This window comes from Talpa occidentalis, unplaced genomic scaffold, assembly GCF_014898055.3.
Source record: "Talpa occidentalis isolate TD23 unplaced genomic scaffold, MPIMG_talOcc4v2.1 talOcc4.13, whole genome shotgun sequence".
Lineage (NCBI taxonomy): Eukaryota > Metazoa > Chordata > Mammalia > Eulipotyphla > Talpidae > Talpa > Talpa occidentalis.
Genome location: NW_023601322.1, coordinates 99,886,268 through 99,958,356, shown reverse-complemented (window position 1 = coordinate 99,958,356; position 72,089 = coordinate 99,886,268). Strand labels below are relative to the sequence as shown.

General features: G+C 45.6%; 1 protein-coding gene and 1 pseudogene across 1 annotated transcript; one reads left to right on the top strand and one right to left on the bottom strand.

Annotated features, from left to right (window-relative positions):
• The first annotated feature begins 13,792 nt into the window (after nt 1-13,792).
• TACR3 (tachykinin receptor 3) lies at nt 13,793-35,779 on the top strand. The gene is made up of 4 exons (XM_037509610.2): nt 13,793-13,978; nt 15,381-15,531; nt 26,637-26,833; nt 34,361-35,779. Exons 1-4 carry the CDS (start codon nt 13,794-13,796, stop codon nt 34,671-34,673), a joined length of 846 nt encoding a protein of 281 aa, XP_037365507.1. The 5' UTR covers nt 13,793; the 3' UTR covers nt 34,674-35,779.
• Nucleotides 35,780-63,192: 27,413 nt separating this feature from the next.
• Nucleotides 63,193-64,053, bottom strand: LOC119243669 (40S ribosomal protein S2-like; annotated as a pseudogene).
• Between the last annotated feature and the right edge of the window lie 8,036 nt (nt 64,054-72,089).

Sequence of the window (72,089 nt, the reverse complement as noted above, 5' to 3'; positions counted from 1 at the left end):
TTTAAGGACAATTGACAAAATGCTTCTGTGGCTTCTGTTTTCTCAGGATTATTGAGGCCTTTTATGAATCCATATAACTTCAGTATTTTTTGTTCAATTTCTTTGAAGAATACTGTTAGTATATAGATGGGGATCGTGCTAAATTTATATATTGCTTTAAGTTAAATCCTTATTATACAGATTTATGATAGTTCTTATAAATATATTGATTTTTTTTCCCCATCTATGACTTTGGAATGTTTCCAGTTCCTGTGTCATAACTTAAAGTCTTTAATGACCTCTGTAGTTCTCATTGTCTAGGTCTTTCACTTCCTTCGTTCAGTTAATTCTGAGACACTTGATTCTTTTTTAATGGATTGTTTTTAATTCTTCGTTGTTTGCATATAAAAATGCAGCAGATTTTTCTATGTTGATTTTGTAAACTTTTTTTAAGATTTATTTATTTATGCATCCATGAACTGGGGGACAGGCCAGAGGCACTGAGGGTGAGAGGATTCACCAGAGACAGAGCAGGGACAGAACAGGCATATTGACCGAAATACCTTGCTGAGGGGAGCAGCGGGCGAGACAGGAGAGGTCTGCCTCACAATGTGGGTTGCTCCCTGGTGGGCCAGGGATCAAACTCAAGCTGCAGAGGCTGCGGACAACTTCACAGGCTGCGTCCCAACCCCCTGCACCACCAGGGAGGCTCTTCTGTGTTGATTTTGTAACCTTCCATTTTGCTGTATTGACTTATCATCTTTAATAGTCCTTAGTGTCTTTTGCCTATAATAGACACCTCAGTTATCTTCAAAGAAATAGTTTTTTTACAATTTGGATTCTTCTTATTGCCCTTTTTTGTCTGATTGCTCTAGCTAAAATGTCTGGCTTCTGATCTGAGAAGAAAAGCTGTTAGTATGGGCTGTAGGTCTGTGATAAGTGCTCTGTGCTCTGCTAAGTAGGTCCTTCTAGGCCCTTTTTGTTAAGCGTTTCCATCATAAGTGGGTGTTGAATCTTACTGGTTTCTCTGGATCTGTTGATATTATCACTTATTTTGGCCTTTACTTTTGAATGTATTATATTGATTGATTTTCATATACTAAGCTATCCTTCTATCTGGGATAAAGCCCACATGGTCATGATACATAATCCTTATGATATATTGTTGAACTTAATTTTCTGGTATTTTGTTCAAGGTTTTAGCATCAGTGTTCATCAGATTAATGGTCTGTACTTTTCTTTTTAATTGTCTTCTGGTTTTTTGTTTTTTTTTTTAAACTTTTTTTTTTTAAGATTTATTTATTTATACAAGCACTGGGTACAGTCAGAAGCGCGGGAGGGTGAGAGAATTCACCAGAGCCAGAGCGGGGAGCAGAGCAGGCAGAAGGACCGAAGTACACTGCTGAGGGGAGCAGCGGGCGGCAGGAGAGGTCTGCGCGCCATGTGGAACCCTCCTCTGGTGGCCGGGGAGGAGCCGGGGATCGAACCGGCGCTGCAGAGGCTGCGGGCAGCTTCACAACCCAGCGCTCAACCGCTGCGCCACCGGGGAGGCCCGTCTTCTGGTTTTTATATTAAAGGAATGTTAACGTCATGAAATATATTCGGGAACATTCCCTCTTCTTGAATTTTTGGAAATAATTTGGACAACATGGGCACCAGTTCTTCTTTAAGATTGGATATAATTCATTTGTACAGTCATCTGGCCATGGACTTCTGTTTTGAAAAAGATTTTATTGCTGTTTGAATTTTCATGCTTGTGATCAGTTCACGTCTTTGTTTCATTCTGGTTTAGTCTTGATGGACCGACATATTGATCCAGAAATTGTCCATCTGTTCAAGAACATGGAATTTATTGGCATATAATTGCTCATAGGTGATCTCTTGTTTATACATCTTTTGTAATTTGTCCCCTTCCACTTCTAATTGTGTTTATTGCTGTTTTTCCCATTAATCTAGCCAGAGTTGTGTCTGTTTTGACGTTTTGACCTCTATTTATTTCCACTTTCATTTTATTATTTTCTTGCTTCTACTAACTGTGTATTTTGCCCCTATTTTCAAGTTGCAGTGGGTGTACTATTAAATTGTTTGTTTCATTTTTTTTCTTGCTTTGTGACCTGGACCTGTATTGCAATTAATGCTCCCTCTGAAAACCACTTTGGTTGCATCTCATAGATTCTGGCAGCTTGAATCCTATTTTCATCAGTCTTGAGGCATTTATTGCTTTTGTTTTCATTTTCTCTGTCTTCCCCAGTAGCTGTCAAGCAGCATATTGTTTAATCTTCATGTACATAGAATTTTCACTGTTGTGTTTTTTAATAGCTGATTTCTAACTTTATGGCATTCTTGTCAGAAAGAATATTTGGTATAATTTGAATCTTTGTAGCTCAAAATTAACTTGTGGGCCTCCCTGGTGGCGCAGGGGTTAAAGACACAGAGCTATCAAGCATTCCCCAGCCACTGTAGCCTGACACTGGCCAGCCAGGTTGCTGACCCACATGGCGCAGCAGACCTCTCCTGTCTCCCTGCTGCTCCCCTCAGCAATGTATTTCAGTAGATATGCCTGTTCTGCTCCCCACTCTGTCTCTGGTGAATCCTTTCACCCCCTGAACCTCTGGCTTACACCCCAGTTCTTGTATGCATGAATGAATAAATCTTAAAAATGTAAAAAAAAAATGATTTGTGGCCCAATATATGGTATTTCTTGAAAGTACTCCATGTGCACTTGAAAAAAGGCACATAGGTTTTGTTTGGAGTGTTCTATAAATGCCTGATAAGTCTGTTTGCCCTTTTTTAAATTTTATGTATATTTTACATCTTTTTTTTTTTTTTGTACAACGTGTGCTTTCTCCTCTCAAGTATAGTCCTGGTATAATTCCCAGCACCCATTCATCTGTGCACCATCAACATAGTCCCTTGTGCGCTTCCCTCCCATATTGTGATCCCTCTCACTCCCCCACTCCTGCAGAGTGTCACTGATTTATAGTTACCTGTTAATTTTGTTTTTCATTTTATAATTATTTTTTCTGATCCCTTATTAAACCCTTATTTAAAGCTATTGTTTCAGTGTTAATTGTTTCTGGATCACTTCACATTTGGAAGTATTACCATCCCCTTGTATTACTGCATTGTTTGCAAAATCTCTCCCTAGTTCTGTTAGTGATTTCCCTGTGTGTCTTGGCGCACTGTGATCTGGGACTTCCTCTGGAGTTACGCTTGTAGGCTGCTGTCCTTCCGTGTGAGGCCATGACTTATAGTACAGTGTCTGTCTCTCTCAGTACTTTTTTCAATTAGAGATGTATTTTATTTTTGTTACCCTCTCTGTGCCTTGTCATCACTAAAGGAAATGCTTGAATTCCCAAGCTCATAGGGTCGTTGAATCTATTAACCAATCCAAAGCTTTTATGTTTTTATTTTCCCCCCCAATCCCATCCCCATGTCCCTTGGCCCCTTTCCTTCCTCCCCCTGCCACTTAACCTCAGAGCCCTTGAGGTGTTTGTTGATGTCCCCTGGTTTGTAAAGTGTTTTACGTTACTGATTGTCTGCGATGTGAATGTCCAGTATTTGTTTTTGTTATTCTGACTTGACTTTGCAACACGTAATTCTCTTAAATTCCTTCTCTTTTTGTTGAAAACAACCACAGTCTGTCTTTTCTTGTGACGTTACTACTCGATGGTGTAAATGTACCACATCTTCTTGATCCTTTCATCCACTGCAGGACATTTGGCTGCTCCTTCCACTGCTGTCCCCACGCACACCAGCCCCAAGGTGGCAGCCTATAGTCCATGTGTGAGGCAGGCTTTGTTCGGGGTTAATTAATTAATTAATTTCTGAATGTTTGGTAGAATTCATTTGTAAATCCATCAGGTCCTGGGCTTTTGGTTTTGGGGAGGTTTTTGATTACCATTTCAATTTTGCTGCTTGTAATTGGTCTGTTTAGGTGTTCTATTTCTTCTTTATCTAGCTTTGGGTGATTGTAGAGTTGTAGGAATTTGTCCATCTCCTCTAGATTGTTGAACTTGTTTCCATATAACTGTTCATAGTAGTTTCTGATTATTCTTTTGATTTCTGCTGTGTCCGTTGTGATTTCTCCTCATTCATTTATGATCCTGTTTATTTGTGCTTTCTCCCTTTTTTCCTTTGTGAGCCTGGCTAGGGGTTTGTCTATTTTATTTATTTTTTCGAAGAATCAGCTCTTGGTTTCATTGATCTTTTGGATCATTTTTTTAATTTCGATTTCATTTATTTCTGCTTTGGTTTTTATTATTTTCTTCTACTGGTTTTGGGGTTTTTTTGTTGTTCTTTTTCTAGATCTTTGAGCTTTGAGATTAGGTTGTTTCTTTGAGTTCTTTCTTGTTTCTTGACGTGAGCCTCTATTGCTATATGTTTTCCTCTCATTACTGCTTTTGCTGCATCCCATACATTTAGGAAATTGGTGCCCTCCTTGTCATTCAATTCAAAGAATTTTTTAATTTCTTCTTTGATCTCCTCGTTAGTCCAGTGGTCTTCCAGTAGTGTGGTTTTCAATCTCCATGAGGTAGGAGATTTCCTTGCCTTCTTTTTATGGTTTATTTCTAGTTTGATGCCTTCATGGTCAGAAAAGATGGTTGGTATGATTTCAATCTTGGTGTATCTGTTGATGTTTGTCTTGTGTTCCAGTATGTGATCGATCCTGGAGAATGATCCGTGTGCGCTTGAGAAAAATGTGTACTCCGTGTTTTTGGGGTTTAGTGTTCTATAGATGTCTGTTAAGCCCAAGCTCTCTAGATCCTTATTTAGAGCTTTAGTGTCTTTACTTATTTTTTGTCTCGTTGATCTATCCATTGTTTGTAGTGGTGTGTTGAAGTCTCCCACTACGTATGTGTTTTCTCTGATGTCTGTTTTCAGAGAGGACAACAGTTGTCTGATATATTTTGGTGCTCCTTCATTTGGTGAATATATGTTAATGAGTGTTATTTCTTCTTCAAGTAATGTCCCCTTGATCATAATGTGGTGACCATTGGGGTCTCTTTTTACCTTTTTGAGTTTGAAATCTGTTTTATCTGATATAAGTATAGCTGTTCCTGCTTTCTTTTTTGGTCCATTTGCTTGTAGGATTGTTTTCCATCCTTTAACTTTGAGTCTATTTTTATCTTTTGTAGCTAAACGTGTTTCCTGGAGACAGCAAAAGGTTGGGTTTTGTTTCTTAATCCAGCTTGCGACCCTGTGTCTTTTTATTGAAGAGTTTAGTCCATTTACATTTAGAGTTAATATTGATATGTTAGCATCTGTATTTGCCATTGTGTTTGTCTTTCCTTTGATTTTATTTATTTATTCTTTTAATAACTTTTTTTTTTTTTTGGCCTTCTTTCGTTGTTTCGTTGTTCTTATTCATCCCTCTGAGGTTCTGGCTTTAGGACTCCTTGTAGTATTTTTTCTAGTGGGGGTTTAGTCGTAATGAAATTCCAGAGTTTCTGTTTGTCTGGAAGGTCCTTATTCTTTCTTCATAAAGGAAGGAGAGCTTTGCGGGATGGAGTATTCTTGGTTGGCATCTGTTTTCTTGGAGTCTGTTGACTATGTCCCTCCACTCTCTCCTTGCCCATGGTGTTTCTTCGGAGAAGTCTGATGTCAGTCTGATTGGTTTTCCTTTGAATGTTACCTGTTTCTTCCCTCTTGTCAGCTTCATTATTTTTTTCTTGTCTTGGATTCTTGGGAGCTTTACTATTATGTGTCTTGCTGTATTTTTCCTTTTATCATGGAAGTTTGGTGTTCTTCTTGCTTCTTGTTTGTCTATTTTCAGCTCCTTCATGTTTGGGAAGTTCTTTTCAATTATTTCCTTGAATATTTTCTCTGTTCCTACATCTCTCTCCTCTCCTTCTGGGATTCCTATAACTCTTATATTTCCTTTCCTCATGGAGTGAGATAGTTTCTGAAGTTTTTCGTCAGTCTTTTTCCTCCGTACTTTTCTTTCCTTTTCTGTTTTGGTTCTTTTTATTTCTGTGTCTTCAAGAGTACTTATTCGTACTTCCATTTCATCTATTCTGCTTTCATTGCTTTTCCCAGCGTTCTTTAGTGCCTCCATTAATTCTTTGATCTCCTGCATTTCTTTTTTTTTTTTTTTTTTTTTTTTAGAGATTTATTTATTTTATTTTATTCTGGGTACAGTCAGAAGCGCAGGAGGGTGAGAGAATTCACCAGAGCCAGAGCGGAGAGCAGAACAGGCAGAGCGACGAAGTACACTGCTGAGGGGAGCAGCGGGTGGCAGGAGAGGTCTGCGCGCCATGCGGGACCCTAGCCGGTGGCCGGGGATCGAACCGGTGCTGCAGAGGCTGTGGGCAGCCTCGCAGCCCAGAGCTCAACCACTGTGCCACTGGGGAGGCCCTCCTGCATTTCTTTTACTTCCCTCTTTAGGGACTCAATTTCATTCTTCTGATCGTTAATTATTTTTCCCTTATCATTGTTTTCCTTTATGACTTCTGTTAGTTTTTAAATCACGGCAATTTTAAATTCTCTTTCTGGAAGGCTCAGAAGTTCTTCCAAGTTACTGTCGTTGCAATCTGGTAGGTGGTTTTCTTTTTGTGGTGTGCTTTTTTCCTGAGGAGTTGCTGGGTTGCATGTGGTTTTTCTACTCCCTACTGCCTGTTTTCTAATTTGCCCTATTCCTTGGGACACTGGTAATGTTGCTGGTAATGGCTGGCATCTTGGGCGAACTTCCCAGCTCACCTCTGGCTCCTCCGGGAGCCTTCTGCCGGTTCAAGCAGTCTCTACTGAAGAAAGGTCCCTGTTCTAAAATGGCGATGCGGGGGACACACTCCCCTGTGTGCCCGGTCTGCCAATAGTTTGAATGATTTTGATCTTCATGTATCTGTTGATGTTTGTCTTGTGGCCCAGTATGTGATCAATTTTGGAGAATGATCTGTGCGTGCTTGAGAATGATGTGAATTTGGATTTTTGGGGGTGCAGTGTCCTATAGATGTCTGTTAAGTCCATGATGTCTGTGTCTTTATTTAGGGTTCTAGTGTATTTATTTTTTGTCTCGTTCATCTGTCCATTGGTGAGAGTGGGGTGTTGAAATCTCCCACTGTGTATTTATTTTCTTTAATGTCTGGTTGTTTTGACGTGAATGTTCCTCTACCTGGGAGTTACCGTAGCGATTACTCCAACTTCTCCACTTTGGGTTAATGTTCTGAATTCTTTCTTCCTCCAAAAACTTATAATAAAAGAAGATAAAATTGGATTGAACATCATCTCTATTGCCCTGCTAAAAGGCTTTTTGTGCATTTTAGAATGTTTGTCACCTTTTAAAAGCAGAAAGCCATTTATTGGTTGTGTGCTATTTCTCTAGCATTCCTGCTCTTTCTCAAAAACACTGAATAACAGAAACATTTGTAGCTGAATTTCAGCTTCATGTGTGTTTCATTGAAGGCATTACTGCCACAGAAATAACTTGTCACTACTTAAAAAATATTTTAATAGGGAATTAAATCTTTTAAAAATTCAGTTTTTTATTCAGTATTTTATAACGTAACACTGACATGGAGAAGAGTATATATAATGTGCTTTCTATGATGTTTTGGAGCCAATAAAGAGATGACACACAGTGATAGCATCCTGGACTTAAAAAGATGTGATTTAGAATTTTATAGTAGCTCATGGATTAAATAATTCTACTCTCTGTTTTATTTATCATCAGAGCTAAAACTAGCAGGACATAATCTCTAGCAGCAAGGCTTATATTGTCAATATAGAAAACCATTTCCAGTCCTCTGAGAAATCGTTCCATATCATTCTCACTAATGATGTAGCATTTTGATCAAATTGTTTTGTAATTAGTATAAATAATTAGAATTTGAGGATGAAATGAATTATAACTAAAGCTCTTAGAATAGTGCCAAGTACATAGTAAACATTTAACAGGTGTTAGCAGATATTGCCTTTATTAAAATCCATATTGATATTTACAGAGTATTCGTTTCAGCCTAAGACTTAGGCCTTACAGGCCTAAGTCCCACCTTTGAAGCCTCAGGTGACTTCCGCTGTGTCTCCCTCTCTACCTGCACTCGTTCCCCAGATGCCCCTGCTCCTCCAGCCTGAGGACTCTCTCCCGCTTTCCTTTCCTCCCACCTCCACTCGAGCTGACTGTGGTTCAGCCCCTGGCCTGACCTTGCTTCCTTGGGGAAGCCATGGTTAACTTCAGTACCTTCATTTCTGCCTGTTCCAGACTGGGTCACATCTTCCAGGGCACAAGGCAGGACTTCCCTGGCAGCATGCTCAAAGAATCAGGGAGGCGGCCAGCCTGAGAAGGGAGGGCAGGGTGGCGGCCTTCCCAGAGGCTGCAAGGAATGGGCCCCCAGGTGCACACGGGGCCTGGCCTTAGCGCCTGCGCAAACAGGATGAAGAAGGCGGTGTGCACCTTCTGGCCTCAGCACCTGAATCCTTTAAGATGGATGCTTCACGTAATTGGATTTCTTGTGGGTATCCAAGGATGGTACGGTTTTGCGTCCAGATTCATTATGGGTGAGACGAATACATTTTACAGACTCGAGAATGGAAACAGGGGGTACCAGATTGGTCAGATGGAAATTTTTAGCATATCTAACCCGCTTCAGTTGCCTCCCTAAAGGAGGGTGCTGCCTTCCACTGGGCAGTCCGCAAGCCCCCAAGGTGAGGCCACCAAATAGCAAGAAAATGTGTTGCCAATGACGGGGTATTTCTCACATACTCTGTGCCAGTTGGACCAGTGTATTTCTCCTGCCTTTGACTCTGACCCTGTGTAATCTATTCATAAATGTGGCCAAGCAATGTCCCACTGCCCTGGGCGGTGTTGGCTAGATTTCAGTGGAAAGTGTACACAGTGGATGTCAGACACCCATTGCTCTGAAACCATCCTTCAGTGCTGTTTCCTCCAAGGCCGTGCATAAATGTTACTTTCAATAACCAAAAAATAAAGAGTATATGGAACAGTGGCTTGTTTCTTGTGACTTTTTCAAACTTCCTGTTAGATGTGTACATGAGCATAAATGCATATATTTAAGTTTACTTCATACCTCCTCCCCTGTAGCTTAAAAGCCCCGTCGCTCCACGCCCCGGACTGATGCTTTCCATAGGACAAACCCTGCCACCCTCATCTTTTCTGTGTGCTCTTAGCGTGCAGCCCCATCTCCCAGCTGCACCTCAGAGGGGCCCTCCATCTGTCTCTCTGGCTTCGGATTTCCCCTTCAGGGCCCACACCACACCATGGACCTCCTTTTTGGCTTGATTGCTATGTGAGGGTGTATCCTGTGATCGAAGTTAGGACTTTCATTTCCTTTTTAGGGTCACAGTTTAACCCATAAAAACGCACCATCCACGTGACTTTTTCACACAGTTTGCCCTCACAGACATCATCTTAGTGGCCCCCACCCTCTGCCCCTAGCCTAGAATGACTTTCCTTTAGGGAAAGAAAAGGCACAATTGAAGTGTTTCTCCCAGCAGATATACTGATATGGCCATTTATCTTGCCTTTGCACATTACATGTGTTGGTGAGATTACTTGAGTAGTCTCTGCCTCAGCAGACTGTGAGCTCTGTGGAGGGGTTTGTCCTTGCGCTGCAGTGTCTGAAATACCACAGTACATTCAGTGAATGAACGGATACAGCGTCAGACCCAGAATGACAAAAAATGTATCCCTACACTGAAGCGTTGTTATTCAGTGAGAATAGAAGTTGATGGCTTCCATACAATTAAAATAAAATAATGTTCTACCTAATGCTGGAAACAATTTCCTAGCATTAAACTGTTGCCAAAAATTCAGCAAGACACCTGCCACGTGTTTTCCATGATCCATGCCACAGGAGCCAGACAGAATGTGAATGCATTGCGTGTCACCTTCTCTTCTTAGTCTCAAAATACTGTCTCGGTATCCAGGTTGAAGTCATGACTTTTCAGGACCACAAGATTATGATAGTGCAGAAGTGTCCAGTTAAACAAAATCCTCTGACCAATGTTGCCCTTGACTCTGGAACAACCACAAATAACTCAGTGTGTGATCAACATATGGGGAACAGAAACACCTGCTCACAGGTATTGACTTCGTGCCATCAGTTTTTGTTTAATTTTTGCACATAAATGCTTTTGGATTCAGAGGGCAAAAATCTACTTAAGATTCTTCGAAAGGTACCTACTTTTCTTTCTCTTTCACAATCCACCACATTGTTCTGTTCAGAAGCTGTTCTGTAGAGCTGCAGATGTAAACTCTGAACCCCAGCAGAAAGGGCTACAGTGCCCACCCTGCAGGACAGGGACCAAGTCCCTCAGTGAGGGCCAGCACTGGCCCTGGCCGAGGATTATACAGTGACCACTACAGACTTCTAGGGACCCTCAGGTTCTGAATTTGCCATTTGCTAATTATACTTTGTGTTCAATCAGCTCTTTTGTTCTTGAGATAAGTTTAGGATCAGTCTCTACAACACCACCAATGAAGAAAGGTCTTTGACTTACTGACTCATCATTAGTGAATACATAAAACATGCCAGATACAGGTGCTAAAGTTGCCAACGTGGATTGACCCCTTTTCCCCGAGATCCTACAGGCAAATGAAGGATTGAGGGGGAGTGTCGTGAGGTAGGCAGGGGAGGCAGTGGCAGAGGGCAGGGCGGAGCAGACACCTGGGGTGTGACAGAAGGTTAGGGAGAGCTTGGGGCAGTAGGACCTGCTGCATCTGAATTCAAATCACAGCTCTGCCACATATCTGCGCAGTAACCTTGGCTACTTGTGAGAAAATAAATGACATAACCCAGATGGTAAGCACTGGGATTTTATTTTGAAAGATTTACTGAATCTTTTTAAGGCGCCATTTTCTTTTCTGTAAAATAGATTTAATAACATTACTTGATTGCTTGGATTATTCTACATATCACATACTTAAAATAGGTCCAGTGAATTACCTGGTCGTGGCTTGCATTGAGCAACCACCCCTGTCGTCCTGGCCACCAGAAGCAGCAAGGCGACTTCAGCAGTGTTCAGTTTCAAACATGAACATTTTGTTTCCTTTGAAGTGTTCACTTTATTTCCCTAAACAAACGTAATGTTTTTGATTGTTTTCTTATATAGAACATTCACATTTATCTGTTAGCTGTCATACATAATAAATTAAGAATGCTTTCTTTAAATAATTGATGACTAAATTAAAAAGACGAGTAACTTCTGACATCTGCTGAAGAGCTAGAGCTAATCCTGCCTAATAGTTACAAAAGAGGAATAATAAGAAACTTGATGAATTACTCTCATTTTAAATTACTTTCTCAAGGTTTAAATCTGTTGGGCTTAAATAATACTCATCCTTTAATGAAAATACTACTGTAGAATATTTTGAAGATTTTGCATAAATCAACATGTATTTGAGAGGTTAGGTTTCTGTACTACTTGTGAAATGGCATAATAGTTACACTGTGATTTAGTTTAAAATGTGCTATCTAAAGCAACTACATGCCAAAAACAACTGTAAGCCAAAAAAAGAAATAAAATGAAACATTAAAAAGTAAGTTCAAAGAGAACGAGATCAAGAGAAAAAGAATGAGAAAAGAACAGATGAGTCAAAAAGAAATAAGATGCTAACTTTAAAATCAATTATTTCAATAACTACATTAAGTATAAATGGTCTAAACAGTTATAAAAAAACAGAGATCAGATTACATTAAGAAAGGAAGATCCAGCTATATGATACATCTAAGAAACCCACTTTTATTTAAAAAAAGGTAGAAGTAGGTTAAAAAGTAAAAGAATACAAATAATATAACATGAAAAATGATGGATCTTCCCGAGATTTTTGTCAATCTCAAAATTACAAATACCACCACAGAGAACCAAGAGTTAAGAAATATGCAAGATAAAACTTTTAAAGTCCATCTAAAAGTAGTGTTTTAAATTAAAAGCAGAAATCAGGAAACACTAACAAAAACTCTCATTTTGAAGAAAGAGACTAAGCAGAGTACATGAGTTTATATTCCATACTTTATATATATATATATAATATATATGTATATAAGAAATCAAAATGGCCAACAGCAAAAATTTTTTAAAAAGTAGCTTTTGTTTGGCCAACAGAAAAATGCAAAAATATAATCATTTTGGTATATAGTTTTTTCTTCTCTGAATTTGAGCCAGAATTTGGCAGTTATGGTACATCAAATGAAGAAAGCTTGAGTTTTGTTACCATACTCAGAGTTTCCAATTTTCCAAAATGATGCACCGTAAAAATCATATGTAAGTACATTTATAGAACATGAAATGTATTTTCCTATGTTTATACACAAATGAACAGATAGTCAATGAAAAATTTTGTGATGCAGTATGAATTCAATTTTGAAGAAGACTAGCCTTAGTCAAACCTGCTTTACTTATCCCTATCTGAAGTTTGAACTTCCCTCTTGAAGCTTTTAAATGGGTATGTTCACAATCTTGTTCCTTGAGACTTCTCATCTTTTGTAGGAATTTTTCATAGCTGTTGTTCAGAATTTTCTTTTAAAAATTAAAGTAGAAAAATTGGAGATGTTTTGGTACAGAATTCATAATTCGGAGGTATACCTCAGTGGTAGAGCATTTGACTGCAGAACTCGTGATTTTAAGTACTTACTCTACGTATTTCCAGTTCATCCAGCAGACACTTACAAATACTGATAATGTGCTAGGCACATCACCAAATAATCAACACCTTTCACTTAAATTACTTCTCTAGGTCTTGACTTTACCTCTAGGTGGTAGGCGTTCTCATTTCTATTTTTAAAATGAAGCTGAGGTTCAGAAAGATTAAGTGACAGAAGAAGATTTGAATCTATAGCTGCCTGAATTCTAGGACTTCACCATGGTTACACGTGTATGCTAACACCACACAACAAAACCCTCATCAGCTTGTTTACTGAAGGAAAGACAACCCTGGCCGTTGAAATTGCATTTTATTCTATTAATTGCATTTTATATAACATTGTACATGAATGGGGGTACAGTTCACAGCTCTTCGGTAAACATCACCACCCCTACTGCTAAGGGCACCCACTGTCCTCCACCGGAGTCCATTGGGTTCCCTCCCCTTCTGGTAGTCTCAGTTCTGCAGTCACATATTTAGGGTTTGTGTTGATTTAGTTTTGCCTACCCCTTGTTTTGTTTTCTAATGCATAGATAAGTGAAATAATCCAGTATGTGTCTTTCTCCTGAATTATTTCACTTAACATAATCCCTTCAAATCCATCCATATTGTTACAAATAGCAGGGGCTGTACTTTTTATAGCCGAATAGTATTCCATTGTGTATACAGACTAATCTTTTTAACTTATTTGTGTCATTGTGCAGTTAAATAGTACTGCAGTGAGCATAGGAGTGTGTGTATCTCTTCAAGTGAGTGTTTTTGCATTCTTTGGGTAGATACCCGGGAGTGGAATTGCTGGATCATATGGTAGATCTATTTTTATTATTTTGAGCAACCTCCCTACTGTCTTCCACAGGGGCTGGACAGTCTGTATTCCCACCCACAGTGTAGGAGGGTCCCCTTTTTCCACACCCTCCCCAGCACACGTTTCTGTTTATAGGATGTGGGCCATGCTCACACTTGTGAGGTGGTATCTCATCGTGGTTTTGATTTGTGTTTCCCTGATGAGTACTGAACATGTTTTCATGTGCCTGTTGGCCGTCTGTGTCCTCTTTACAGAAGTCTGTAACTCTTCTGCCCATACTTGTTTTGGGTTGTTTGTTTCCTTATTGAATTGACTGAGTTACAGATCTAGGTGAGTTTCTAGGTCTTAGACATTCTGCACTCTGCCTGTAGAGAACCCACAAGATGGTTTTGCTTATTTTCATGCAGGTATATGGCCATTATTGATCCCTTGAAGCCCAGACTGTCTGCTACAGCCACCAAACTTGTCATCGCAAGCATCTGGGTCCTCGCTTTCCTGCTGGCCTTCCCTCAGTGTCTTTACTCCAAAACCAAAGTTATGCCAGGCCGGACACTCTGCTACGTGCAGTGGCCAGAAGGTCCCAAACAACATTTCACGTGAGTTAATTCTCTGTTGTGATTTTCAGTTCCATTTATTTGAATGCTCAAGGTCCTATCAACTGTAACGAGGCAAATGCAAGATATTTCCCTCACAGCCTCTCATGTACACTGTTATCAGTGAGGTAGCACGATTTCCACCTGGCATAGCTGCTGTACCATCCGCAGGGAGGTGGTGCGGGCACTGGAGACAGAGCAAAGCGCCCAAGAAGGCAAGACTGTTGGGGCTGGAAAAGCAGTGAGTGGAGGGACTCGGTCTCAGGTGGGGGCCGCTCTTCTAAGAAACCTTAATCTTAATTGGAAAGGAAATAAGGATGCTGCATGAGAGAAGTTAATATTTCATATTTTGGACCCACCTTAAGAGAAGCAAAGGGAAAAACATTGTGTAATTGGGTGAAATTTATTTTCCATTTTTAGCATTTAAATTGTTTCAATAAAATTCTTATCTTGTGACCTATTTTTCCATTTAAAAATAACAAATGTGAATGTAACAGTCATCTTGTATAGCAGCCATTTTATGTAGCTCAACTCTACCCACATTCCAGAAATTTGAAGAAAAATATTAAGCACTCAGATAAAACAGGCAGCAGTTACTACACTGAGGACTGTAGTCTGCCCATCACCTTGGTAAGTCTTAGTCATTTAAGGAAATCATAATAAAAAATAGTCTGTATGGACGAAGTCATTTCTGCTGACTTCATGTCGGGGCTCAGTCAGCAATCGGGAAACCAAAGGAAGCAGTGAGGCCCCCCCTGGCCAGAGCGCAACCACTGCAGAGTGTGTTGATGCTGCTTGGGCTGTGCGGTTGTGGCCGCCCTCCTCGACCTCCCTAGCATTGTCTTTATGCTTTTGATGGAAAGCTATACAAGCCTAAGATTCAGGTTGGTAAACTGCAGTATGCCTTTGGCGTGGCTAACACATCTCTGTGCTACTTCTTAGCAAATTCCAAATGCATCGACTGCAGAAATGCCCACAAATGTCTTTACCTGGTCTTCCAAATCACAGTAAATTAACTTGTGGCTCTAACATGGCTCGGAGCATCTACTGACCTTTTTCTTTTCACTTGGATGAAAAACAGCTTTTTTAAAACAGGTCAGACGTTGCAGGCACTCAACAGGCCTGCATGGGAGAAGGGTATCTGTCAGTTGTTGGGGGCACTTTGCCCTCTTTTCCTCTGATGACACCTCAGGTTAGCTCGGTACCGACTGAGCCGAGGACAGGCCTGCATTCGGAGCCGGGCTGGGGGTCACAAGCCATTGACAACAGAATGAGAATGTGAGAGTTTGTAAAATGAGGCCTGACAGAAGTGGAAGTAATTGGGCATTTTGGTGATGATTGAGAATAACTTACTTACCCCCGTTCTGTCCCCGTATGCCCTTCAGCCTGGTCTTCCTTCTTGCAGTTACCACATTATCGTCATCGTCCTGGTGTACTGCTTCCCCCTGCTTATCATGGGCGTCACCTACACCATCGTGGGAGTCACTCTCTGGGGCGGAGAAGTCCCAGGAGACACCTGTGACAAGTACCATGAGCAGCTCAAGGCGAAAAGAAAGGTACTATGCTGTGTAAACCCTTCCAGAGGTCCATGCAGGTGGTGGCCCCGCAGACGGGTCAAGCCTCGTGTCAACTAAGTAATATAATGTGACTGGCTGCTTTAGTCCTGCTTTCCTTTTTTGGTGCTCTTTCTAGCGACTTTTAATTTCACGTTTCTGTCTTCTGTGACCCGCTATCCACGCGCAATGTCATTACAGTCCCCTCCTGCTGCAGGCTTCAGCACCTCCCACAGCGTTTGCTCACCATACACCTGAAACTTCTAGAATTGCTCTCTAACAGGAATCCCAGTAGTTTGCATTTCTGCAGTTGTAACCATCTCCAGTAACCCTTGTCCTTTATGGGACGGGATGCCTCAGGAGTGATCAGTCACCTTCCGGAAACTGCTTTTATGCCAGGGGTGGGTCTCGTTCGTGTGTGTGGCAACTTTCCAGTATCCATCCGCTCCTTGCCCCTGCTCTCAGCTCATTACTGCATGGCTGTCATGGTTGTCTGATGAAGGAATGGAAGACTTGCATTACCACCTTTATAAATTATTGGTTGACATAGAAAACCTACTTCTGAGCAATGCACATTAAGCAAGAAAATATAAAAAAAAATTATGTTGCCAATTTACTAGGATTATTGTTCAGATTTTTTTTCTACCAGTTGGTGACTCTATGAATGAGATTTTTTTCTGTTTGTGGAATTAAAAGTAATCTTAGAATCATCTACTTCATCCTTGTTTTTCCAGTTCATGTGACTTAATGCGACTCAGAGAGGTTTTCTGAGGATTAAGATATACTGATTATATCTATTATTGTTCATTCCGTTTATGACTCGCTCATTACAACTATACCTAGTCTATGGCCACTACCCCTAAAAAAAAAGCCTCAGTAATTTTACCACCACTTGTCTGTTAGCACTTAGTGGTCAGTCAGGGTTTTAAATCAAATGTAGAAAAATGGATTCTGCTTTGATACTGATAAGCTTTTCCTCTGTTTTTTGACAAATGATGAGAGGCAAGATTGGCATTTGGCTAACATTTTATCATGGTCTTCAGTATTAGAAATACACATCATCTTTTCAACATAAATGTACTAGTAATAACAGCCAAACTATGCCTTAACTAAGGAAAAGAATGCTGGAACTAGAACCCGGCGCCGTGGTGCTCTTTCTCCTCTGGAATTGTTTTCTGCCATCTTGCTCTCACTGCGGGGTCTTGCTTGAGGGGTCTTCCCATCGGTGTCACTGCATTGGACAGCTGATATGACATCCTATGTGCCTCAGGATAATCTCTGACACTAGCAGCCCACTTAGTTTCCTGTCTCTTATTTCTTACTGGCTGAGGTATCAGCCAATTTCTTTGTAGAAATAGTGTTCGCTGTTCACTTCAGGCAAATGAAAGTAAGTCCAGTAATTGTAGATTATAGTTCTGTTTTCCTCATATGTGCAGTGTTTCTAGTGTGAAATGAAAATTAATATTTATTTTTGCATTGAGTCCAGAAAATAAAAAGCTAGAGGTATTGTTTGCCTTTGCCGCTACATAGCCAAGGAGAATAAGGCATACATATGTCCTTTTAATTACTCTTTTAATTTCAAAGTATAGCTGTCCATTCAGACTAAGAGCATGATCCTTCTGGAATATTTCAGAAAAGCGAGACATTTGAAAGTGCTAGTCCATGTCTCTGTTTCTGTTCTGGGCTGAAATAATCCAAATGACTTTCCTGCCACGAGTGCCCCTCATGACTTGCCATGGCCTCGGGCATCTTCCACAGTCACTCACTGGTGTGAGCATCAGTATCAAAGACCGGACCCTCACATTGTCCAAAGATTTCATGTTTCAAAATAGTTTGATCTTCTAATTTCCTTCAAATTAAAATACGGCTGATTTAGAGTGTCGTTATTTCTAGCAATCATGCTACGTTCATATTTAATGTGACCGTGTAGGTCAGAGATACATGAGAATAAATACAGACTTGAGTCTTAGTCACATGGCTACATTGGTCCTTGCAAGTGCTCAGAAGCTTAGCTTCCATGTCTCTTTCTCCCACAATGTTTAGGAGTTGGGTTCAATTTCAAGTCTTGTAGGGTGAAATTCTTTGAAGACAGGCAGCATGTAAAATGTTACCTGTCTGAGTTATCTATCCTATCCTAGCAGTCTCCAGATGTAAAAATCCTAACAAAATCTTATTAGCGGTTGATAACAGCACTGTGTGACTAGAACCACACACCGTGATAAAATCTGAACTAACACAAAACTTCCAGATAATTTAGAATTAACCCTTCCCACTTCAATCTTTATTTATGTCCTGGCTGAGTACTTAATAGTTTGAAAATAGTATCAATATTTCTAGCTAGCACCATGTTAAAAGACTACGAAAGTTAAGAAATAAGTTAATACTTTCTCATCATTAAAGTATTGGACTGGAAAACCAGTATTAAAATTCCGTGGCTCCACGGCAGCTCATTAAGCTCTAGGCAGCGGTCTGTAAATATGGTCTCTGTTACAAGCCATTTGTGTTAGGTAACCATAGCTGTAGATGTCTGTTGAAATCTGTGTACTGAAAAAACAGGGTCTCTTGAATGTAACAAAGTGGTTAAGGTCAGAATCCCTGTGCATTAAATGAGAATGTCTTCATATAGTGGCAAAATACAAATATCAATGCCCCATCATCCCCAGAGCCTGGGCCAAGCCTGTTGTATTTGAAAGCGGAGAGAGGAAGTAGAGGTGACTGGGTAATATCCTTGCCAAAGCTGTCTTACAGACAATGTGTCCCATTCAGTACATTGCTCTTACATTCAAATTGAAATAACAACTTCATAAACTTGGGGGAATGTTTTTCTGACATTATCCTGTTGGTGGAGATTTTGCATCAATGCTCAGATGCCAGTGTCAGAATAATTGCATATCTATAAAATGAAACTTGATCCTTCTCTGTTCTACTTATTGGTAGATACAGCCACAGATTGCAGCTGCTCATCAAAATGCTTAGTAAAGTACTATGTATGAAAATTAGTATTAAAACTCTGTTTAACAGATGACATTATACAACAAAAACTGGCATCTTCATGTTGTCATATACCCTATCTTGGGATAGAAAAGGTCAGATTTTAAATGCCTAGTGCTCAGCTCACAAACTGGCTTAAAACACATTTGCTGTGTAAAACATGGGTTGTAGAATGAGAGATCTGATCAGACCCTGAGATCTCATTGCTTGCTTGGTTTCAGTATCTGCACTGAAATGCAGCACAAGGGGTCATGAGTAGAGGGTGCTGATGTATCTCATACTGCAGATGTTCTAGTAATCAGATATGCTCTTTAATTTTTATTCTTAGTCTTGCCAGAATCCTGCTGTTTGTTTAGTGTCTCCAAGTAAGAAAAGCCCAGTTGGTGTCTCAGCCTTTGCCATCTTGCTAGGCTAGACTCCACCCGCAGCTGTCACCCCTGCACTTTGGAAACACAGATTTCTCTTTGTCATGGCCTCCTCTTAATGGAGGGCACTTTCTTGGAAATCCAAGTGAGAAAGAATGGATTGATAGCCTCTCCATAATAATTCTTAGCAGTGACAAAATATGTCACAGAATATATGTGTGAGTCTGCTGTTTTCTTGGAATAACTCTAGGATATAAATGGCCGAAGGCTAGTGATTAACAAGATGTGAAGGACAGGAATGTTGCTAATTAACAGGCAAATGAGTTGGACAGAAACATAGGGAATACTTATCTAGAAGAAAAAGAAATGGTGAGTAGATAGAGAATGAAAACAATGGGAATAGACTCCAAGTTCAGTTCATTCATCAAAGGTTATTTATTAAAAGTTCCTATTGACAAGGTTCATCTGAATTGAAGAAGAATATCTCTAGTTTTTTTGATGGCCTTTAAATTAGATAAAGAAAAAAAGCACCATTTGTGCATTGTATTAATAGGAGTTGAATGTGGACACTCAGGGCTGGTGACGAGACTGGCCTCCATCTGGACGAGGGTTCTGAGGGCGCCCCGCCCCCACCCCACGCCACCCCCAGTCTGAGTGGACTGGGGCTCTGGGTGGGTGGGAAGCAACATTTGCTTGTAAGCATTGTAGTGGCCCCACATTTTACGGTGAGCCTGAGTCTGCGAATAGCTGTCTCACAATAAGGGAATTTTTCTTGTTTTATAGAAAAAAGAAAATGACTCTCAAGGGTACAAAATTAATAACTGGCAGAAGTTGGACCTAAATCCTGACCACAAGTTTTTAGGATTGCATCGTTTCAGAAAACTGTAAGAGTTCAAAGAGTCAGATTTTGAAACAATACTTTGTGTCTGAAGTGTTGTGTCCACAAGATGCTTTTCTCCTGCAGAGACAGGACTGGTGGAAATTGCGTTCTTCCATTTAACAAATCAGGAAACTGAATGAAGCTCAGGAAGGTAATAATTGCCAAAACAGCTTTGTCGACTGGAAATGACTGCAGTGGTAAAGATGGTCTGTACAGTGTCCAGTGGGGTAACCATTAGCCTCCAAACACTTGAAGTACAGTCACTGCAACCAAGAGACGATAAGAGACGACGGAGCACGGTCCATCATTTCAGCGGTCGTTCTCATTTATTGGGATAATGTAGCTGAAATTGAAGAAATTTGGTGATGCCACCATTAAGTTTTCACAAAAGTTAAGATACATTTATCTTAAAATTAACATTTGTTTATAGAATTCTGGCATTGAAAAAAAATCTCCTTTATTCCTTTGTGATTTGGTAATCTTTTTTTAATTAAGGTAACATTGTTGTGACCACACCCAGCACCAAAACACCCACAGTCTATTGTGCTCCCTCCCCACTTTGTTCTGTCCCTCCTCCTCCCGCTCCCGTAGCCTCAGTGCAATAGTCAGCTTTCTAGGGCTTGTTGTCAGTTTCCCTTTGTCTGACTCTGTTTGGTTTCTCTGCGCTCCATCTGGCATTTCTTTCTCCTCTCTTATTTTGCTTATCATAATCCCTTCCAGCTCCATTCATGTTGCTGCAAATAGCATGAGTTTATCTTTTGTGGTGGCTGAGTAGTATTCCATTGTGTATGTGTCTTCAAGCAACTAGCATTTACTGTGCTTCTGGTGCACCTGACTCTTGATTTGGATGCTTTAAATAGACTAACCAAGTGCATTTGGGCACTTGCGTGTTTCTGTGGCCTGGCTATGTAAATACTGCTGCAGTGTACATAGGAGTGCATGTTTCCCTTTGATTTCGTGCTTTTGCATTCTTTAGACACCTAACAGTGGAATTGCTGGGTTATGTGTCAGGTCATTTTTAACCTTTAGGGAAACCTCCATACTGTTTTCTGTAGGAGTGAGCCAGTCTACATTCTCAAGGGTCCTTTTTTTCTCCACACCCTCACCAGCACTTACTGTTTTGGTCTTTTTGCTATGGGCCCACGTTAAGGTGTGAGACGGCGTCTCATTGTGGTTTTGATTTGCATTTCCCTGACGATAAACGATGAACATTTTTCGTGTGCCTGTTGGCCATCTGCATGTCGTCTTTGAAGTGCCTCCTTGTTAGCTCTTCTGACCACTTTATTTTTTCTTTTTGTTTCTCATTATGTGTCATGTACATTTCCACTATATTGTCTCACATTGTTGCTTATTTTTGCTAAGTTTCTTGAGACATAAGCAAAGACTTCCTCTGCAGGGAAAGAGCCATCCTGACTTCCCGATACCATACCTAATATACACACCCACCACGCACACAGATACACCACCCGCACACATGCATCTGCAGTGCTGATGGGAAAAACCACGAGCCGCGGAGTCACACCATTTTGTTTGATTCCTACTTAGTGACTGGTTTTCTGACTCTTTATCTTCTGCTCTATTTTCTCATTTATGATACTGAAGTAGTTCTTCAAATTTTTTGATGAGGATTGATGAAGATAATGTACACGTTCAAGGTAATGGCCATAAGAATGCAATTCCAATCTGCACTTTCTTCTATTCGTGAGACAAAGATAAACCTAATTTTCACCATCAAGGGAATAATGCTTGGCATGGCTGTGTACAAGCAACTAGCATTTACTGTGCTTCTGGTGCACCTGACTCTTGATTTGGATGCTTTAAATAGACTAACCAGTTGGATGCTGCCAGCCACTCGAGGAAGTCACTATCGTTATTTTCGTTTCTCAGATGAAGTAACAGTCATTAGGTGGCTAAGGAACTTGCCTTGGCTACTGGATGGTAGAGTGAGGATTTGAACCCAGAACATCTGATAGAGTACGTCTTTATTATTATTATCTTTGTGCTTTTACTCAAGCACTGGGGTTAGAAGGAAAGATTGAGTCAGATAAGGTAACCCTTTACTTATTTTTCTATTGGCTTAACTACCAGTAATGCAAGTGAATTATATTATTGTATTTATTGATATAGTCTAAATTAAAAGGCTTTTTAGCTTAAACCAGGCAAAATAGGTAATATTTTTTTAAAAAGTCATTTTCCACTATCAACTTTAAATTCTTTACAGCACTATCCATGAACTTAAAACTTAATTTGTGAACATAATTCCTCAGTAAGCAGGAGCTACAAGCAAATACCGAAGTGAGGGGACATCGATTTTATTTTCACCCACCACCATCCATCAGACCACCTCCACACTGCTCCTACTCCACCCTCACCTCCCCCTCTGGTAACCTCAGTGTGGTCAAGGTGTGCAGTTTATTTCATTTGGTGCTTTCACCTGCTCTGTTTCCTTATATTGCCCATGGGGGTAGAACATGTGCACTATTTCTCTTTCTTCTTCTAACTGAATTTGCCGCACTTAATTCCCTTGAGTTCCTTTCATTTTGCTGGACCTCGAAGGATTTCACCTTTAATTATAGAGGAGTATTCTGCTTTGTAGATGTACCCCATCTTTTTGTCCAGTCATCTGTCAGTGGGCATGTAGGGTGTCTTCTAATCTTAGCCATTGTCCATATGCCACTGTAGACATTTGGGAGCACATAGCTCTTTGAGTTGATGATTTTATACTCAGAAGTGGGCTTCTTGGATCGTACTGGCAGTTCCTGTGTAGTTTTTGTGAGGACGCTCCATGCTGTCCATTTCCAAGATCGTCACATCTGTCTACATTCCCATCAAGATTGCTATAAAGGTTTCTTTTACTTCACACCATCGCCAAAACTTGCTGTTCTCTTTGATGTGACCCAGTCTCACGGATACGAACTGATCTCATTTTTGTTTTGCTTTGCTTTCCTCTAAGTGACGAGACTTTTTTCATGTGCCTATCAGCCACCTGTCTTCTCTAGAGAAGTGTCTACTCAGATTCTCGGCCCATTTTTTAATCAGATTGCTTCTTTAGAGTATTGAGTTCTTTGTGTAGTTTGGACATTAACCCTTTGTCGTACACAACAAAGTGTGTACTCAAGAACACACTTTGTTCTTCACTTCATTAGACTGTCTTTTTATTCGGTTATTTTCTTTCACTGTAGAGTTTTTAATTTGATGAAAAGCTTATTTTTGCTTTCATTACCCTTGCCATTGAGTTTGAGTGACCACAGATGCCTTTAACACCGTTAGCATGGAACACATCACCTGTATTTCCTTCTTTTATGTATTTTATAATTTGGAGTCTTACATCCGGGTCTTTAATCCACTTTGAATTTATTTTTGTATGGATTTAGTGTGAGATCCACTTTCAGCCTTCTGCATGTGGCCGTCTAGTTTCCGAACACCATCTGTTGAAGAGATTTTCTTGGCTCCTTTGTATGATCATAGCTCCTTTGTCATAGATGGTGCACTGATAGATAAATCTCACTGATACATATACACTGATGTATATAAGTGCTATAAATATATTTATATATAAAAAGACACACACATACACATATATGGGGGTTTACTTCTGGGCTCTTGATTCTATTCCATAGATCCATGGATGTATTTTTCTTCCATTATCATACTGATATAATTCCTGATGCTTTATACCATAGCTTGAAGTTGGATCATATGCCTACATTTGTCATTGTTTTCAAGGTTGCATCAGGGACTCCGGGTTCTTGTGGTTTGGTCTATGTTAGTGCACATTTTCCGTATACAATGTCAGTTACTGATCAATAATGTAACAAGTCAGGTCAATATATAGTATTCTTGTTTTTAGTTTAGATGAGTTTTTTTAACAATCTAAATCTCCATTGAATAAATTGTCACGTGAAACAATATACAATCCCCTTAACAAATTCTCCTTAGTTAATGTAGCACTGAAAGAATATTACTGGTTTTGCTGTAACTAAAAAAATCCCATAGCCATTCCACTTCCATTACCAAGTATCAGTAGATAACAAATACTGTTGCTTATATTTAGAGGAAATCTAGATTTGTAAAGCCAAAGTAGTGTAACATTTTGTGTGGATCAGAAAGAGGAAGCATTTGGGAGGGAAGGGAGATAGAGCACAGGAAGAAAGGACTAGATTTTGATCCCAAACAAACGAGTTGGAGGCTGTGTGTTTAGCAGGAGGAGTGTGAGGCCTGGTATTGCATCATCTTGTTTGAATCACCACTTTTCTCTCTTATTTGTAAAATGAGAAAATGGAGCTAGTATATCTAGATTCTTTGAACTAGAAGCATCCTTCAGCTACCCTTGGATGACTATTCCCTGTGCAGGGAGTTTGCAGCTGTCTGCACGGAAGCGTCCATGGGGCGCCTGCATATGCTCTCGCGGGTGCTACCCTTAGCTTGCTGGCCTTGCCACATCCACGTTGTCACAGATGGTTTTCTTGTCCTTAACATAAAATCAGAATGAAATGTAATGCTTTCTTGCAGCAAAGTAAAGTCCTGCTTTTATTCTTGGTGCAGTTGTCCTGTCAGCAAGTGTTTGTTTAGAAAAGGCAAATAGTTAATACCAGGCTCACCTTAGTCACATGCCCTTTTCTTAGTAGATGTATGCATTACATTGCTGTTCATTTTTGGACGGAATTGGCTGTCTCCCCTCAGGTGTTGTCGTCGTTCTCCCCCCACCACCCGTGATCCATCCCCACCATTCCTTGTGTTCTTCCTGCCCATTTTGAGCCCCTCCATCTTCCTCCTCTGCTGTAGGCCTTATGTCTATGGTCTGCCTGCAAGATTAGTCTTTTCCCTGACCCTCTGTTGGGCTTCTCTACAGTCCACATGCCAGTGAGACCACTGCTCATTTTCTTTTCCTTCTGACTTAATGCACATAGCAAAATCCCTTCCAGCTCATCCATACTGCCACAAAAAGGCATGAGTTCATTGTTTTTGCCTTGCTGAGTAGCATTCCACTGTGTACATATGCCACAGTTTCCTGAGCCATTCATGGACTGCATGGAGGTTGTTTTCATATCTTTGCTATTGTAAACAGTGCTGCAGTAAACAGAGTGCAGGTGTCCTTTCTAATTAGTTTTTGTGTCCTTTGGGTAGCTCCCTAGGAGTGGAATTCCTGGGTCATATGGTAACTGCATGTTAGTGTTCTGAGGAACCTCCCCATAGCTTTCCATGGTGGCTGGACCAGTTTTCACTGCCACCAGCACTGTAAGAGGCTACTTTTTCTCCACATCTTTGCCAGCATTTGTTGTTGCCAGTTTTTGGTAGGACCACCTCATACCAGTGAGAATAGCCATCTCATTGTGGTTCTGATTTGCGTTTTCTTTGGACAGGTGTCTCTAGCTCTTCTGCCTATGTTTTGACTAGGGTGGTGGTTCTGTTCAATTGTGTGAGCTCTTTGTAGCTCTTTGATACTACCCCTGACCAGTTGTATGGAGTGCAAATATTTTTTCCTATTCCATGGGAGAAAAGAAAACGGAAAAAGTGCAATTTGCAGAGCATGGGGAAAGCACTGACACGGTGAGGCCAGCAGTGACGTGAGCTCATGCCGTGGCTCTTCGTCACTGACGGACTGTCCATCTGCTCAGCATGGTCACTCGGATGGTAGGTGACGGGCCCCAGGGACGCTCTGCCTGCACACTACTCCCTTGCACGCTGTGTTTCTCAAGCTGTCTTAGGCCCCTCAGCTGCCAGCTGTCATCTAGTCGCCAGCACGCACAGGCAGAACAGGTGCCATCCAAAAGTGGTGTGTTCATGACGCCGAGATGGCTCACAGGCCATTTGTCAGACTCTCTGGTCTATTCTAGTCTGAATGGGTGAGTCTCAAAATTATTTTGTGTAGTGTATATTCTAAACATGTCACGATTTCGTAATTCCCAAATGATGTATGAATAAACTTCATAGGCTGATGGATGAGAACGATGAACGGATGACCTCGTAGACTATTTTCATTTTATAAACAGATCCAAGCTACTCAGTGTCCAGTCAATTTGGCACAAGGGAACAGATTTTACTTCACTGGGAGGCGCAGAAAATACCCTCCCCTCCAGCCTCCTGGCAGAAATGGCGTGGCCATTCAGTATCTGTTCCTCCCACGGCCGGCTCTGCACCTCCCGCTGTGTGTTAGGGATGATACGGTGCTGGGGCAGGAAGGGAGTGACGCGATCCTCTCTGCCCTTGTGGAAGGTAGGCCCTACCGAGGGGGTAGAGACAGGCATGGTGTGTCGGCTAGGGCTTCCCCGGACATTAGCCTTCAAAAATGTGAAAAAGCAGGAAATGATCCCTCCTTTGCAGTTATAAGAGCTGATGTATAAGCTGTCGGTCTCCACTGCTCATCTGCAAAGTCACAGTGAACGGCTGTGCACGCCAGCGTGGACATCATCGCTGTGCAGAGCACCTTTCCCAGTTAGCAGATTAAGGGGAGAAACAAGTCCTTGCTCAGGTGGCTGCCTGGTAAAGCTGGCGTCAGAACAGACACTCACGCATCCGGCCGTGTCGGGGGTAGCGTGTGCTGGGCAAGCAGTGTGTCTTTGGCACCTCGGCCGCCTCGCCCTCCAGGCCAGACCTCCGCCCTCCCGTCTCCCCAGCACCGGGGCTCTTGTGGACACGTCTGAGCAGGTGGAGAGTGTGTGTGTGCGTGCGTGTGTTGGGCGAGGGTGGCGTCCATAGGGGCGCAGCCTAGACAACGTGTGCACCACCTTCTGGAGGGCCGGCCCCACTCCCCATGTCCGGGTGTGTGTCACTGTATGGTAGGAAAATGGGACCCTCAGCCACCTACCAGAAGCAGCACCTTTAATGTCCCCCCGCCCCATTCACCAGCCATGACCTTCCCCTCTGTCCAGGTGGTGAAGATGATGATCGTGGTCGTGGCCACGTTCGCCGTGTGCTGGCTGCCCTATCACATCTACTTCATCGTCACCGCCATCTACCAGCAGCTCAACAGGTGGAAGCACATCCAGCAGGTGTACCTGGGCAGCTTCTGGCTGGCCATGAGCTCGAGCATGTACAACCCCATCATCTACTGCTGCCTCAACAAAAGGTAGGACCCGGACGCCATCCGCGTCGCTCCTGCTCGGCGGGAAGCACGGGGCGGGCTCCACGGCGCACACCTGCACAGAGGAGACAGGCACAGAGTCCTTGATGCCGCCCTCCCCCACGACAAGGCCGTCCTCAAAACGGCGTTCTCACAGGCTCGTCGGGGCAGGGCTTCTGCGGGCAGATTCCTGCCACACCCTGCACAGCCGCGTCTACCAGAACGGTGAGAGAGGGAGAGAGACACACGGAAAACCAGTGAGAGAAAGAAAGGAGGAGACAGATGAGCGAGAGATGGCAGAGGGACAGACGTAGAAAGACGGGGGCAGAGAGGAGTCAGAGACAGAGGGAGCGAGAGCCACAGAGCAGGCTGAGAAAGCACGTTGGAGACAAACACATGGACACAAGGGAGAGAGAACAAAACCAGAAAAAGAATAGAGCGACAGACAGGAGAGAGAGAAAGGCGGAGACAGAAACACACCAAGAAACACCGCCTGAGAGACAGAGGCAGACTGGCAGTAGACGGGCACACACGGGGAGAGAAAGGAGACAGACACACAGAGGCCAAGACACACAGACCAGGACAGAGATGGTCAAAGAAGAGGGAGACAGACTCCGGCTCAGAGACAGAGGCAGACGGGAGGGCACGCATGGGGAGACAGACCGTGCAGAGGCACGGCGTCAGACACGGGGGAGCGAGGGGGAGATGGAACATGACAGCGACTGACACGGAGCTAGGGGGAGACACAGTCAGAGACCGACACAGCCAAACCGAGAAAGATACAGCGAGATGGACCAGAAAGAAAGACGGACTCTGACAGACATCGAGACAGATGGAGAGACAGAGCAGAGACAGAGGAGAGACTGACGAGAGAGAGAGGAGAGACAGTCTCTCATCAGTCTCTCCCGTGTCTCTCCTCTGTCCTATCTCTCTCCTGTGTCTCTCCTCTCATCTGTCTCTCCTCTGCCTCAGTCTCCTCTTTCTCTCCTGTCTCTCCCCAGTGTCCTCCGTCTCTCCTCTGTCGCCTCAGTCTCTCCCCAGTCTCCTCTGTCATTCTCCTGTCTCACCTCTCTATCCTCTCTCTCTCCTCCGTCTCTCGTCAGTCTCTCCTGTGTCTCTCCTCTCTCTCTTCTCTCTCTCTCCTCTTTCTCTTCTCTCTCCTCTGTCTCTCCTCTCTCTCCTCTGTGTCTCCTCTCTCTCTCCAAGGAGACTGAGGAGAGACAGAGAGAGACAGAAGACAGAGGAGAGACAGAGGAGAGAGACATAGGAGAGAGAGGAGAGACAGAGGACAGAGAGGGGAGAGACAAAGGAGAGAGAGGAGAGACAGAGAAGAGACACAGGAGAAACAGAGGAGACTGAGCAGAGACAGGCGAGACAGAGGAGAGAGAGTGAGAGAAACAGACACAGAAGATACACAGAGACAGGCGTGTGAGGGATAGAGCAGAGACACAGGACAGACTAGAGACGGGAGAGACAGAGACCGACAGGAAGAGAAGACAAAGCGGGGGAGAGAGAAAGAGACAGACAGGAGAAACAGGACAGAGACAACGAGGACAGAGAGAAGAGAGAGACAGAGAGCACAGGGAGACACCAGGAGAGAGACAGAGGAGAGAGAGAGGAGAGACACAGGAGAGAGAGGAAAGAGAGAGGAGAGACACAGGAGAGACTGACGAGAGACTGTCTCTCCTCCGTCTCTCGTCACTCTCCTGTGTCTCTCCTCTCTCTCTTCTCTCTCTCCTCCTTCTCCTCTCTCTCCTCTGTCTCTCTTCTCTCTGTCTCTCCTCTCGCTCCTCTGTCTCTCCTCTCTCTTCCGCGGAGACTGAGGAGAGACACAGGAAAGACAGAGGACTCAGAGAAGAGAGAGAGAGGAGAGAGAGGAGAGACTGACGACTGTCTCTCCTCTCTCTCCTCTGTCTCTCGTCAGTCTCTCCTGTGATTCTCCTGTGTCTCTCCTCTCTCTCTCCTCTCTCTCCTCCGAGGAGACGGAGAGACACAGGAGAGGCACAGGAGACAGAGGAGAGAGAGAAGAGAAAAACGAGAGAGGGGAGAGACAGAAGAGAGAGACACAGAGGAGACGAGGAGAGACACATGAGACAGAGGAGAGGGCACAGAGGGGAGAGAGAGGAGAGACAGTAGAGACAAGGAAAGACTGACAAGAGACTGTCTCTCCTCTCTCCTGTCTCTCTCCCCTCTTGCTCCTCTCTCTCTTTGTCTCTCTCCTGAGGAGACTGAGGAGAGACACAGGATACAGAGGAGAGACACAGGAGAGATACAGGAGAGATACTGAGAGACAGAGGAGGGACACAGGAGAGACAGGACAGAGGAGAGACTGAGGAAAGAGGAGAGACATGAGAGACAGAGAGGAGACAAAAGAGAGAGAGGAGAAAAGGAGAGACAGAGGAGAGCCACGAGAGAAAGAGGAGAGAGAGGAGAGACACAGGAGAGACTTACGAGAGACTGTCTCTCCTCTCTCTCCTCTGTCTCTCCTTCTCTCCTCTCTCCTCCAAGGAGACTGAGGAGAGACACAGGAGAGAGAGGAGATAAAACAGAGGAAAGACAGAGACAGAGGAGAGTAGGAGCGACAGAAGAGGCTGAGTAGAGACAGAGAGAGACACATGAGACAGAGGAGAGAGACAGAGGAGGCACAGAGGGGAGAGAGGAGAGACACAGAAGAGACAGAGGAGAGACAAGAGTAGAGACACAGGAGAGACTGTCAAGAGACTGTCTCTCCTCTCCTCCGGGGAGACTGAGGAGATACACAGGAGAGACAGGCAGGAGAGACGAGAGACAGAGGAGAGACAGAGGAGAGAGGGAGAAAAAGAGAGAGGAAGGACTTGAGAGAGACACAGGAGAGACTGGCAAGAGATAAAAGAGAGAGAGAGAGAGAGAGGGGAGAGTGACGAGAGACTGTCTCTCCTCACCTCCGTCTCTCATCAGTCTCTCCTGTGTCTCTCCTCTCTTTTCTGTGTCTCCTCTGTCTCTCCTGTCTCTCCTCCGGGGAGACTGATGAGAGATAGAGGAGAGAGAGGAGGGACAGAGGAGAATGAGGACAGACAAAAGAGACGGAGGAGAGAGAGAGGAGACACAGTGGAGACAGAGGAGAGACTGACGAGAGACTGTCTCTCCTGCGTCTATCCTCTCTCCTCCGAGGAGAGACATAGGAGAGACACCGGAGAGAGAGGAGTGACAGAGGATAGAGAGAGGAGAGACCCGGGAGAGACAGACAAGAGACTGTCTCTCTCCTCTGTCTCTCCTCTTGCTCCTCTCTCTCCTCCAAGGAGACCGAGGAGAGACAGGGAAGAGAGAGGAGACAAAGGAGAGAGAGGAGAGACACAGGAGAGACCTAAGAGAGACACAGGGGAGGCAGAGGGGAGACTGAGAAGACACAGAGGAGAGAGAGGAGAGACACAGGAGAGAGAGAGGAGAGGAGAGAGAGGAGAGAGATTGGAGAGACTGTCTCTCCTCCGTCTCTCTTCAGTCTCTCTCCTCCCAGGAGACTGAGGACAGACACAGGAGAAACTGAGGAGAGACAGAGGAGAGAGAGGAGAGACAGGTAGAGAGAGGGAGAGTGAGGAGAGACAGAGGAGAGAGAGAGAGAGGAGAGACAGGAGAGACACAGTAGAGACAGAGAAGACTGAGGAGAGGAGAGAGAGAGGAGAGAGGGGAGAGGAGAGAGACAGGAGAGACTGACGAGAGATAGAGGAGAGACTAAGGAGAGACACAGGACAGACAGAAGAGAGAGGACAGAGGGAGAGAGAGAGAGAGAGAGAGAGAGAGACACAGGAGAGACAGGACAGAGAGGAGAGACACAGGAGAGACAGGACAGAGAGGAGAGAGACAGAGGAGAGGGAGGGGGGAGAGAGAGCGAGAGACACACACAGTGGACTTGGGAGGGAGGCAGGGAGAGAAATCGATGAGAGAGAGAGGCAGAGACAAAGAGTGGGAGACCAGAGAGAGGATAGAGGAATGGAGCCTACAATGTAATGTGGTTGGAGACAACAGTGGGGAAAAGAGACAGAAGAGAGACAGAGATAAAGGGAGAGACGTTGAGAGACAGAAACAGACAATGGAGACGGAGACATGCAGAGACCGCAGAGGCATCAGAGACCGTGATGGGGAGAGGCCAAGACCAGCTGACAGGGAATGGATAGACGTGGGGAGAGAAAGAGGGTCAGACTGGAGGCGCGGAGAGAGAGGTAGCAGATGGAGATGCACAGACCAAGACATGCGGGAGCAAGAGGAGACCGACAAGGTCAGCTGCTGAGAGACAGAGTCAGGGAGAAATGGACAGACAGACAGAGATGAAGAAAGAGATGCAGACATCAGACACAGAGGCGGAGGCAGATGGAGAGAGAAACTGACACAGACAGACATAGGGAGGGAGAGGCAGTGTCTGAGAGACAGACATTAGTCAGAACAGAGATGCAGAGAGACACAGTGGGATCGAGACAGTCAGAGACTGAGAAATGCAGTGAGAGACATAGACAAGGAGAGATCCAGAGAGATGGAGACAAAAATAAAAGGACAGACAGGAGGACATGGAGCGAGACAGAGGCTGAGAGAGAAACCAAGAAAGAGGTAGAGAGAGACATTGAGACAGGAAAGAGGAAGAGACGTGGCTGGACACATTAGAGGCAGAGAGGCTGAGGCAGAAACCATCACAGACACTGGAGACAGACCTAAGAGACACAGATGCAGAAGGCGGGAGAATGACATGGGGTTAGACAAACATTGGGAGGGACACAACAGTCAGAAGCTGAGGGACAGAGACAGCCAGAGACAAAGAAGAAAACACAATATGGAGAGACAGAGACGACTACAGGGAGATGGACAGACGTGGGGAGGGAGAGAGACCATCAGAGGCAGAGACTCAGCAGACAGAGACAGAGAGATGGGTACATGGAGAGAGATGAAGAGACAGTTTCCTACAGACCTGGGCAGGGGGATGGAGAGAGAGAGAGAGAGAGAACTGAGGCCAAGAGACAGACCAAGAGATGCGGGTGGATGGGCAGAGAGACAGACACAGAGAGGAGACAGACAGACGGGAACAGACCCACAGAAGGAGTAAAGGGTGACCGAGAGGGTCAGATGCTGAGACACAGGAGGAGAGGACAGAGAGACACAGACGAATAAAGGGATGCCAGAGAGACAGAGGCAGACGGGGACAGAAACGAGAGAGCCGCAAGCAGAGACAGGCGGAGAAATGTACGCGGAGAGGGAGACTGATGAGGACTTAGACCAACCGCGGGAGAGGCTGAGACAGAACTTGGCCAACAGAGAGCCAGAATGAGACGGAGTAGTCAGAACAGAGATGTGGAGGGACACAGTGGGGTAGAGAGGGAGTAGGGGAGAATAATGGAGTCGATACAGACCGGCAGAGACGAAGAGATGCAGTGAGAGACAGGCAAGGAGAGATCCAGAGGCAGAGACCAACAGTAGGATTAACAGAGCAACAAAGACAGGTGGAGACAGAGAGACACAGAGACACGTGGACACAGAGGCTGAGAGACAAACCAAGAGCGAGCTCCGGAGAAACATGGAGACCGGAGATACAGGACAGAGGGACAGGGACAGAGACATGGCTGCAGACAACAGATGACGAGAGAGAGGTTGAGAGAGAGACAAAGAAGCAACACAAAGAGATGGAGAGAGACAGAGCAGCTGACAGGTAGATGGACAGCCATGGGGGAGAGCGCAGACGGTCAGAGGCAGAACAGGACAGAAGGAGATGCGGAGAGACACAGTGGGGTCGAGAGGGAGACAGGGAGTGAAATGGAGGCCACAGCCAGAGACTGAGAGATGCAGCAAGAGAGACACAGAGATAGATTGAGACAGAGGCTGAGAGACCACCAAGAGCTACCGCGAGACATGGAGCCCAGTGAAAAAGGAGAGAGAGAGACAGAAACATGGCTGGAGACAACAGATGAAGAGAAACTGAGGAGACACACAGAGGGAGAGAGGCTCAGACACTGGAGACAGGTGGACAGAGATATGAGGGACAGAGGGCGAGAGGAAGAAGCAAACAAAGCAAGGGGGAGAGAGAGAGGGAGACTGACAAACAGGGAGAGGAGACACAGTCAGAGGCTGAGAGACAAAGATTGGCGGAATGAGACAGTAGTCAGAACAGAGAGACACAGTGCAGTACAGGAGGAGACGGGGAGAAACTGAGGCGACAGAGACACAGACAAAAGAAAACACACAGGCTGAGACACCCAAGAGCTCCAGAGAGACAGGGACAACAAATGAAAGGACTGACGGCAGAGACAGAGATGGAGAGAGGCTGAGACATACAGAGATGGGGAAGACGAGACAAAAAGCAGCAACACAAAGAGGGAGGGAGAGAGAAGGGCTGACTGGGTGACAGACTGACATGGCGGGAGAGAGCAGATGGTAAGGGGAGGCGGAGAGACAGTAGGGTAGAGAGGAAGACTGCGAGAGAAATGAGGCGACAGACTGAGAGAGGCACAGAGATAAGCAGAGATCTAGAGACACAGATCGACAGATGGAGACAGACACAGAGACAAAAGGAAACAGATCAACCCAGAGACCGAGACACAAACCAAGAAAGAGCTAAGAGAGACCAGGGGACAGGGACAGAGACGTGGCTAGAGACAACAGACCAAGTAGACGGGAGAGAGCCAGGCCAAGACAGCAGCAGACACGGAGACAGGAGGAGACACATCGACTGACAGAGATGGAGGGAGAGAAATGAAAAACACGGCGAGAGAGAGAGAGAGAGAAAGAGCTAGGGGAGCCAGTGACAGAGATACTGCATGAGATCTGCTAGAGCGATGGAGGACACAGGGACACACAGGCAAAAAGACACAAAACAGACTACGGAAGAGAGACGTTCACACAGAGAGGTTCCGAGACACACCAAGACAGCGCGCTGCCGACACAGGCCGGAGCGAGAGGCGGAAGAGACAAAGACTTCGGTACAGAGGTACCTGACACAGGTAGACAGACCTGGGGAGAGGGAGGAGACAAGTTGAGAGGAGACACCCAGGGAGTCCCATGGAGACGCAGACAAGAAGGACAGACTGACGGATCTAGACAGTCAGTGGGAGAGATGGAATCGGAGGAAAAAGGAGAGGCACGGAGATAAAGCGCCAAGGATCCATACGGAGCGAGAGCGAGGAGACCGAGTCCACCTGTCAAGACAGAGACAGAGGTCGCCGGGGAGAGACAGATGCGGCCACGAGGACATTGATAGAGGGGACAGGGTTCAAGAGAGGCAGGGACGGTCCGACAGACTCAGTTACTCAGAGTCGAAGACCGGCGCTGAGAGACGGAGTCGGAGACAGAGAGATGAACGCACACAGGGAAGACAGACACACAAGGACAGATGTAGCGAGAAAGACGCCAGAGAGGCTGAGAGAGATGGACAGACAGCAGGTGGGCGAAGAGTGGCAGAGAAAGACAGTGTAGACGTGAAGCTCCCAGAGGGGAGGCGGGAGAGGGGCTTGAAGGGAGCGCCCCAGTGCAGGCGCACACACCCCACCTGACTGTCCCGTGGCTTCTTGTCCTCCTCAGGTTCCGAGCTGGCTTCAAGAGAGCCTTCCGCTGGTGCCCTTTCATCGAGGTCTCCAGCTACGACGAGCTGGAGCTCAGGGCCGCCCGGTTCCGCCCCACGCGCCAGAGCAGCCTGTGCACCGTGAGCAGGATGGAGGCCGTGACCGTGGTGCTGGACCCCAGCGACCCAGATGGCGCCAGATCCACTCGGAAGAAGAGGGCGACCCCCAGGGACCCCATCTGCAGTGGCTGCTCTCGCAGAAACTCCAAATCTGCTTGCACCCCCTCGAGTCTCATCAAGTCCCCCTACACGTCTGTGCATGACTTTTCCTGAGCCGCGCCCGGCAGGCCCCCCGGACGGTTGTCTAGCGGCCCTAAACTTCCAGGTGCAGCCCAGTGAAAACACAGCTGGCGATACCTGCAAGGTGTTCATTTCTCCCACCCAGAAGTGAATACGCATCTGGGACAGTAAAATGACAGTGACGTGGTTCTTTGAAAGGTGTAAATTATTTTCAGAAACGCTGATGAATGAAAAGTAAATACAAAGATCAGTGAGTCATTTCCTCAGTAATAGAGTAACTCAAAAGGAGGGGAGAAAACTTATGGCCTGAATGTTATTTTGTAAACTGAAAACTTACATTTAACAAATGTTCTGTGTAAAATGGCATCGAAAAAAAAACGAGTCCCATCGAGTGTGTACACACGTCATTCTCTGATCGTTGGAGAAAGCGACTTCACAACTGGGAAGTTACTTTCTGACCATTCCATAGTTTAAGAACATCACGCGAATACAGACTTAGGACCTTAGGAGACCAAATTCCTACAGTCCTGTTGTTTCAGACATTTACATCCCTGTGATAGGCGCAGCATAAAACAGTAGAAAAGCCTTGTACTTAAAAGGGGAGAATCCCATTTGTCTCAGAAACTGTTTAGTTTTTGCCAAAACTGCTGAAGACTGATTCCCAGTGGGGAAGGCTGACGGGAGCGCCTGCCAGACATGTCCCCCCTGGGGAAGGTGAGGTGCGTTGGGTGCACCCTCCCCCTAGCCCCGCCGACAAAGGAGTAAGAACAGGACGTAGAAGACGACATTATGCCAGGCCTGAGGGGAAGAGCCAGGCGTGACCAGGCAGCGTGGCGGGGGCACAGCAGGCCTCGCAGCAGGCGAGCTCGCGCTACGTCCCTGCAGGACTGTCCTCCCGCTGCTCGTTCCTGGGGCCAGGCACGCAAGACTCCCTAGAGGGCTTCAGGATTTAGATCCGCACAGAAAGTAGTACTTCTTGTCAGAGAAATTTAAAAGAATCAAAAGGCCTCGCTTTAAGTAGCCCTGTCTTAAGAGAAATAAAAATTTTCGTCTTTTTACACCTAGAAGACGTGTTTTGAAATGACCGGTACGGGGGTAAAAAGCAAACCTGCCCGTTGGGGAGTCCGCCTGACAGCAGCTGCTGCTTCCAGCGCTGCCGCTCGGGCGGCCGTGCTCGGCGCCGGCCGCTGACAAGGATGCACGCGCTCTGTGCACTTGCGAGCGAGGGGAGGCGGGCTGAGCCGGGCCGGCGTGAGCATGGCGGCTGCGGGCGGGGTGGCCAATGCATGCAGTGGGGCCCCCGAGGGGGTGGTGGGGGAGTGGGGGGGGTTGGCGGGCAACCTTGTCACCTTCGTAGCTCGTGGATAAAGTTTTTTCAAGTTGTAATTACACTGAGTCGATTTAACAGACATGCCTCCTTCGCATGTGTGGTAATATGTGAGATTTGATTTCTCTTTGAAAACATTAAAAATGATACTGAAAATAAAGGTAGCCCTCCTATTTCCCAGCTGCTAGCAAAACACGGTCTGAAGGGGCCTCATCTCAGCACACTCGCCAGACACCCTTCAAAACGCCATCATGCTGCCTGCCTTTTCCTCAAATTGTCTAGTTTTCCTCAGTTACCTTGAGTCCTAAGCACCCCTTTGGAGAGCAAGGCTATCAAAGCATAGACAAGGTCTCCACACCTTGCAGGGGTGGCATGGAGTCCAGGGGGAGACTCGCCTGGGTGGGGCGGGCCGGGGCCTACCCTTGTCCCTGAGCCCCGAGCCTGGCCCAGGGCCTCCCTGAACTTCCCAGTGAAAAAGAAAGTGACCCAGTTTCTTCAACATCATGAGAGAGCGAGTGACCTTCCTCCTAAGCAGGTCTGTGTCTGCATCCAGCCCTCGACACGTAGCTCCGGCTGCGCTGAGTCCCCTGGAGACCTGGCTGTGGCTGGGCTCTGAGTAGGGGCCGCCCAGCAGGTGAAGGGTTGAAACGGCCTTTTCCTAGATGGAGTGGCTGTGGGGTGTGAAACTAAACTCAGCTCTTAGGAATGAAGTTAGATGCACCCATTTTAGGTTGGACAACAAAAATGTTAACCTTTACCAGATACCAGATGAGGGGCTGGGAGCAGGTGTTTGGGGTCTCAGCAGCATCCCTGACGGTCTCCTGGCCTCCTGCCACCTGAGGGGAGTCCCAGGGCCCCTGCGTGTCCATCTCACAGCTGTGAGGCGTCTACCCTGATGCCCGCAGCCCCACTTACACCAGCCAAAGATGTACAAGCCCAGCCCTCGAGTAGTGAGAAAGTGGCGGGGGGGGGGGGGACGGACTAGAGCAGGGAGCCTCACCCACCATGCAGCCACAGCTCAGACAGCCCCCAAGCTCTCAAATCTACCCATGTTCTACTGCTACACCTCTGCCCTGCCGCATACGTGGCTGGCCCTGCCACCTGCCTGGAGCCGCCTCTCCAGCGCCCCCTAAAGTCAGTTCTCCACGCAGCAACCCACGACTCCTAGGACAGTGCCCACCATCTCACGCCCAGCCTGAGAGCCCTCTCCAGCCTCCCACATCACTCAGACCAAGACCAAGGCCCAAACAGGTGCTGGGAGGCGGAGAACGCCCTTGCACTGGCTCTCTTCTCGCCTTCCCTGCTCTGCTCTCCTGCTCTGCTCCCCTGCTCCCTGGACAGCACGTCCAGCCTTCCTACAACCTCAGTCTCTGGGTACCAGCTGCTCCTTTCTCTAGAGCGTTCTCACAGAGGTGCATGACAAATGCCTTGGTTTTCTCACATCTTTCCCAAGCGACTCCCAACCTAGTTACCTTACTTACAAATCACACATTCTCACTCCCACCCCAAGTTCTTCCTCCCAGTTCTCTATCCTGCTCTTTATTTTAGCATAACGTGTGTCGTGTTCCAGAATGCCAAATAATTTACTCCATCCCATTTACACTTAGCCCCTAAGTTGATATGTAAGCTCCAGTAGGGAACATGCTCATTAAATAATGGGTCTGGAAAATATATTTAAAGAAATGATTAAAAAACCATGAATTTCCTTAGGAATAAATTACAGATCAATGAACTGCAAGGTGATAAAACCACACTATTGTAATCCACACACGACACTTCACACTATTGTAAGCCAAAATAAACAGAAAATCCTGAAACATTAAGAAACAACACTATGGAAAGATATATTTCGTGCAAATAGTAACCAAAGTAGACATTAAGAACTATTACAAGAGACAAAGGACTTTGTATATTGAAGAGGCTCAGCTCATCAAGAAAACATAGCAATTATAAACATAAGCAGTTTACTATAGGATCCCAAAATATATGAAATAAAAACCGACAGAGATGCAGAGAAATAAACAGCCATCCAGTAATGGACACTTCAATGCCCACACTCAGTAATGGAGAAAGACCTACACAATAGAGAACTATTAGAAAATCTTGAGATAGAAAAAATAAAACATTCGAAAATGTATGAAAGAGTACTGCTTGGAGGAAGCTGTAGAGCTGTAATGCCTACATGAAAAATGAGAGATTTCAAATTATTTAACTTTATATTGAGAAACTAGTACAAGAAAACTCACCTCAAGCTACTGAGAGGAGAGAAATATTAGAGCAGAGATAATCAACACACCCAACAGTTTCTTAAATATTCAACAAGTTTTACCACGGTTTAGCTAGACGGTCAAAGAAAAAGTGCACAACTAAAGTCAGAAGAGTGCAGACTACTGTCCTTACAGAAGAGAATTAGAACAGCCACTGACCTTACAGAAGAGATTTAGAATAGTACAAATAACTGGACACCAATTAATTAGATAATCTAATTTTAGTATAATTAAAATTACAGATTTCTAAGAACATGCAAAAAAGGTAAAGTAGAAAATCTCAAATATAAGAAGTAAAAAAGTTGGAATCGGGGGCCTCCCCGGTGGCACAGCGGTTGAGCGCTGGGTTGCGAAGCTGCCCGCGGCCTCTGCAGTGCTGGTTCGATCCCTGGCTGCTCCCCGGCCACCGGAGGAGGGTCCCACATGGCGCGCAGACCTCTCCTGCCGCCCGCTGCTCCCCTCAGCAGTGTACTTTGGTCCTTCTGCCTGCTCTGCTCCCAGCTCTGACTCTGGTGAATTCTCTCACCCTCCCGCGCTTCTGACTGTACCCAGTGCATGTACAGACAAAAAACAAACAAACAAACAAATAAATAAATAAAAACATGCCTCTATTAAAAAAAAAAAGTTGGAATCGATTTTTTTTTTAATTTTTTTTTATTTTATTTTCTTATAGAGGCATGTTTTATTTATTTTCTTTTGTTTTGTTTTTTTGTTTGTTTGTTTGTTTATACATGCACTGGGTACAGTCAGAAGCGCGGGAGGGTGAGAGAATTCACCAGAGCCAGAGCGGGGAGCAGAGCAGGCAGAAGGACCGAAGTACACTGCTGAGGGGAGCAGCGGGCGGCAGGAGAGGTCTGCGCGCCATGGGGACCCTCCTCCGGTGGCCGGGGAGCAGCCGGGGATCAAACCGGCGCCGCAGAGGCCGCGGGCAGCTTCTCAAGCCAGCGCTCAACCGCCGCACCACCGGGGAGGCCCTTGATTTTTTTTTTTTAACCGACACTAACAAGAAAAGTCTAAGATTTGTTGTCTTCACTGGTAAATTCTATCAAATATTTAAGAAATCATAAGAGTGATCCTCTAACTCTGAAATAAGTGGAAGGGAAAAACCCTGGCTTATTCTGCGCCCAGCATCACTCTGATACCAAAGCCAGAAACGTCACAGAAAAGAAGGTCACAGACCAGCATCACCATCAACACAGATACAAACACCTCAACTCTGAGGAGACTGGGCAGGTGGCAGCACAGGGGACGTGCCAGACCCACCTCCACATACTCACAACCCAACCACAGCACAACAAGGTCAGTGACCCCCTGAGAATCACCAGACAACAGCAGCACACAACAGGCGCGACACACGCCAACTGTCGCCCAGGCTGTACACAGACTGATTTCATAATCACAAGATGCAGGGTGGCTGGTGGGTCAGAAAACAGCCCACATTCCTGCTGTCCTCAGGGGACTCATTTGAGCTCCGAAGATAAACAGACTCAAAGTATAAGGTTGGAAAATCATCCTGTAAGCAAACGGGGCCCTCCAAGAAAAGGCAAAGACAGCCGCACTCATCAGATTTCCAACCACAGAGGTGACAAGAGAAAGAGGGACACTACATCATGACGAAGGGATGAACACATCAGCAAGACATAACACTCATCAATATATATGCACAAACGAAGGGCCATCAAAATGTAGGTGGCAACTCATATCAAACCTGCAGTCACACCCCAGTGCCAGCACAAGAGCAGCAGAGGACTGCACCACCCCACCGTCCCCACTGGAGAGATCAACCGGACAAAAGTCGACAAGCAAACAGTAGCCAAAAATGAGGATTGGAGCACATGGTCTGCACAGACAGTCACAGGACACTGAACGCACGTTCCTCTCAAGTGCACACAGAGCATTCTCCAGCACAGACCACATGCTGGGTCACAAAACAAGTCTCCATAAAGTGATGAAGATCAAACTTGCATCACAATGGTAGCAAACACAAGAAGCAAGAAAAACCTGTATAGTATGTGAAGATTGAACACACTACTGAGTGAGCATTCAATGCGGAAATGAAAGAAGAAATCCGAAAACACCAGAGATGAATGAAAACGAAGCCAGGGCCCGAGACACCCTCCAGTACGCAGCGGAAGCAGCACGCCTGGGAAGCGAGCGCAAGGAAGGGCCACGCCAAGAAGCAAGAGAGGCCTCAACAGGCCACCTTGTATTTCCCTTTAAGGTACTAGGAAAAAGAACAATCAAAACCAAGAGCCAGTACAAGGAAATAAAAATTAGAGCAGAAATAAATGAAACAGAAAAAGACCTCCAAAGGATCCATGAAACCAGAAACTGTTTCTTTGAAAAAAATAGACGACTAACCTTTAACTAGATTCACAAAAAGCAGGAAGAATATAACAAATAGGAGAAATGGAAGAGGTTACAACAGACATTTCAGAAATACAGAGAATCATAAGAAATTGCTGTGAACATGCATGTGTAAGCAAATTGTGTCTAACCCCCCAAAATAATGCAAATTTGGATCCTACAAGCAAAGAGAAAGCCAAAAAAAGTGAGGCATGGCTAACAGGTAAAATAGACTTAAAATTTTTAACTGGTTATAAGAGAAATGGGTATGACATTATTAAGTGCCTAATACAGTAAGAAGACTTGTTTGATTTCTCTCTCCGTAAGACCCAGCCACTCCGCTCTTGCCAGTGTCTGCTCTCGAGAAACGGAACACGCTTGCGAAGCCTGCACAGGCCATGCACGGCAGCCCAAAGGCGGACACAGCCCACCTGCCTACTGGTTGACAAGTGGATAAACAATACATGGTATTTCAATAAAACAAACATCAATCTAGAAAAGGAAAAATACTGATTCGTGCTACAGACATGCATGAACCTCAAATCACCCCACTGAATGACAGCCGCGAGTCACGAGAGACCGTGTCTGCAGGGCTGGGAACACCAAAGGAGCCACCCAGATCAGCCTGTAAGACAGCAGACTGGCGGGTGCCCAGACGCCCCACTGCGGGGAGTTACTGCTAATGGATACAAGATCTCCTTGGGTCATGAGACTACTCTAAAATCGGATTTTGGTGTTGACTACACGACTGTGTAAGTGCACTAGAAACCAAAAAGTCTGGCCATTTATCTTGAGGAACTAACAAATTAGTGGAAGGGTTTGCTCTTTGACAAGTGCAATTGAATTTACTTATAATGGGCATAACCCTGAAACTGGATATGAAAACTTCCTTCAAAAAAATCCCCAGCCCATAGGTTGGCGGTACCACAGACTCAGAAGCAAGAATGAAATAGGATTTCCATCCTTTAGCAACAGAAACCAAATGAAGTCACCTTAGGCAACATACCAACTAACTCACAATTCTGAGTAGACAGACAGCCCCGGGGCCATGCAACCACACGGACAAATAACCCCCAGGGCTATAGAGTAGCCACACTCCGCCAGAACCCACTCCCTGCCTTACAGAACATGTTCACCAGGAAGCAGGTGTCCGGCACTACTGGAAACCCTGAGGCGTCAGTGACTGGAAATGCCCTTCCAGCATCACCGCACTGGCATGGATGCCCCTCTACCCTGTGCTTTGCCTTACAGGCTTTCTTTGTCGTTTTTTCTTTTTCAAAATTAAATTAATTACCTTTCTGACCCAATAATCCAGTCCTCGGTATCTATCTACGCAAAAACACTACTTCCAAAGGAAACCTGCCTTCCCGGATATGGAGACAACCTACATGCTGCAGAATGAATGAGTGAATCAGGAGATGCAGTCTACATACACAATGGAATACTACTCAGCCATCAAAAAGATAAACTCATGCCATTTGCAGCAGCAAGGATGGAGCTAGAAGGGATTATTCTAAGTGAAGTGAGTCAGAAGGAGAAAGATAAATACCAGATGGTGCCTCTCATATGTGGAACAGAGATTCCACCAAAGGATCAGAGAAAGACAAACTTAAAAGCCAGCCACTGAAAACTGCCATAGATCTGAGGCATCCAGGAGGGGAGAGGCGGAACACCAGGACTGTGGGGAGGACCCTGGGCGCATTGGTGGGAAAACTATGGTGATCATACCTTAAAGGAGAAAACCTATACTTTGAAAAAAGTTTTAATTAATGATGTATCATTATTTTACACCCTTGTTTGTTTTTTTCAAAGAATTAATTTTCTTCACGAGTGAGCCAAGGAGTTTTCCACAGGGTTTAGAGTTTCCAACCCTCATTGCTGGGATGGCCAATGCTGTGTTTGCTTGTTTATTCTCACATTTTAAAAAATTCTGGGGGTCTCCTAATATGACTTCAATTAAAAATATTAATTTTAAAAATAAAATTAGAGCTTTCAGTTTTTACCAGAGCATCTTCAAAAAGAAATAGAAAACCTGAGTCGTCTTATATTGTAGTTAAGTAGTTAAGTATCGCCCCACAAAGAAAACTCCAGCACAGATGACCCCAGTGATGGCCTTTACGGGTGACTGGAGGGAGAAACAGCTACAAACCCCACACATCCCTTCAGAAAAGCAACCAGCGCAGAACCCTTTCCACGGGCTCTCTGGGGCAGCCCCGGCCGCTGAGCAAAACCACCGAAAGAGCCGGCGACGCCCTCCCGTGAACGGAGACGCGAGACAGGAAACCCAGCTCCGTCACCGCGGCCTGGCGGACCCGGGAAGAGGCACCAGGGCCCGTCCCAAGCGCCGGGGCCACCGCCCGCCGGAGCCCAGCTCCCCCTCGGAGCCCCTCGAGACCTGGCCTGAGGGGCCTCCCTCTGAGGCCTCCGCGCCTCCCTCGGGCGGGACCAGGCCCAGCGGCCGCTCCTGTCGCTGCTGCCGAGGCGAGGCCGGCCCGTCCCCGGGAGAGGCCAGCGGCTGGGGGGGGGGGGCGCCCGCTCACGGCCTCCCCGGGCGGTGTCCTCGGTCTCAGGCAGGGCGCCGCGTCCCGGGGGCCTGGGGGCCGCCTGCCCGCCGCTTCCCTGCCGCTGGCTGCACACAGGCCGTCCACGCGCCGGGCCTCGGGGACCAGCGCCCCAAGCCGGCCCGGCCCGCGCCGGCCCCGCAGCGGAGGAGAAGCCGCCCGCGCCTCCGCGCGGCCTCACGAGCACACGCGCCGCGCCGCAGCGCCCGCCCGGGAAGCGCCCCTCGCGCCGCGGAGCCCGCCCCCGCGCCTGAGAGGACAGCTGCACCCGAGCTCAGGCGCGGTCCGGAGGGCACGCGGGCCCGGGGCGCCCCGGTCGGGAAGCGGCAGAAGCCGGCGCCAAAATGCCGGGCTCCGGGGGAGGACCCGGGCCGCGTTGCCAGCTTAAAAATATGCTTGTGTGTCCAGAGACTCACCCCTGACACGCTCATCCTGCCAATGTAACAAGAACGGACAGATGTGGCTGGCATGAAGCTCTCTCCCCTCGCACCACAAAGCCAGAGAGACCAGGAAGAGCACGAGCCCCTCAGCCCCACACTCTCCCTCCCGAGGCCCAGGACGCCCAGGTCAGAACCACAGGGTGACTTCGGGGTCACTGTCGGAGCTAACCGGCGCCAAGGCTTTCCTCCGCTCACCCCAGGCCACTGCCCCTACTCAGGATCCCGTCTCTTCCTGCCCTCTCCCGTCACGCGCATCCTACCCGCCCGCCCCGCCCTGTCAGCCCTTGCTTTTCCCACCCACGCACTGTCCACGCCAGGTCTGCACTACGCAGCAATCCACAGCCTCTGCAGCACAAGTTCGATCCCCGGGCGGCCAGGGAGCAACCCACATGGCGCGGCAGACCTCTCCTGACTCCCCGCTGCTCCCCTCGGCAGTGTGTTTCAGTCAATCTGCCTGTTCTGTTTCCCCGCTCTGTTTCTGGTGAATCCTCTCACCCTCCGTATCCCTGGCCTGTACCCCTCTTCTTGTATGCATGAATAAATCTTTAAAAAAAAAAAAAAGAGGTAGTTGTCTGCCAACCAAGAGCTCTAAGAACATGAGGGACAAATGATTTCTCTACAAGGTGAAGAGCAAGGTGACAGCATAGAAAACAGGTCTTCAGTGACTTTTCTAAAGCTGACAGCTTAAGTAGCTCAACAAAAAATGAAGAATAGTTTCAAAGTCAGCAACGCTGTGAACTCGCACCTCCCTCCGCAGTCTTGCTGCCTGCCCCAGCTGTGCCAAGGTCTGAGCGGTGCAGGCCTGTGTTTACATGGGACCGTGCCCTTCACAGCAATCCTACTGCCAGGTCCACCTCTCCTAACTCTTAAAAATTTGGTGACTATGAGACGAATAGAAACCTAAGACTGTCCACAGCTCAGGGGAACAGCACCGGGCCAGAGGAGAACCCAGAGCAGCAGCATTCCGGGCAGAGGCTGCACGCGCTCACCCTCGTGGGGGACTTCATCCAGCAATAAAGCCTGCTCTCCCAGTGGAGCAACACTCAGACGTGCCATTTAAAGACAAAATTGACAACAGTCCTTTCAAATGCACAGTCCACTCAGTCACCAAAATATAAATGCTAAACAATGTGTGTTTTTAGATAATTTGATTTGTAAATACCAGACACATATTTGCATTAGTTTCAGCTGTGGCCAGTCAAGTGCTGAAGCCAAACATGCCCACTCTTAGCCAGCACACTTTTCCCATGAGTCTGAACGCTGAGCCCCTGCTCCAAGAGGCTGGGGCTGGCCTCCAGCATGGAGTCAGCAACTGACCTCTTTCCGCTGGGTCTTTAGTCTCTTCAAAACCCCCTTCCCCTCTGAGCATGTCTTCCTGAAGCAGACACGAGGGGGAAACTGGGGTCCACCTGGGTCCTAACTGCATTCTGCTGATGAGAACGAGACCCTTGGCCACGGATGCTGGAGAGCCACAGTAACACAGCGCCCATGGAGGCAGAGGGTGGGACCCCTGGGAGTTTGGAACCCAGCCTCCTGCACAGATGCACCACACGGCCACCAACATCCTTGAGCACCGTGTGTCCAACACACAACATACACCTGTTATGGATAACCCCCAAGCGGCCGACTACCACACCCCGCTCAGACCAGGCCATGGAGGACATGTGCGGTGTCCCCTGCGCCCCCGGGGGCTCACTCCGGCGTCTATCATCTGCAGTCTAAATCACGAGCCTGTGTGTGATGCTGGAGGAGGGACGGGATAAACCTAATTGCAGAATCAGACAGGGAACACTGCAAGCACCGAAAATGCTGCTGCGTCCCCATGATGAGATCTTGGGCACGAGGCTGGCGTGCACCTCCTCTCCCGGCAGGGACTATTCCGTACTTGCTTTTTATGGCTGTCTTGGCTGAAAACACATCATCACAAACAGATGTTTAGCTGCAGAAAAACAAGCGATCCTAACTTCCGTTACTTTTGGTTATGGATGCTAACACACGAGTACGAACACCTCATGTGAGTGTAAGAATGTGGAGTATTTAATCACCACATTTATTTTTTATCAATTATGCAGAAGCTTTTCTTAATATTCTGGTCTGTAACTCAATCACTTGCCTTTGCATCCTGGAAGTTTGTTCTCAGGTGACTGACAAATACTTCAATGCACGTAAATGGTTAAAGAGTAGACAATATATAAAATTCAAGCATTTTCGAAAGTTGTGTTTCCAGGTTTTATAACTGCATACAAGAAGGATTATAGCCAGTGTCTTTCTTTGTCCTCCAGTTATATCTTTCACACTTGAAACTCCAGTTCACAGTCAACCAAAATCAAGCAGCCACTTAAAGGTTCTTTCAACCCCGGCCCTGAGTACAGCAGCTATCCATGCTGGCTGTCTCCAGGCTGAACACCTACCACCCCATCCTAGCTCAGAGAGATGCAGCTTCCTCTCTGTCTTAACCTCCCCTGGATGTGACCTCTGGTTTTCTCACAGGAATTCCAGGAACTTCTGCAAACAGGGGCTGACCGTTTCCTTTCACGCTTGTCAGAGCCCATGGAGATGACGGTCAAGTACAAAAGAGGGTGCACACACCGCGTATGAAAGGAGGACGAGCAGACTCTTAACATTAGTCCATCCCGAGAAAGGTGAAAGCTACTAAAAATACCTAAACATTAAGGATGACATTTCTAATTCCCTTCAGTGATTACATGGTTCCAAATGAGGTTGAACCTACTGTCATCTTTCGCCTTATTATGATGATCATCCTCAGAGAAGGCATAGGAAATTCACAGTGGCCCATATTCTACCCTTGCCATAAGAAAAGGTAACGTAAAGATTATATAAGTAACGGTGGGACAGCTCAGAGGAAACCAGAGCAGGTCATGCAGCCAGCTCCTGGCCACTCCAGGGGTTACAGGTGAGCACGACAGACCAAACTCAGAGGAGGCAAGGACAGCATCTCCCCCCACCACCACTGCTGCCGCTGTAGGCAGCTCCACCACTTCATGGAGCACCCAGCCCCAGAGAAGGAGGAAGCTTCAGCATTCCCAGTCGCAACCATAAGCACCCCGCCCAGAGTCAGGGGAACAGGCCCTGAAAGAACGCAGGTCAGCTTGGGAGGAAGAGCCAAAGCCACACCCACAGCTGGGCAACAAGAAAACTAACAGTGGGGCAGAAGGAAAAACACAGCAAATGGCCACATAAGTCCTCAGGGGGACAAAACACTGCACAAAGAGAAAAAATTTCTGGAACCAAACCACAAAGAACAGGAAGAGATAGTTTTTCCATCAGATACAGAACTCACAATTGCTATGATGAAGAAAATTAAAGAATTGGAAGAGTACAAAGACCATAAAGAAAAGCAAATGAATGTCATGAGAAATAAGATAAATGCACAGAAAACTGAAATCAAAGTTCTAACTAAGAAAAAAATATAGAGATTCGGGATATTAAAAGAATATTAGAGGAGATGAAAAATACAAATTATGAAGCAGAATAGGTCAAATGGAAGAATTTATCAGTGTATTTAAAGACTCCATGAGGAAAGGAAGTATAAAAATAATGGGGGTACCAGAGGAGGAAGAGAGAGAGAACGGAACAGAAAACATTGTTAAAATTATTGCAGGGTATCTAAACAAAATGAGACATACACCAAGACATTTAGTAGTAAAACCTTCAAGAGTTCAAGACAAGTAGTGTAGCTGGCAGGGAGGAAGAAGTAGATAATCTAATAAAAGTACCCTGATCAGGCTAACACTGGACTTGTTTGAATAAACACTACATGCAAGGAGAGAATAGAAAGATGTATTCTGAATTCTTAGCGATAAAAACTGCCCACAAAGAATAATCTATCCTGCAAGATTCTCTTTCAAATGTGAGGGAGACATAAAGGCCTTTACAGTGCAACAAAGTGAAGGAGTTTGCAAACACCAGGCCATCCCTCCAAGAAACACTGAAAGGTGTTGTTATTGTATCTAACCCAAAGAGGAACACACACAACAACTAAACAAGGAGCTAGAAAGAACCACACAAGCTAAGGACAAAATGGCAGCAACAGATTTTCCTAAGTCAATAATCACACTCTGTGGACTGAACGCACAAATTAAAGGGCAGTGTTATCTGACTGGATCAAGAAACAGAACCCAGCTTTCTGCTGCCTCCAGGGAACAAACCTGACCTCCAAAGAAAAACACAGAGTAAGATAAACACAGAGTAAAGGATTGTACAACAATCCCACAAGCAAGTGGGGCTCAAAGAAGGCAGAACAGCCATGCTAATATCAAACAAGACGGATTTCCAGTTTAAAAAAAGTTAAGACGAGATAGAGATGGACACTGTATCTGATTAAGGGAAGTCCTAACACTCATCAATATAAAATCACCAGGGCCTCCCCGGTGGCACAGCGGTTGAGCTCTGGGTTGTGAAGCTGCCCGCAGCCTCTGCAGCGCCAGTTCGATCCCCGGCTGCTCCCCGGCCACCAGAGGAGGGTCCCACATGGCGCGCAGACCTCTCCTGCCGCCCGCTGCTCCCCTCAGCAGTGTACTTCGGTCCTTCTGCCTGCTCTGCTCCCCGCTCTGGCTCTAGTGGATTCTCTCATCCTCCCGCGCTTTCTGACTGTACCCAGTACTTGTATAAATAAATAAATAATAAGGACCTTCTCAGGCAAACAATATCTTTGGAAATTCACTACAACTAAACCCCCCACTCCAAGCTACAGTAGCAGCCATAGGATATACTCAACAGATGAATGATTATGAAAAACTGAATAAGGAATTAAATACAATCACAAAGCAATCAACAAAATGACAGTAATAGACTGCCGCCCATCAATTCTCACCCCGAACATGAATGGGTTAAATTCACCAACAAAAAGGACCAGGGTAGTAGGTTAGATAAGAAAACAGTCCAACCTTCTGCTGCCTCCAGAAAACACACCCAAGTTCCAGACATAAACATAAATTGAAAGTCAAGGGTTGGAAAGCAAGTCTATAAGCAAATGGCCTCCCAAAGTAGACGGGGGTCGCCATGCTTATAGCTGATAAAATAGACTTCCAGCTAAAAAGAGACACGGGTGGTAAGAGACACAGATGGATTCTGTATAGTGATCAAGGGGACAATACACCAGAAGATATATACTCACAAAATGCGGCAGCACCAAAACACACTGGACAATGACTATCACCTTTGAAAACAAACACTGGAGAGAATACACATGTGATAGGAGACATCAAGACCCCACTCTCACCAGCAGACATATCAATGAGACAGCCGTAAATAAAGATGTAGACCACTAGGGCCTAACGGACAGCTATACGACACTGCACCCCTCCCTGAAACTCAAATACAAATTTTTTTCAAGTGCACACATACATTCTCCAGGATGGAGCACACACTGGATCACAAGAAAAACATCAACAAGTACATGAAGATCGAAATCATACCAACTATCTTTTCTGACCATAAAGGCATCAAACTAAATTTTGACAAATGAGCTACTAGCATACAATGGAATAAAGAGCCTCTTTTATAAACGGTGCTGGGCAGCACGGATAGCCATATGCAAAAAAATGAAGTGACATCCATATTTAACTCCATACACACAAATTCAAAATGGGTTCAAGATTTGGATGTAAGAACTGAAACCATGAAGTACTTGAAAGAACATACGGGGACACACCGTAGGACATCTACCACAAAGATGTATTCGTGAACACAGCCCCAGCAGCACGGGGTTGTGTGTGTGTGGGGGGGGGTGCAAATTAAAACCAACAAAAATAAACAAGTGGGACGGCATCAAACTAAAAATCTTTTGTACATCAAAAGAAACACTCAAGAAAGCAAAAAGGCAAACTACAGAATGAAAAAGAAAAAATTGCATTATCACCCATTTGACAAGGGTTAATCTCAAAAATTTTCAAAGTTCTTATACAATCCAACAATAAACAAATGACCCAATGAACGAAGAGGCAAGGACTGAAATAGATACTTTTGTAAAGAAGACATGCATATGGCCTACAGACATGCGAAAAAATATTCAACGTCAATTATAAGGGAAATGTAAATTAAAACCACACTGAGATACCACCTCTTCCCTGTCAGACTGGCCCCTATAAAAAAGAATGGAATCAACAAACGCTGGCAAGGTTGCATGGGAAAAGGAACTCTGATCCACTGCAGGTAGGGACACAAGCTGGTATAGCCCCTGTCAAAAACTACATGGCGATTTCTTAAGGAAGTAAAAATGCAAATTCTGTTTGACCCAGTGATACCACTATTAGGTATTTATACAAATAACATGGAAACTAATAAGAAAAGATTTTTCTACGCCTATGTACATAGCAGCAGTGTTCACCATTGCCAAGTCATGGAACCAACCCAAGCGGCCTTCAGTAGATGAGTGGATAGAGAACTGTGGAGCACACTTTGGAGTATTACACTGTGAAGAAAGATCTGTGGCATTTGGGACAAAATGGATGGACCTTGAGGTGATTCTGTTGAAAGAAGTCAAAAAAAAAAAGAAAGAAAGATGCTGGATGTTTTCATTCATCTGTGCAATATAAATACCAATAGCGGGAATAAAACTTGAATTCAGCATACAGAAGATAATGGTTATTAGTGAGCAGGAACAGGGTGGCAGGAATGGGGGAGGAAGGCAGCTGGGTATGGACATGGGTGGTTTGGTGGGGGAGAAAAAAAATTTTTAATGTAATGCATATTGTAAAATATGCCTTTTACAACATGACCCAGAAAAGGACTGAGAATTGAAGGAATGTACATGTGATGTCAGGTGTGAACAGTTGTCAAGAGTCTGATTTCTTCAAAAGTCATGTGGGGAAAAAAGATAATACCCACTCTATTGGTTAGGGTTCTGATGCACAATTATAAATCCTCTCTAACTTGTTTAAACCAAAAACCACTAAGTTTCAGGCTTTCCAAGTCAGTAGAACACCTGGGCGAGCCGCCCAACCTCCAGGAAGGGCCTCACAGAGCCACCTGCGCTGAGGCCACAGCCCTCCCTCCAAAGGCCATCAGCTGAGGCCGCCTGCTCTCCTCCATCGAGCTGGGCAACTTGGCCACCATTACCTGGAACAGCCCCTGGGAAAATGGCGCAGAACCCCACAGACTGAGGCTGCGACCCGCATCAGCCCAGGCCACTGGCCCGCGCCTACTGTTCTGCCTCCTACACTCAGGTCCGAAGGCTCTTCACAGCTCTGCCCCTCCGGGGCCCTCACCAGGCCTCAGGCACAGTAGACCCTCAGCAAGTAGGATTACTTGTTTCATAGAGCCCTAACGCCAAGGCCTTTACCTGAATTTACTTGGTTAATGTTTATAAGTCCCTGAGAAGACGATCAGACTGTTACCTTTACACACCCAGGCAGCCAGGACCCACGGTGCCCCCCTTAGCGCCACGCAAACCTAACCCCATGCTGCCTTCTTCATTGTGAAGTGGCATCTCCCAAGAAAGTGGCTTCTCGAGGTTAGAGGAAAAAAAGAAATAGAATATCAGCCAATAAAGGAAGATTCAGTCCAGTGAGAGCCTTTGTATGAATTTTATGAAACTGTGTGGCAAAGTTTTAAAGCTTTCCAAAATTACCGCAGTAATTATTGATCGGTTGGTTGCTTTTTATAACTGAAAAACAGAAGACAGAGCACCCTTATAAAATCTTTAAATATGGCCTCCTAAGAAAGAATTCAGCTATGCGCAATCATGGATTAACCAAACTCTTGAGCACACCATTCCTGGACACCAAGCCTGACAAGATAAGGTGCATTTTAGATGGAAAGCTTACTGCCTAGAGCTTTGGGGAGCAGGACTAGGAAACAGCCTTTCAGACATATGGCAAGAAAGGACTATTTTCAAAACAAGTATTTTTTTTTAGCACATATTGGATAACAAGTGGACAAAAAATAAAAAAAAAGAGCAACAAGAGTCACCAATTTCATCTTTCCCAACTAAAGTGTTGTCAGTAAGAAGTGCCTGGCAAGTGATACACCATACGAAAAAGGGCAAAGAGAAGCAGGAGGAAAACCTGGAATCTGGATGATCAAACAGGCTGATTTGCAGCAATTTCTATGAATTCCTCACTTTGGTGGCATTTGTGGAGTAGTTCAGGATTTCCATAATCCATTCTGTATCAGGTGACGCCAAAGGGAGTTAGCCAGCTCAGGAGTTCCCGTAACAAGACAGCGGCACCAAAACATTCCTACAGGCCTTCCCATCTCTGCTAGCCCAGTGAAACTGGCTTCTCGTTTATAGCCACACACTCCACACCTAACAGCCAATCAGCACCTGAAGCCCAAACCAAACATTGTGAGAAGAGTAACCATTTTTTGCAAGACCTTTTCTAAACCAACCCTTTAGGTTCAATTTGTCACTAATATTTTATTCTGTTGTTTTTTTTTTTTTTTTTTAAAGGAGTGTTTGGTTTTTTTTGTTTGTTTGTTTGTTTTAAGATTTATTTATACAAGCACTGGGTACAGTCAGAAGCACTGGAGGGTGAGAGAATTCACCAGAGCCAGAGCAGGGAACAGAACAGGCAGACTGATGAAATACACTGCTGAGGGGAGCAGTGGGCAGGGCAGGAGAGGTCTGCGCGCCATGTGGGACCCTCGCCCGCTGGCAGCCGGGGATCAAACCGGCACTGCAGAGGCTGCGGGCAGCTTCGCAGCCCAGTGCTCAACTGCTGCGACACCAGGGGAGGCCCTATTCTGTTGTTTCTGTTGAAGGCAATTACATTGGTCTTCAGCCAGTAGCAGAAAAATAGAGGAAATGAAAGCTAATCTTCTTTAATTAATCCTCTCTGCGACCAAATAAATCTTTATAAAGAGAACCAACCATTTTTCTTCATAATACAAGACTGTCAACATTAGTCATGTTCAATAGAACACATCTGCAAGTGACCAAAATAATAACAGCAATAATACTAAGTTATAGGTCAAATTTCAGTTGCTTTTCATAAAGAAAAGTGTGTTCCTGTTTCACTTGTCAGGAATGGTTGCAGTGAAAGCCACAGAGTCAGGAGGACATCGCAAGAGCATTCACGTACACTTCAGGACTAATGCTTTTCAATTCTGCTGTGCGTAAACTAGACTTAATGTCAAAACTGAGGTTCAGAAGTGACTTGGTTACTGAGTGAGTCAACCAAAATTTCAGTATTCACCTCTCATCACTGCTTATCTGTTGCTCTCTATCAAAGATGTGTGCTCTGCTGAGTATTATACGGGAAACATATGCGACAGCACTATCAAATTTGACAGCAAGTTTAGACTCCAGCCATATCTCAGAACAGATGTTTCAAAGCCAAGATGATCCTATGTTCTGGCTCCCCTGGAGCCAGATACCTTGATACCTTCTGCCTCAGCCTCATTAATTAATAGTGCCCCTTCACCCTGACAAGGGCTGTGTAGATGATAGATTAAATACCCTCCCTGCTCACCAACACCTACCATGTTACCAAATTTTGAGAACAGACGTTTGTTAAAATGCTCGAAGGCTGTTGTTGTCACAGACAAAGAGCAAAGGTGCAGAGGGCGGTTTTGACACGTCTTGGCTGTTTAAAGAAAGACTAGGGTGCCGTCATCATGATAAGCTTCCACTGCCTCAAAGTCTAGCTACCTCTGGACCTTCAGTTATGCTTCCGGGCATCCCACCCCCATCCAGCCAGCCCAGCAGTGCCCATCAACCAATGCGTGGATGTGGGGATGCAGCTGTTTTCACAGGAAAACCGTGGACACCATGGTCCCTTTTCCGCTCTCGCCCTCTCCTGCGTGCTCACAGAGCTGTCCAGAGGCTGACGTGTGGTTTGATCACCACTCTGAGAGCAAATGGGTATATCCTGGGTGCTCTGCTCTGTTCTGGAATTTCCTCAAGTAGAGGTTTGGGGTGTGCATGTGGGCAGGCTCGGAGACAGAGCCTTTCCTGCTACCGCCACCCTCTTCTCACCACAGTCTTCAGTCACATGTGCAGGACTCACCATAGCACAGCAAGCCCCAGGACTGGGAGGAGAGTCCCAGGAGGGAATCTTAGGATGGGGCTGTCATGCAGGGTCCCTCACACATCTACTAAAAGCCTGAGAACTGTGCACAACGTGACAAACTTGTACACAAAAGAAGTTAATGCGGTTGTTGGGGACCTCAGGGTGGAACCACAGACTGGAGAACGGGTCTGCCTGTCTCACAAGTGTACAGGGCAGCCTCGGGGACGTGGGTGAGGGAGAAAAGAAGCTGATCTAAGTAACTTTGGGAAAGTGTTGTAACTTGATCCTGTCAGGACTAAAGACCAAAAGAAGCTACACATCAACCCTTGCTGACACACTGGATTCTCAGTGTTACAGGTTAGCCATTCTGAATCCCCGCGTCCCCCTCCTCACACACACACATACACACTGGAGGACACATGAAGATAAATTTTGGAATATGGACAACAGGAGTCAGGGTGCTCCCTGTGAGACAGAAGTTACAAATAAGCAGGCAGGAAGGCTACCAGGTCCTGGGGCGCTGGATCAGAGTCGACACGCTGGCAAGACTCGTAGTTCCCTATGTTCACAAATAGACACATGCATAGAGACATGGCAGTCCCAGGATCACAGACACACAGGAATTTCCTGGCTCTAGTTGCATCAGGGCCTGGGAAGCAATGACACCCGTAGCCATGAGGACACTCCCCAAACCATGTGTCTAGTTGCCATTCTTTAATGAAATGAGCTGGGGCCCTTAGGAAAGGGGGAGGGTGGGAAAATTCAAGGAGAGCTTGGAGAATTTGTCATTCCAAAAAGAATACAGGCACCAAGCTATAATGGGCAGAAGAGCTAAAAAGAAACTTCTCTGAAGAGGAAATGCAAATGGCCAACAGGCATATGAAAAAAAGTTCAACATCACTTGCTATCAGGGAAATGCAAATCAAAACTACCATGAGATACTATTTCACACCAGTGAGAATGGCACATATTAAAAAAACGAGCAACAACAAATGTTGGTGAGGTTGTGGAGAGAAAGGAACTCTCCTGCACTGTTGGTGGGAGTGCAAACTGGTCCAGCCACTATGGAGAGCTGTGTGGAGATTCCTCGACCTGCTAAAGATGGAGCTGCCATATGATCCAGCAATTCCACTCCTAGGTATTTACCCAAAGGACACAGAAATAGTAATTCAAAAGGGCACCTGCACCCCTATGTTTATAGCAGCACTAGTTACAATAGCTAAGCTATGGAAACAACCCAAATGCCCCAAAATAGATGACTGGATCAAGAAGATGTGGTACATCTACACCATGGAATATTACTCAGCAATCAAAAAAGATAAACGCATGCAATTTGCAGCAACATGGATGGCGCTGGAAGGGATCGTGCTCAGTGAAATAAGCAAAAAAGAAAAAGAAAAATACCGGATGGTCTCACTCACAGCAGGAATCTAGAAAACCTAATTAAGGGACCAGGAAAAAGACTCATTACAATAAAGTAAAAATCAAAATCAACAAGCAACTATAAACCTGAGACACACTACAAGGGGAGGAGAAGGCAGTAGGATCAAAACCAGAGGGGGTGGGAATTGTACAGGGACTATGACCAAGATGAAAATGCATACATTGTGCAAAAATGAAAAACGATGTAAAAAATATATTTTAAAAAAATTTTAAAAAGCTTTGAGAGGCCAAAAGAGAAACAACTTGAGTAACAAAGTTAACAATTACTACTATAGAACACAGCCCAAAGAGTACAGCCATTACTCATACGGATCCATGGAGACACTCCATAATGACACGTCAATGACTAGACAAGTCAGTCGATGGGAAAGGGACAGGTCACTTATCAAGTAATCCCAGATAAAAAATACAGAATGAATGAGATTCGCTGTTTGAGTACAGTCCTAATCGCTTCAAACAAGATCTTCTGATGAACCCTAGGACTGAAGGAAAGGACGTTAAGGAAGTAGGATATTTACATCTGTCTCCCCAAGCGTTTAGCAAGTGTTGCATTACTATCTTTGCTGGAATATCCATGGCTATGGTGCATGTAAAGGAAGCCCTGAACTCATGGCATTCCTCCCTTGGGAGGTGGCGTCCCACCAGCCCCCTGACGTAGAACAGACATTTAGCGGGTCGGTTCTGGGGCAGATCATGGAAAAGGAACCTACTGGCCATACAGATGCCACTGAACCCCGTGATCCAGGCTGGCACTGACAGCCGTTGTCACCCATGCTTGAGGCGTCGTGAGAGCTTCCTCTCCCTGGTGCTCGTCTCCCAAACCCTTAAGCCCAACCTAGTCATAGGAAACACCAGCTGCGCACAAACTGAGGGTCACCACCAGGCCGGCAGCCTTCAGAAGTACCGAGGAGATGACCAAGGAGGGGCGACCGAGAAACTGGCCCAGGCTGGTGAAGCCAAGAAGGCAGGACCAGGAGCATGCCTGGATGGGCCCCTGGATCAGATGCAAGACACGGGGGAGTGACGGTGGCATCCAGTCTAATTCAACTAATAGTACAGTACCAACAGGAACTCCTGGGGTTTGATGAATGAATTAGTGATGGAAGATGTTATCAGAGAAAGCTGGGTGAAGGGGATAGGAAAGGCCTCTTACAATCTTCCAAACTCTACCATAAATATACAATTATTTCTGAATAAAAACATTTATATACGTTGGACTTACATTCATTCTATACTAGACTTATGTACACTGGTAATGAATGGTAAATTAGTAATAGATATAAAATCCTGAGTTATAAATATGCAGGAACATGGAAAATTCTTGTTATTTTCAAAACTAAAATGACAGATTAAATCCAGGTGCATAAACCAATCTTTCTAGCTTATCTCAATCAGAATTGAAATTCTCTGCACGTTTTTATTAAGACAAAAAGCTTTGAATTCTCCTATTCTTGCTCCCAACTCTGAGTCTGTAGTTCTAATTAATGTGCACTATTAATGGATGGAAATGTCATCTGTCATAGCTAAGAACCACTCAAGTATCAAGCTTTTGTGCCAGTGTTAATGCTTCACAAAAAGTAACCGAGTGACAATGTTGGAAAATATATGGAAATTTTTCACATAGCTTTAAGATTACAAACATGTTGTAATCAATTCCAGTTCCAGGGTGAATTCCAGGATTAATACCCTGTATTTAGAAGAGAGGCTAGTGAATGATGACGTATCAGTATCAGAGGTTTCAATCTTTTCCTTTCAAAAAAAGCTTTATGAATTCTTTTAGGAAATCATCCCATTAGCTAATATTCTGAGAGCACCAACTGCCCTGTGCTTGCTTTATCTGCTTTATATAGGCCTGTCACCGCCCTCATTGCCCCGAGGAGTGCCAGCAGACTTAGGAATGGCAGGGGAGGCCACCAGGCAGTCAGCGGCTCCCAACTGAGCCATGCGGCTGTGGAACTCACATTTCTCACCATCATGCTCCTTTACCTCACAGGAAATAAGAGGATGTGCAATTTTCCTCTGCAACAGTCTAGTGTCGTCCTATGTAATTACATGCAAACATAAGCTTTTCTCTGTCCCAAAGACGCCCTCCTTGCCCTCACTGGCGTTAGGCAGCCTGGGGCACAGTCAACGCAAGGCCATGGGGAAAACGGTGCCTGACAGTATGAGAACCATGGAGGGGCCCCTCGCTCCCCAGCGGGTAGCACAGCAACTTGCCCAGCCACTGTGTTCAGGGTCTTCTCCCTGAAGCTCAGCACCTGCAGTGACCAGAGCTCACACAAGGCAGGATTCACCGAGAGCCTGGACCCTCATCCACCTGGAGGAGCCCAGACCCAACTACCCCCAACCCTGGCAAGGCACACTTCCAGCAGTCTGAGAAGTAAAGGTAATGGAAGCGCCATGGCCTGGCCTCCTCTGATGGAAGGAGCGGAGCTTGCCAGAGGGGTGACCGCCTCTATGGCATCGACGTGACCTCATGCTGCACCCTTCAGAGAATGCACTCAGTGTGTCTCTTCTCTGCTTCTCCAGCTCCTTGAAATCAGGTGAGCAATATCGATTACCACTTCTGTCTCTCAGTCATCTCAGTTCTAAGTTTATTACTTAAACCCGACCATTGTTTTCCTATTCAAAAATACCAAATGAAAGAAATAAAGGATCTTAAAGTGAAAAGTGGGAGCAGATGAACCTGGCAAGGGCTGACCACACAAGCGGTGCTGGTGTGTTAACCAAGTCACCCGGTTGAAAGGAGAAAATCTCAAGACCCCTAGGGCCCTGACAGGAGAGGGCACAGGGTCTCCCCAGAGGCGGAACTGGCACTGGAGCCACCCGGACCAGGCAGCAGCTCGCTCCAGGCCATCTGTCCAGTGAGACCCCGGCCAGGCCTTGCTCTCTGCTCCAACCTTCCCCGTCTCTGAACAGCCCTCCCTGCCCACCTGCACTCCACCTACTGTGAAAGAAAGGTGGCCCCCACCCTAGCCCACACTCTGAGCCTGGCGCCAAATGGGATGGCACGTGGACATGTGACCCTTTGGACATGATCAGGTCATGGGGCAGAGCCCCCAGGCATGGGACTAGTGTCTAGGTGGAGACCCAGAGAAGGCCAGGCCCTCTGCCTCATGAGGTTACCAGGAGCCAGAGGCCCTGTTGGTGCCTTGATCTTGGATTTCCTACCCCCCAAATTATGAGAAACCAGTTTGTGTTATCTAAAAAGCACCCAATCCATGTGTTTTGTTACAGCAGAAACCCAAACAGAAACGAAGACGCAGCTAAACGTAGTCATTCAGACCCCATCTTTAGTCATCTTCCTGTTCAAAGTACTGCAAACAGCACACACTCTCTGTACCTCCTGGGGAAACGCACATCTTCAGTATGACTAAAGTCACTGCTTAAAGATTTTTGACCAAAAAGCAATAAATTATGACTAGGATCTGGCTGTAAATGCATTGCCATACAGTAAAGTAGTAGTATTTACCAGTGTAAAAACCTCAAAGACTGGGGTTATTTTCAGACATCTTATAGCTAAAAGCCAGGGGGGGAAAAAACATAATGATTAAGCATTCTGAAGGAAAATTATGATCAGCTTCAAGTAAATAGTCTGAATCTGAATTTACAGGATTAAGATAAAACGATGTCAGAAATCTGATAGAAACTGGTGGCAATCTGAAGTCTGATGTTATACACATATATGCAATTAAATAGGTCAGAATTTTTTCTCTCAGGAATTATACCACTTTCTTGTCATCTTAAACTCAAAGCCATATATTCTGCTTTCCACAACAAATTAATTTTCAAAGTGTTGAAAATATTAAAAGCAGTCACTTACCTCGGTTTGCAGTTTCTATGAAGCCAACTTGCAAGGGGAAAAAAAAAATCAAACATCTATTTGATTTGAGCTGCATGGAAAGCCTCGAGTCATTAATAAAGCTAAATAATAAAATAAATGCCCAGGTTCATTTTTTCTTTCTCAAGTATTGAGGAGACAGGAGAAAGCATCTTGAATTATATACTAAGTCATGTCTGCCTTGATCCATGTTTGTGCTCTTTGTGGATCACTTATACTCTACATGCATTAAAAATTAATTCAAATTAATCAGATTTTCAAGTACTGAATAACCCCCAATATTTGATGACCACTAATTTAATTTCTAGGACAAGCATTGAAGTGATGTAAAATTTATGTCTCAGTATAAATGAAATTGCACCCCCAGAAGAAAAAAGTGGGCCATTTTATGAAGGTATGTGCACTTCTTCAAGAAAAAAATCATGAGGAGAAACGGACACTTCCTACCTTTGAAACTCTCCATGTAATCTGGACAGTGGGCTTTTCTTAGCCTGCCATGTGGCAACACAGGGTGCCCTTGAATATGGCTACATTTTCATCGCCCTAAACTTTGTGTTTCTACACAGTTAGCCCTTTGTGTCAGAGCTGTAAGTGTGCCAGTCACCAAACACAGGCACTAGGGGCTGGAGAATGTAAACATGAGAAATACAGAGAAAATACAAAGGACTGATCACCAATCACAACACTGTGAGTGCTATTCACCAATATGTACACTTTTCTATTTTAAACTCTCAGAAAGTCAGGAACCATGTGTTTATTTTCCAAGGGAATACCAGAATTCTTTAAGAAATTCAAGGTGCAAAATTACAGGTGAAGTTTTTAAAGTATACTTACCTTATAACTTCATTTCCTTAATTAGCAGAAAATAGGACCATTTTGAGAAGCCAGAACCTGAAAATAAAATTAAAAATCACTAAAAAAGAGTGTTTGCTTCGGCAGCACATATACTAAAAAAAATCACTAAAAAAGAAAATACTAGAGAAATTCAATAAAACCAAGACAATTTTTGAAAATTTAATAAAATTAGTAAGCTCCTTAAAGAAAAAGCAAATGTCATTATTGCCTATTCAGAAAGCATTCACTGAGTGGAGGTGTTTTAAAACATTAAATTACCAATATTAAAAAACAAAAACCATTTTAAAATGGTTTAAAAACAAAAAACAAACCATTTTAAACCCAATGGAAATTTGAAAATACTAAGATACTATTTATATCTTTAATGTCCCTTTGAATTTGACAATACACGTCATCTGGAAAACTCTTAGTGTCACAACCAGTGATCAGACAGTGCAGGTCAGGCAGAGAGGCATGGAAAGGCTGGAGAGCCTGGGGGCCAGCCCTCACTTACATGGGCAAATATTTTGACAAGGGTGTAACCATTCGCCCATGAGAAAAGGATAGTCTTTTCAAAATTCAGGGTGCTGGGAAAATGAAATCATACCTTTCTCCCACATCACATACAAAAACAAGCCCAAATGTATCAAAGACCTAAATGTAAGAGCTAAAATTCATGCAGAAAGTCTTAAAAAAGAATGTCAGGGAAAAGTGACGTGGCACGGAATTTGATAAATTCTAGCATCTGACACTAAAGTCATCAGGACACCAACAGAAGTAAATGGTTAATGTTCATTGAAATTTTAAAAACATGGCCACACGGCACTATCAGGCGAGCAAAACGGCGGACCAGCAAAAGGAGAGAGAACATTCACAGCCACACACCAGAGGTGGCGGGAGCCCATGGACCCCACAACAGCAACCGAAGTTTTTTTGCTCAATTAATAAATGGACCAAGGCCTGACTAGACATTTCTCACAAGAAAATATACAAATGACCAATAAGCACATGAAATGCAAGTCCAGGCACAAGAGGAGGCTGGACACCATGGACAGGGCAATGGCACAAACTGGGGGGAAGCAAAGCAAGAGAGTCCTGGGAGGGTGGAGTCTTGGGGGCGCCCCACAGGCATCACCTGGTTATATTTATTTACAGCCTTTATGCCAGCCACCACTTTTGCAGGACAATAAGTTTTGAGTTGCGTTTTTGGTTGTTGTTGTTGTTTTTTTGACACAACAAACACAGATTTGCTGTTGGAAGTTGACGTGAGAGTCCCATAAACATTTAATAACCTGGTGAGGGAGAGGGCACAGGATCAGATTCTCACCCTAAATCGCCGAGTGGTGATTGATTTTATTAACCAGACATCCAGGGCTCACATTTTCTCAGCTTTGTGACTCAACTGTGTAAACAATATGCACATTTCCCAACGTAGCATTGAAAACCTTTCTGACATTTGCATATTAGCGTGGATTTCACAGATGCCCCAAATTAAATTAGCAACCAAATAAAGTTTGCTTATTAAGAAAATTGGCAGAGTGCGGCAAGATGGCTGCAGGCCGTGCACTCAGCCCTGGCCCTGCTGACACTCCCAAAGACACACAGCAAAGGAAGGCCCCCTGAAAGAAAACTCCTGGAAGAGGCACCCCTGGAAGATGGGCAGCGTGTGCAGCGCACGTCCAGAGCAAAGGCCCAGCGCCTGGGGTGGGGGAGTCTCTCCAGGAGCAGCTTGCCCACCCAGGGCAGCGCACCTCAGCAGAGCGGGCAGCTGCGGCGTGGAGCCCCTGCATCTGCGGGCTTGGGGGCACTTACCCACCTCTGGGACCTTGCAGATGGGGCCCTGCGCTGGAGATGGGGTGCACAGTGTTGGTGGCCAGGACAGAGGGGGCACCGTGGAGGCCACGGGAGCCGCGCAGGGTGATGGACAGTAACGGGCGGCGCAAATCTCCATTTATATAGAACAGTCAAGCCCGAGCCCCATGGGAGGAGCCGCAGTCACCTGTGTCTCCTCATGGACGAAGCTACGACTTACAGCATTGGAAACACCTGCCATTCCCCCACCCTGGGCCAAAACCGCGCCTTGCCCAGGCTGACTGGAGGCACCTGGATATTAACACGCACAAGCACCCATGCTCAGGTTCTGCTCTAGAAAAGCGGGGACCACAGCCCCTGATCCCCTCGCGCCCACAGTCCAGGCCCAGTGCTGCACCGGGTGCTCACAGATGCGGCCTAGGGCTGGACACTGAGAGGGGAGACCAAGGACACCCCCCTGACCCCGGCGGAACCCCGGCTGAACCCCCCACAGGAAGCTCAGCAGGGAGCTGGGGCCCGATGCTCATGGAGGCAACCTTGCTGCCAGGTTCCTTTCGGCCTGTCAGCCCACCACTCGGCCCGGAGCGGGAGCAGAGGCAGTCGTCTACAAGTGTGTCCCCATTACAGCCTATAAAAACTGACAATGATGGGACATAAGACTATATTCCAAATGCTGGCGCAAAAGGCTCTAAAAAAGTGTCAACCCAGCAGAAGGGCCTGCGGGGGAGTGAAGGTAACAGAATACTTGGTGAATTAAAAAAACACACTTTCTTTCAGCAAAGTCTTGTCGTTTTCTTTTACAGTCTTCCGCATCCCTCGTTAAGTGTATTGCTAGGCTTTTTGTTTATTGAGGTGACTTTGGTTCACAAGGCTGTGCATAATTTAGAGGTGCAGGATCACACCCTTCAGATGGATGTCACCCCTGCCCACCCACCAGACACCCACAGCCAGCTGGGCCCCTCCCCACTCTGGTGTCCCCTCTGGCAACCTCAATTCTACAAGTATTTGAGGGGGGGGGGATGCGGAGGACACTGCATGGGTCCGTTACCGAAGGTGAATGCAGCATAACCAACTCAGAGCCACTCCTGAGACGTCTGGACATTACATTTCAAAAGAAAGCTCTTACCAAATAATTCATCCCCCAGCCGAACACCTGAAGTAGGTTCTATGAACGCACTCTAAACAGCCCCCTGGGGCGACTGGTTTTTTGCCTCCCTGCCTATATTGATCTCTCTAGTTTGTAGAAGTCTGTGAAACTCAACCCTGTAGAATAAAGACAAGGACAACTGAACAGGGTGATAATATAATGACCGAGTGCCTTTTGGGGAGCATAGAGCCCGTCCCTGGCTCTCAGGCCTGGCCCGGCACCTCGACTTCTTATTCTCACAGCGACAGGCTTAGTTTGACTTTGGCTTTTTTGCCTTCCTGAGAGTTCATATCTCCCACGAAAGCAAACATTCCCGTCCTCACGACAGGAGATGACCTTAGGACAGGGAGCAGGATGGAAGGCAGGGCACTGCCTTCTGGGGTGATTACATTTCAGAGACAGCTGCCAGAGGCTTGATAAAGAGGGTTCTAGAAACTGCAGGTGCCAGCAATAGCCGGGGGATAATTACATACCATGACGCATGTGCAGTAGATCCCAACAAAACTAGAAAAAAATCAATTAGTGAAAGAGTTATATCTTTTTTTTTTTTATGGGCGTAATTCACTTTATTTCCTGGTATAAACTCTTTTATGTGGTGGCCACAGTGGTGCCTGGGTTCTCTGCACTGAGACCCTTGTGCGGGTCTTCACCAGGTGGTCAGTGAATTCCTGGTAAGGAGACTTGGTGAACACGGTCTCTTTCCAGAGGTCGGGGGTGAGATAGCTGTGGGTCTTGGAGATGGCATCAAAGGTGGCCTTGGCAAAATTGCCCAAGGTGGCGGTGCACCCCCTGGCCGAGGTGTAGCAGTCATCGATACCGGCCTTCATTAACAGCTTCTTGGGCACAGGCACAGATACGATGCCAGTGCCCCTGGGGGCGGGGATGAGGCGCACCAGCGCAGAGCCACCGCGGCCGGCCGGTCGCCTTGCAAGGGGCGGTGTGGGCCTTGCCCATCTTGTTCCCCCAGTAGCCTCGCCGCACAGGGACGATGGAGAGCTCGGCCAGGGTGATGGACCGCGGATAGCGCTGGCTACCTCCTTGGAGCATTTCACGCCCAAACCGACACGTCCGTTGTAGTCCCCAATGGCCACAAACGCCTTGAATCGGGTCCGCTGCCCGCGCGGGTCGCTTCTGCACGGGCGCGATCTTCAAAACCTCGTCCTCGAGCGACGGCCCCAGGGGAAAGTCAATGACCCCGGATTCCTTGACAGGCAAGGAGAAGAGGTAGATCTCCTCCAGCGACTTGATCTTCATGTCCTTGACCAGACGGCCCAGCTTGGTGACGGGGATCCACTCCATGTCCTCGGCCTTGCCTCCGCGAGCTCCGCGGCCCCGGCCCCCGGGCTGCGGCCTCCCATTCCAGGGCCCCCCGGGCCTCCCGGGCCTCCGGGCCCTCCCGCAGCATCGGCGTCGTCCGCCATTTGGTGTGTTCGCGGAGAAGAGAAAGAGTTATATCTTGAAAGAATTTACAACAGGTTATCTAAACTTAATGTTTTCACAAAAGGGAGGGAGGGGCCTAGGGGGTTAGGCCCCTTGGATTCTGTAGAACCTGGGGTAAGAGAGAAGAGAAGCAGGAAGCAGAAGAAAGCCACTAACATTTGGTCAAACCAAGGGGATCTTTCCAGCCATTTTAGGCACCTGGTCAACGAGTAAAGCAGAAGATAAACTTACAAAGAGGTTGTATTTTTATCTTATTTTTTCCTCAAAATTGCCATTTCCTTTTAAAATGCATTCCACTGGGTACACCTTAATTTGTACTTATTTTCAAGTTTCTTTTCCCTGCTAGCCCTTCCTGTTGTGTTGCAATCTGCCTCCAGTTCTTCAGCATCTGCACAGCGCTGGGGGCTGAAGCCAACCCCCAGCTTTGCAGCCACCAAAGCCCCAGCTGGAAGCCTGAGGCTATTTACTTCCTTTAAGTGCCTCCTGTCTCCGAGTATCCCTCGCTTTTCTAGTGCCCTTGATCTATAATCCATATTGCAAGACCTTCCATCTAATTTATATCTCCTCCCTCCCAGAGCTAGCATCTCTTGTTGGTTCTATCTCTACTTTTTAACTGGACTTACTAAGAATCCATCCTCTTCCAAAGAAACATCTCCAAATACACGTCATCCTGGCCCTAACCAGGCTGTCCTTTAATGATATAATTTTGCTCAAGAAATCCTCCAAAATGGTTATTTCTCCCCCTGGTTTACAGTGCACAGATATACTCATTTTTCTCCTGTTTACCTTTGCAATTTCACTTTCTTCACATTTGATACTGAGCCAAAAATGCCTCCTCATCTGAGTCCCTAAAAGTGGCCATTGCATCTTGTCCAGGTCACCATCCTAACTGACCCCAACTTCTTGCGCCTTTAGCAAGGACTTGGGTATCTGCATGTATGGTCTTTCCTCCCAGCGGGTCCTGTCTTTCTTCTGAAGTCGATGTCCGTGTGGACAGTCGTCTCATAAAGACAGGATCAAGGTGGGACACACGGTCTGCCTCTGTTATGTGGTAAGTGACCTTGTAAGATTCAGAAACTAACATCGCTGCTTGCATCCTTATGTTTTGGGGAATCTATTTCTTAAAATCTGTTCAGTTTATTGTAACTGGAAAAGTGAGACGAGGACTCTTTCCGGCGGAACGTGTGCATGTAACAGGACTGGCAACGAGTGATAGAAGTAAAGAAGAGGACAATCCGTGGTCGCGCAGGCTTCCAGCTGGAGCTGTGGGGGGGGCCTGCAATTTGCTAAAATGGGGAGCAATCAAAGGGCAAATCTGGGTTCTGTCTTGCACAGATTACGTTCAGACACCTGTGAACAATTCACAGAGGAACGCCTGCTAGGGCCATAGCTACACAGAGGTGGAGCTCAGAAAAGAGGTTTCAGCTGGAAATGAAAAGCCAGGCCTAGCAGCTAGAGATGGACACCGAAGCCGTGGGGGCACATGAGATCAGCTCTCGCTGAAAAACACGTCTTTTTCTAAGCGGTGAACAGAAATTTCTCTTTTAATTTTTGTAACGGCAGGAGGACACAGGGCAGGTTTTCTATGATTCCAGCAGACAGGGTAAAAAGGAGAGAGTCCTGGAGCCCTCGGTGGCTTTTGCAGGCTTTTATTGGGATTTACCTGGTACACAGCAGGCAAGGGTACTGGGGGGCTGGGAGGCCCCACTGGATAGGTCTTCACTCTATTTGGGCTCTCCGGCCTTCTCTTGCGTTCTCTCTGCTTCTTCTCATGGTTCTTCTTCCATTCGTTCTGCTGGCATCTCCATGATGCCGCCCCATAAGCTCAGTCTTTCAGCCCAGGTGTACCCACCTACGCATGCCCACACCCTACTCCAGGTGCCGCCATCAGGCATGCATTCAGGACCGCAGGGATCCGTCATCTCTCCTAATGGCAGGAGGGCAGAAAAGCCTGATACTTTTTACCTTACCCTACAATTTTCAAGCTATTTCTACTTAATTGGAGTATCTTCATTGTTTCTGCAGCCCCTCAGAAACTCAGACAAAATAGAAACTCAGACAAATCAAGTCAGCGGGACAACTGTGCGGGTATTTATTAGTTTTAATTGTCATTGTACCTGTCTACTTTAATACATGAATACCGACAGAAATTCCACTTTACTTCTAACTCACCACGGAGCTACAGGAATCCAAGATTGTACCAAAATATCTCTTCATTGACTCAGTTGCTGCCAAAAGCAGCCCCCTGACATTTCACCTCTGCAGCTAAGCTTCAGATAGTTTTCATTGGACTCACTACACTGACCTGAAGCCATTCTTTTCTACTTGAACAGCTGGTCTTCAGATGTCATGTGCAGATGGGCAGGAAAAGAGAAAGAAGCAGTCATTCAGTGACGACCTACGATGTGGCGCGTGCAGTGTGCTCATCTCTGCCTTGTCTCAGCAAACCTCACTGGGGTCAAGAGACTTCTCACCAAAGACGCCTGGCCAGCACGGCTGCACAGCCTTATAGTCCCATCCCCTCCCCAGCAGAGAGAACAACAAAACTTCAAGATTTGCACCTCAGGATTACACATCACAGTATCTGGATGCTCTGCTCTTACTCTGTGTTGAGGAGGAGGAGAAATGCCCCTCTCCTTCTGGGTTCTTCTCAGGCTAGCTTAGTAATCAAAACGGCACCAAGCAGACCACAGCAGGAGCGGGGTGGGGGGTGGGGGTGAACAACTGTTAAGTCTACACGTACATTCTCCACAGACCCATGCAGCAATGCAAGATGTACCCTGAGCTAAGGAATAGGGCGGGGCCTAGGCTGTGAGGGGAGAGGCGGGGGCCCGCAGCAAAGGCCACCTGCTCCGTGGTCGCACGTTTCTCCTGCCATATAGCTTGGTTTCTCCCATGCCAAAGTTATTTCTGGTAACAACACTGTAGGGTAAGGAAAAAGTATCAGGCTTTTCTGCCCTCCCGCCATTAGGATAGATGAGGGAACCCTGTGGTCCTGAAGGCATGCCTGATGGCGGCACCTGGAGTGGATACACCTGGGCTGAGAGACTGGGCTTTTAAGGGCGGCGTCACGGGGACACCAGCAGAAGCAGAACAGAAGCCAAGAACGAACAGAAGCCGAGAGAAGAAGAGAAGCAGAGAGAAGGCCAGAGAGCCCAGCTAGAGTGAGGATTTGCTGGCGGCTGAGAGGACTGCCAGCCTCCTGGTCCCCCAGCGCCCCTGCCTGCCATATGCCTGGTAAATCTAAATAAAAGACCTGCAAAAGCCACTGAGGACTCTGATTCCTCCTTTACCCAGTCTGCTGGATCAGAAAACCTGCACTGTGTCCATTCCTGTCCTTACAAACACTAACTCCGAGTAATATCCCAGTTTCCATCCCTCTCAGGAGTTAAGATGATGGTAAAGTTTCTCCACAGCCTACTAAATCTCACTTGGTCTCATTTCAAATAACCCACATTCTAAAGTGTCACAACTGGAGAAGATGGATTCTAGACATGTGACTAGGTGTCACCAAGGTCAAAGTCGCCTCCTAGCCAGGGCTTCTCCATCACACACTCAGCACCAACCTGGGACACAGATAGGGTGAACCCCAACAAAGGCATTCTCTAAGGACTCCCAGAAGGGACAGGATCCAGGGAACAGAAAGTCGAACGCTTGTTTCTTAGTGTGTATTAGCAGGGAGGGAAGGTGAAGAAGGACGGAGTTTAATGTGCAGGTAAAGCTATAAACCAGACTCCTGGACTCCTGATGTGACTGGATGGGGGAATTTGAGACTCAGACTCTGTCTAACTAAAACAGGATGTAACTGTTTCAAACAGGGTCATTCAACATGTCCATACCTAAACTTCTTGATTCTCACCGCCAATCTAACGGGACCTCTATGGACCTACTTAAATCAAAAACTTGTAAGGGCACACTATATAAAAAATTAACTCAAAAATCAATCATAAAATTTACATGTTAAATACAAAACTATAAAACTTTAGAAGGAAACAGAAAATCTGTACAATCTTGACTTTGGTGATTAGTTTTTATAACACTAAAAAACAAGAACCTAGAAAGAAGAACTTAATGTCAACTTTTATTACATTTAAACTCTGCTCTGCAAGAGAGACTGTTGAGGGAAGTCATAGACAGGAGAAAATATTTGCAAAACACTCATCTGATAAAGAACTCATATTCAAAGTATGCAAAATACTCTTGTACCCAAAACACACAAAGAACCTTTGTACTCAATCAACAATGAATTTAAAAATAGGCAAAAAAAAAAAAAAAATCTGAGCAGACGCTTCCCCAAAGAGCTGTGCATAGAGCAAATAAATATATATCAAAAAATGCTACTTGCCATTAGGAAATGCAAATTAAAGCCACCACAAGACACCACCATGTACAAAGCTGTGGAAGTGGCTGCGATTCAAAATCAGACAGTGAGATTGCGGGGAAGAGGCAGCTCGACACCCCCCAATAGGAATGCTGACATGCCTAGGACAAATTTTGAATTCATTTCACTGCTACAGACTGTTTTTAAGATTCTGACATGTTACTATAGCAACTCCTATTTTCAACATCAGAATGTACAATGACTATATACTTCAATATTTGAGTTAGAAAACTACAAAATAAAATTAAACTTCAGGGTCAGACATTCCAAAATATTTATTTTTCTAAGAACTTCTCTAAGAAATAATGACATATGTGGAAACATTCTGACCTTTCATACTTTAGCTTTTATAGTTCAGAAAAAAACCAAAGAGACCCCACTCCAGAAAGAACCCTGCCCACCAGTGAAAGCCAGTGGTGCAGGACCTAGGAGGGGGCACATTTAGGAGGGCACCCTCCTAGCACCTGCCGAAACAGAGGTGCAAACACATACCCCCAAGACACAGAATTCAGCAGGCCACCCCCACCCCCGTCCCATGTAATTACAGAAACATGCAGTTCAGTTAATGAACTGCTGTCATTCATTTGTCCAGGTGGATGGCAAATGGGGCATGGGGACTGCCACTCGCGCTGCACCTGTTGGTTTGATAGTTCTCACGTGGGGACCATCATGCCTTCCTGTCTCTCCAGATGTTTTCTTCTGATCACCAAGTTCCTTCTCCTTCTGTTTTTCTAAGAATATTGCAGAAAGTGTCTCCCCTTAGCCTGTCATCCCCCTGCGTGGCAGGCTAGTACATATTGGAACTTGGTTTTAATAAGAATTGCAAACTTCCAAATCTGCCCCTAAATTGCATTCTGTGCACCCACAGTGCTCTGTGAGAGTGCTTTCAACTGACGTTATTTGCCTTCTATAGTGGATGCTCTGAACGGGCATATCACAGACAGAATATGTCCCTTAAATCATAAAAAGATCACAAGTATTAAACATAATAGACACAATATCTGAATGTCTTACGTTTTCAAGGTCCCAGGCCTACCTTCCTGCCCACTAAGTACCCCTTTGTATAAGTGAATAAAGCAAAGTGAGACGCTCAGCTGTAACAACACTGACACCACCCCGAATAGTGTCCCTGGTCAGTTATCTTGAGAACAGACTGTGCAGCTGGATGTTCTCCACGATCCAGTCTCCCTGCAGTGGAGCAGTCCTCCAAGGGTGTCAACACCCTAACCCCCAAGTCTGTGACCATGTTACTACTTGTGGCAAAGAGACTTTGCAGACATACCATTGAGATGAAGAGATTATCCTGGACTATAGAATTGATTTTGCCCTGATGGGGGAGCAAAACCGTGCCATCCCAAAATGTGTCTTTAACAAAAACTAATTTCACATGAGGGGCTCTGAACGCTAGGTGGAGGCTGCTTTTGAAAAATGACATTTGCATACGAACTTCTGTACGGGTATAGAGGGAAGACTTAATCTCTTTTTCTCTGTTCAGTGGAGAAGGAACTAAATCTACATCTTCTGCCACCTGTGCCTTCCCCAGCCTTCACCAGCTGACCTTCTGCCCCTCCCAGCATCACTCTGTCTCAGGTAGGCTGTGGAGCTGGTGTCTGTAACCATGTGGGCAAGTCTCTCAGGCCTGCTGGGTCTCTCCCAAGTCTGCAGGAGGTAGACATTATTCAACTTCTTGGTTTCTTCTCGCATCAATCTGTCTGATTCTTGTTTGATTATCTGTCCACCTAGAAGAGGTCTGGGATGATTTCCTTTGCACCCCCGATATCATTATTAGTACTTTGTGCAATAATGATCAATACAGTTTCATTACATAATGAGGATTATTTTTCCCTTTTTGGTTGTTGATTTTATTGGGAGGACAAAGAGCACACAGCCCTGTCTTCTGATGCTAACTCACATGGACATTTGCTCTTTCCTATCTGTTTGAACACATGTGCCCCGTGACCTCGGCCTGTGACCTCCCTGCTCCATCCACATCCTAAACCTGGACTTCGCTGTGGCATTTCAAGACATCTCTGTCTGCGCCAACGTCTCTGCGCTCCCCAGGAGAGCCGGCCAGCCATCCCTCCTCCGTGCCCCACGGCTCTCCTGCCTGCCTGGTCTAGTAACTGACCTTTTAATGGGAAACCTCTCCAAGCCTACCCTAGAAACACAGCATGCTGGACAGAGCTGGCTCTATGATATTGCGAGTATGTTACTACTTCTAGGTGGGGCCTAAGTGATAGCATGGCCCAAAGTTTCTGTTTCTCAACAAGAAAACAGGACAAATACTACGAATTACCTAGCCATGGGGCCAGCTAGGGTGGTATGAATCCTGGCTTATCTGTGCATGAAATCCTCAGTACTTAATATCTCTGAATCCCAATTCCCTTTTTTATTAAATGGGGATAACACCCTACACTATTAACCTATTGTGAAGATTAAATATGGATTAATATCAACAGCACGCTGCTAAAGTTTAACAAACCATTTTCTAGGAAAAAAAAATTGATTGCTGGCATCTTTCTTAGGGACCTGGGCTGTGAGTCCTCCCACTGGGGCTGACCCAGGTCACCAAGGTGATGTCTCTGGACACAGGTGCACAGCTGTGCACACCTCAGCTATCAGGGCCAGCGGCTCCAGCACCCCGGGGTGGTATAAATTTGTCAAGTAACTGCAAATAATTTCTTTCTCTTCAGCAGTATAAGCCTGCTGAAGATAATAATAATAAATAATAATAATAATAAATCAGGGTGAGATGGTACTAAATCTTGTAACTGATCCTAATGTATTATAAAGAAAGCTCTTATTAGTCTTTTTGTGAAAGACTAAATCATAGCTCATTGAAATTTATAAGTGGGGTCTCTCTTCTAAGATTTCTAGGTAGAAGTTTAGTATTTCTGAGTAGAAAATATCACCATCACTTTCTGCTGAACCACTGAGCACTCACTATGGATGGCTCTTTTATTACCTAAACTGACTGAAGTCATTTAATGTTACCAGATTTATTCACATCCAGTGGTTTTTGTTATTTTTGAAAACTCAAAATGTGATCTAATAAAGAGACCTGGTACAATTAAGAAAGAAAATAAATTTTTAATTCATTTTGTTTTTGAATAGCTATGTGGAATACATTGGAAACCATTTTCATTTTAAAGTAATGCAGCAAGTGTTGTATTTTTTTATAATTGCCCAACACAAGGCTTTCTTGCTGACTATAACTTCTCACTAATAATATTGATTACTTGGGGAAACTTTGAATAGCACATTAAGTTACACAAAATTAGAATGCTTCAGTTCTAATTTAACTTTCTAATATTTAGTAGAAATATTTCTATTAAAATTTTAATATAAGGAAGCACAAATATTTGGTATTGCTATTGTGTATTGGTATTGCCATCTCTGATTTTTTTTAAATAAAAATTCAAATATTATTTCTAGTGTATAGTACCAAAAAGAGGGGCTTCCCTGGTGGCGCAAGGGAATGAAGCTGTTTGCAGCCTCTGCAGCACAAGTTCAATCCCCAGGTGGACAGGGAGCTACCCACATGGTGCAGCAGACCTCTCCTGACTCACCCACTGCTCCTCTCAGCAGTGTATTTCAGTCAGTCTGCCTGTTCTGTTCCCTACTCTGTCTCTGGTG

What these genes read in the sequence shown, in the direction of transcription:
- TACR3 (XM_037509610.2), top strand. Translation starts at nt 13,794, where the DNA reads ATGGCCATTATTGATCCCTTGAAGCCCAGACTGTCTGCTACAGCCACC. An exon ending in GGTCCCAAACAACATTTCAC is followed by an intron (nt 13,979 to 15,380) that starts GTGAGTTAATTC and finishes TCCTTCTTGCAG; the next exon opens with TTACCACATTATCGTCATCG. An exon ending in AGCTCAAGGCGAAAAGAAAG is followed by an intron (nt 15,532 to 26,636) that starts GTACTATGCTGT and finishes CCCTCTGTCCAG; the next exon opens with GTGGTGAAGATGATGATCGT.